This window comes from Cherax quadricarinatus, chromosome 87 (genome assembly GCF_038502225.1).
Source record: "Cherax quadricarinatus isolate ZL_2023a chromosome 87, ASM3850222v1, whole genome shotgun sequence".
NCBI classification, from domain to species: Eukaryota; Metazoa; Arthropoda; class Malacostraca; order Decapoda; family Parastacidae; genus Cherax; species Cherax quadricarinatus.
Window position 1 is genome coordinate 12,628,867 of NC_091378.1, and position 72,089 is coordinate 12,700,955.

Consider the following 72,089-nt stretch of genomic DNA (forward strand, 5'->3'; position numbering starts at 1 on the left):
AGAAGACTAAGTTCATGGCGGTCAGAAATTGGGATCAAATGAATGGGAGTATGAGGGGTAGGTGGGATGTGGTTGACCAACTTAAAATATGCGGGATTGTGTATGCTCATGAGCCAATGATGGCACGTGAGGTGAACTCAGTGCGGGTTTTAGATAGTGTATTAAAACGAATTGGAAGTTTGAGGTCTGCACATCTCACGTTGCACCAACGGGTAATCGTGACAAACGTGCTTTTATATAGTAAAATATGGCATGTGGTGTCAATGTATCCATTATTGAGTCGAGAGGTTATGAAATTGTTGCGTGGGGTATTTCGTTTTATTTGGGGATCAGGCTGTGAATGGTTAAGCAGAGGGGTAATCACTCTGCCGATTGGCCATGGTGGGCTGGGACTCATACCGCTGGAACGAAGAATTATGAGTATTTATGTGAAACGGAGTTTTCTACGAGAGGGTGGGGAAAATGGGAGAAGGATTGAGAAAGTGTATGAGGACATAAAGCGGTGGTTGACTGGGAAGGAATTAAGAGTAGGGGAGGCGATGCTGCGAATTTTGATGGTGGCGAGAAATCCAAATAGAATTAAGCTGCGTGTCATCGAGAGAGTGGGGGAGGGGGGGTTGGAGGTAGCGGCCAGGGAAGGAGCATACCCAATGTATGCCTGGCGCGACATATTGGAACGTCTCCGGAAGTTGCCCACCATGCCGGGGGTACGCGAGGTAATGCATAGATTTTTACACGGGATTTTGCCGTCAGGGACTGTCTTATACAATCGCAAGCTCAGGGAAGGAGGGGAATGTCGAGCGTGTGGTGATTTGGAATCCATTTTTCATGTAGTGTATTTTTGTGAAAGCATAAGGAGGGTCAGGGATGGTTAGGGCGGGTTATTCGTTTTATGGGAGGGGGGGGGGTTGCAGGTGTTGATTGTGTTAAGTTTGGACATTAATGGGGTGGGTACGCAGGTTAAAAATACGGTGGCATATATAGTGACTGATTTTGTGCACACTTCATGGGCAATGAGAGAAGTAGGTGGGAGTGAAAGGATTAAAGTGTTAGCAGCTACTTTTTATAGAACTAAATGTCGCAATAAGGAAGTATGTGGAAGGGGATGGAACACGGAGTTTACGGAGAGTTACCGGGATTTTCAACTGCGTGACTTATGGAATCTGTAGGTTAATGGGATACAATGGGCTCGCCTCCCTCCCAGTGGTGTGTGGTGGTGATTGGGTAAGTAAATGTGAAGTCAGCATGAATATAGGATGGTATGAAGGAAAAGTGTGAGGGGTGAAGAATAGTTCAAGGCTTACAAATCATCATTGCATTAAGTTAATGTGTTATACCCTGGTATAATAGGGTTAATGATGAATACAAACATTGACATCATATGCAGGTGTGTGAGTGTAAGTAATACGTGCATTGTTAAATGGGAATATACTTTCATGTATGTGCAAGTATTACACTTGTGTGTGAGGGCAGGTATGATCAGACCCAGGAAATGGGTGACAGGATATGGTGTATTAGCCATATAATCCTTACAAAGTGCATCATTGGATTTGTATATCCCAAATGTTTGAGTGTGACAGTAGCTTATCATATATGCAAGTGTAGTACCTGCTAAGGTAAATGTTTAGAAGATGTATTTGTAGTTTCATATTAGTGTATTATAGGTAATGTTTTCTCAAGTGGTTTCTAATTTGCATATGTAACGATTGCCAATTGTGGATGGACGATATAAGACGGAGCACACTTAAACCCCATGGGGTAGTTAGAGTGAGCGCAGAACTGTCTGGATGTTACACAATCAAAGCTTAGATTGAAAGCTTAGTTATCAGCGTGAGTTGTGAATGGAGATGAGTTGGATGTAAAGGTAAATGAGTACATACACTATTAATCTTGTTATCACATGTGTATGCATACTTAAGTATATGTATAATATATCAGTGACATCATTGTGAGGCACGTATTGCGCACGAATTATAGGACGACAAGGGGTTTTTCGCTTAAGCAGCAGGAGTGCAGGAGTACTGAGTGGTACTGAAAACATAAATAACATGAAAAGTGAGGCACTAATGCATATGGTAGGTCTAGGGTTCTTTGCATAAGTATAATAATGTATATGGTATGAATTTTGTAGATAAATGTGAAATTTAGTGTTCCATTATATAACTTAGGATAGGGATATAATAACACGGGGGGTGGAACAATTTGTGTACATACACAGACTTCCCAATATATTCTACCAAAGGAATTATGAAATTTTGTGGAAGAACTGATTCCATATTCTTTTTTTTTTTATTTCACTTTGTACTGTTTTAAATAAAATATATAAAAAAATCTCTAATTGCATTAAACCTTTCATTATGCATCTTCGTAATTCGACACCTTAGACCATCTATATCCCCTCTCATACCTTCCCTGCCCCCCCCCCCCGTAACAATCATTCAGGAGTCCCTCTAGGTAGGTCTGCAAACCATACTGCCACTGCGTCTGTTCCCTGCCAACCCTGAAAAACTTCACAATCCCTATCTTAGCCCTCATCTCCCACCAGTCAAGCAAATCCATCTCGCCATCCCTAGTATCCCAGAAAAGCTTCCACCAATCCTTGAAGGATGATCCTTCATCCCCCTCCTGTAGGAGCCTCACATTCAATTTCCGATACCCAGCATATATGCGCACTATACCATCTATCCTTAGATCAGCTATCACTGCCCTATGGTCCGAAAAACCCACATCAAAAGTCCTCACCCTCTCCACACCTATCCCCTGCATGACATAAATCCTATCTAACCTTGCTTCATAACCCCTGCAAACGAATGTGTGCTGTATTCCATAGCCCCCCTCCCCACCACATCTACAATCCCTACGTCCCTTAACACGTCCCTCAAAGCACCCAGTACACATCCAGCCCCCCTCGGTACCACATCCCCATACCTAATGACACAATTCCAATCACCCCCAAGCACTGTTATGGAAGGTAAACCCCGCAAATAATACATTAAGACATCCCGCACAAAATCTACTTTCACCCTTAGCATTGCCGGCATGTAAACACCTATGAAACATACCCTCCCCTCCCCCAGCACCCATCCACCCTTACGACCCTCTCACCTCCTCCCTCCTCCCAACCCATGATGTGCAATGGGCTGATCTCCTTTACTGCCATTGCCACCCCTCCTTTCAATTGCAAAGCATTGCTGACAAACAGTTTATAACCCCGCAAATGCAGTTCACACCCTAACCTATGGTTATGTTCCTGCATAAAACATGCATCTGCATCAAACCTTCTTAAAAACCATTCTAACCAAACCCTTTTGACCTCAGTTTTAAGACCATTTATATTTATTGCAACACACCTGAACTTTCCAGAAAAGGTGGCTTACCCCTATGCAGCTCTGGCTTACTCAATCCTCCTTTCATATTACCCATACTATCCTTATTCTTCCTAACCTGTCCAACAACCCCCCCTTGCCCTCCCCCACCGAGCTTCCCCAGTACACCCCCAACCCTGCTTGCCTTCTCCACCACAGCTGCCCATGCCTTCTTCCCAGGCCTCTGCCCAGGTGTAAGGACTTCGTCCATTTCGGACGCTCCCGCAGACGCAGTCTGCGTGAGCTACCACTCACACACATATCTACCTCATGCGAGTCCTCCTGATGAACCTCCACCACCACTTCCCTCTCCTTTCCATTCTTATGCCCATCCAGCTGCTGCACCGCACATAACCGCCCAGCTCCGTCCTCACTGGCCTCCAGCTTTCCCAAAAACTCCTGCAGCACTGCTTCCAACATTCTCTCCTGGGCAGTCTCTTCGACGTCCTCTGTTCCCTCAGGCTTCGGTGAGCTCTCCCTTGTGGAGAAATTTTCTCCAGGAGGGGGGTATCAGCCCCCTTCAGCCCCTTTCAGCCCTTTCAGCCCTGAGGGGCCCAGCCCTCTCAGAAGGGGCAAGCATCTTGTTTACTGCTACAGTGAGTAATTGATCACAGATGCCGTATGAATATGCGACGTGGTCAAGTGACCGCTGCTCCTTGCAGTGTTGCAAAGTGTAGTTTAATAAGAAACAGTACATCTCTTACTTTAGCAGGACAATTAAGGAAAATCCTGCTCCCTCTTTATTACCATAGTAAAGATAGTGGACATTGTTGTCTATGCTTAAGACAGCAAGAATCAAACATTCTGCTTTGCTTCATCGAGGAAGTGGCAAGGAAGCAAAAGTACTAGGTCAGCTTTTTTTTGTGCTAGGGGAGTGACTGGCATGGGGTGCTGTGGCGTCTTCAGATTACTTTTTTGACTCTACTGAGAGTGACACTGACGCCAGGATAACCAACAAAGAACGATCTGTGCGTTAGTGTGAACAAAGTGTCTCATAAAACACAATAAACACTTAAGAGAAGTGTGATCAGCTTCTTTAGTGATAAGATTGTGAACAATAAAGACAAATCTTGTGGAGCATAGTGTACCAGTGTGCGTTTTCCTAGACTATGGAAGACGTGGACATCCAAGGACACTTCAGCTTCTATCAAGTCACCGATATCTGTTGAAGGTGTGAAGAACACCATAGCTCACGCTACAAGAGCAAGGTAGGTTTCGAATTTCTTGTAGTACGGGGGACTGCGCAGTTCTTGAGTCGCAAGTAGTTTGTAATCAACCTATAGTCGGCAGTTAGGTGCGGACTTTTGAGTCCAAACAAGTACGTAAATTGTCAGCCATCAGTGAATGAAATATGCTGACATAACACCCCTAGGGGTAATTTATAATCTTACAAATTATAACTCTTTACAGCCCGTTGAGAGATGACTTCGACAGCTTCTCAAGACCTCGTCTGCAGGGGCGGCTGTGCGGGCGATGAGCTGTCTTTCTAAGTTACGTACAAACTCTTTAAACTTAACTGGTAATGCCATTTCTCAACATCCCTTGTTGCCTCTGGGAGGGTGACACATGTCCCCAACACCTCCTCCATAGATCCGGCCTCTGACCATCTGATACACCCAACTCCATGTCCACATTACACGGTTGCTGGTCTACCGTCGATGATGTCATCACCCTAGGGGCCTGCCTGCGGTGCACTGCACCGCCATATGCTCGTAAGAGTCACATAATTGTCACGTTTTCTTCTGCCCTACATAGTGGACAAATAACTGGGTCCTATAGCCTGTCAACGTAACATACGACAGTATTGGCCACTTCAATGACATTCTAAGGGTGTAGGATCCTTCAGGCTGCCCTTCATACGAGCCATCCCTCCACACCCCCATACTAGCCATATGAACAGTTCCATAACTGCTGAAGGCATTCTGAATCCCATACGGCATTGCCTAAAATGGTACATTCTGTACCTTTACCCATGTGAAATACTTAGAGACGTCATGTAGACACACCTCCACTGTTAAATTCACACTCATCCCTCTTTCTTGAAATTCATCCACAATACTGGTGTAAAAGCCGGTTCTTATAAACTTCATGAAGACCCTTGTCATACCATTAAGGGCCACACCATATAGTTCATTGTTGGGTATCCCATAGACGTTCCTGATGATGCCTGGAAGCAGAACGTTCATCGTCGCACTGCTTAATGTCCCTCGGACCAACTCGATACAGACAGAGTTTACTCGCTGGCTCATACAATCCGCCATCTTGGTACTTAAGTACAGCAGCCCTCACCAGGTGGCATGCAGTGGAACCTCAAGAAGCATTCTCTCTACCCGCAGGTCGAGGGACGAATGTTTAGCCAAAGGTTTGCTAAGTTCCTCTTTACATTCCTTTAAAACCCTCCCAAACAGCTCATCAGGGCCTGGAGATTTGTTTGGTTTTAATTTCTCTGTTTGACTGAGGACCATGTCACTAGTTACCCTAATCATGCATAGCTTATTATCGTGGAGAAGTGTGCCACGATAATTTTATAAATAATGTCATACATTCGTTGGCATTTTAAGTTAACTTAAACTGTAAAATGTAAGGAAATCATGTCAAGACTTATTTTCCATTGGTGTGTGTACAGCGTTGGTGTGTGAGCGTGGGCTGTCACGCGGGAACAGTATGGATGCCCGAAATGCCTCGGCATGATAGTGGCTGTCTTTGTACTTAACAAATCAAAATTGTTATGACACATTGTAACCTTTACAAAGAAATAAAATTATTATTATTATTATTACTAGCACACAGGCAGGTACTCCTTTTGTTTATCAGTGTGAGGGAAGAGGTAAAGTATGGAAATTATGAATGTATGGTGATGGTTATTTGTTGGCAGTGGTGTCTCGCTCCCGCTAACCCCCCACCCCGCCTCTTTTCACCCGGTTGGAGGTGATGTGTGACTCTCCAACCAGTGGAGAAATTACTCGACTAGCCACTTCCATCAAACCTGCAAGTAATGCGTTCCACTCCTGTAATAAGAGCTTCACTCTTATTTATGGCTGTACACTTCCCTGCCTTGCTTGACATTTCACATCACTTTTTAATCCTCACCATTTCTTTTAAAGGCTGTTCACCTATCGTGTGAGTGATTTAGCGAGCAGGTTGTAACTACTTTTTTTTTATTTTAGCCTTGAACTATCAGCGTGGGTCATCTGACAAGAACGAGGTGAAGTTAAGGCCAGAAGGGATCTGGCAAAGATTAACTGAGTTAACGTCACATACCTACGATCCAACCGGCCCTTTTCACTCGTAACTGATCACCCTAGCCAGCTACACACCCAGGGTAACTACGCCAGTCTTCCTGGTGTCTGGGCGAGCTACTCAAGTCTTCCTTACTGGGGTGATGAACGTGATTGGAGACAGATTCACCTAACTATGGAAATCATCTTCGGAGTCACGAACACGTGTGACCCTCCCCCCCGTCTTTATCTTCAACAACGGCTTCAGTTCCTACAACGCCTTGTGTAAACATCGACATGCCCTTCTAAAATTAAATCTATACAAATTAACTTTCAATTCAATTATCGCTTCTATATTTTTTTTCCAATAGGATTATTTCTCGTGTTTTTTTTTTTTTTTACATTTTCTACATGAATTCTTATAATAAAGTGTTTCTTTGTAACTTGTTTTTTTTTTCTATTACCCTTCCTAAGGATCCAGCCTTGTTAATAATTACCTATGAACTTACAGAGCTGAGTAAGCCTTCACAATCAGGCTCAAGCCATAGGCAGTCTTTGTGATTACCAGTAAACTCATGTGATGGCCCTATTGGATGAGTGAGGGTTGGTGAAATTGGATGAGATGGTGACGTTTTTCAGTAGAAGAGTGCGGTAAACACCGTATGGTGCCCACTAGGCCCTAAACCCCAATACTTACGTGTAACGTGGCGTTGAGCAGAGGGACTAAGCAGATGCAAGAGATTATGCAAGAGGACGTCGGATTTTTCACTGAGCAATAATAAACTTCATTTTTTGAGGTTATCCTGAGTTCTTCAGAGCTGAAAGGAAACTTCCTTGCTGTCAATTCTAGCCCCATCCCATCAAGAAGGCAAGGCGGTGACTAGCTTGCTTGTTCCCCCGTCTCCCCTCATCACTCCCTACCCCATCCCCCCTCCCCAATACCCCAACCACTACACTGGCCTAACCACGAACAGTCTTTACACTGCTGTTCTACATTTCTTGTCTTCTGGTTGATCATTGCCTTGGGGCCCCGTCTCCCTCACTTCCTCGAGGTCAGTCTGTTAGGGACTGACCTTCATAAGTCGGCTGAAGATGGAATGTAGGGCACTTAAGTTTTTTTTTTTCTAGCATATTATCTGGGACAGCCTTACCTTGACTAGTCAACATGCCCAATGTAAGTCAGACGTCGGGTCACTGATGGCAGAAGTCCAAAGAGGAAATTTTTCGGCTACATTTGTACTAATGCCACGGTTGCACAGATGGATATATTCCAGACACTCTGGTGCAGTACTACTGCTCTCCTCGGAAGAGGAACTACTCTAATTAATAAAAGATGTTCTCGACAAACTCCTCAGTGAGGGTATCTCCCCCAGACAACTTCTAGGTCCAGTGCTGTGTTAGTTGCAGCAACAGCTTCATACCTGAAAATTCTGCTGAAGAACTCGTGGAAGAGATGAACAGTGCAAACTCCGAGATCAAAGTTCTTGAGATGTATAAGTTTGCAAAGAACTCTAACAACCAGCAGTCCCTGAAATCAATTCGCCAGAAGCCAAACTCTTGTGCCAACGATTTGAGATACTATGGTACCAAATGCTCACCCGAGCAAATATCTGTGGTCGGGTGTTATGGTTTCGGCCATAACATAAACAAATGCACCAATGAAAAAGTCTGAAGTATCTGTTCAGAACATGTTTAAAGGGTGGGAAACTTCATGCGATCTCCTTGCTGCCCTGTCAAGAAATCCAGTCCAGAAAATTCTGGAGGACAAAAAGCTGCCGAATGCCAAGAAAACCACTCCATCCACACCACCCTTACTGTCCCAAGAATCTTTCCCCAATCTACTGAGCCCTGGCAGGGCACCCACTGCCACCTCCACCACCAACAATGTCTGGACCATCTCCCTTTCCCAACCTAACGCTGGCATGCACCACGCCCAAAGTCCACTCTCCTTCCCTATCTCTCCAGGGTTCATAAAAGGAATAATGAAAGGGACTTTGATGTACATGATAGCCCGTGACGTGGCACGGGGCGATGATCAGCTCTGCTCTATCGACGAGCTATTATTAGCATATGGAGCCTCAGCTATAATCGTCCCAGATAGTGCGCCCATTCAGTTCCTTCCCTCTAACCAGGGTACATGTGCCCCCGAACACCCAAGCCTCAACCCCTTCCCCCACCCAGCAGGGAAGGAACTGTCCCTGCACTTGCACCAGTCACTGCTGCACAATCAGCCACCGTAGAGGCTGACCCTAATGACCAATCAGGTTCCACTGCTGCTCTGAGTGATGCACCTGCTGGGCATCCAGTTCAACTCAACCTCGTACCCCTCAACGTCTCCCATCCCCAAGGTGGAAGGGAATGATGACCCAATGCCCTTCGAGAACGAGGCAGCTAACGTGTCCACAGAGTGAGACGAGTCTGATTCGTCATTTAGTGTATCCAACTTCAGCAGTATCGATGAGGACCAACAATTCTGTTCTCAGAGAATCGAGCAGGGACAACATGCACACACTGGGTGGCTATAACTTCAGGCCACAACACTCTACACACAGCAGCAACACAAAAAGCATTAAATAATGACGATCACGTTTTTACAACTCAACATCCAACACTTCAACAACAGCTACCTCCTAGAAATTGAATTATGTAACCACAAGCCGGACATAATCCTCCTGAACGAGACAGCAGCCAGACCAAATCAACATATAAAGCTTCGGGGTTATTCAACACTAGAGAAATCCAGAGGCCCTACAGTGGAGTGGCCATCCTAGTGAAACAGGGACATGAATTCCGTAACATTCATGTTGATGAGGACAGCATTATAGCTATAGAAATGACGACCTCATGTGGACGGCTATTAGTGAAATGGGTTACATATCCCCCCTCCTCCAGACAATCTTACATAGTCCATTCCCCTTCATTGGTTACTTAGTAGGAATATCACTACAGTCCTAGCAGGGGATTTCAGTGCCCATCACCCCGCTCGCTTCAATTACCACTAGGTGACCAAAAGGGAAAAAGTTCTATTAGCATCAGTATATTACTGAGCAGTTACTAGATTTTGGACTAATACACATAAAAGTAAGTCACTCAACAACCTAAAATGATTTACCCCTGGTGAGGCATTACCCCATTTCTAACCCACAGAGATAAATTATCACAACATTCCTCACAATAGTCAGTGACCACCTAAAATTTATTTAAATACTAAAAATTAATCTCACGGACGGGATCTGTCATGGAGATGAAGTATCCTCATACTTCGGGAATACATCCACTGTGGTTTCACTGGTTGCCAGACGAATATTTTGTAGGCAGAGTGGAGACAGAGTTCAGAGCTCCGATTTGGTTCCTCATACTCATCAACGAAGCTGGAACTTCCTTGATGATTCTTCAGCTACTCTCCATCACTTCTAATCTCATTGATATAATATCTTAATATTAATAACTTAAGTTGCTTTATTAATGCTAATAGTATCTAATAATGATCGAGGCTTCCCTAATTTGCTCTTGAGGCTAAATTTATCGAAATACTACACCGAATTTACGAATTTGTTAAGGGGTCTTCTAGGGAGTTTCTTAAATAGCTTAGAGGGTGCTGCATGACCTTCACAATGTGTAAACACAATACCCTTAAATATTTAAGATCATATAAGACATATAAACCGTCCATAAATTTCCAGAGGGTCCTAATTGAAGCCTGATGAAACACAACCTGCAAGCACTGACCTTAGTCTTGTACATACACACACTTACATTCGCATACCCATATTCACAAAAATACATGGTCATATGCACACACATACAACCACTGAGCATACACACAGGCAGGTACCGCACATCCACACACACAACTACCGCACAAGCACACAACCCTTGCACACACCCCTTACAGGCACACAGGCACAAGGCTACATGCATACATACATGCACGTGCATACACACACACACACACACACACGGGACCAGGAGCTATGACTCGACCCCTGCAACCACAACTAGGTGAGTACACACATGCATATGCTTGTGTGAGTGCACACACAGCACTCACACAAACAGCACACACACACACACAACACTCACATGAACAGCACACATGCATCACGAAACCTAGCCCATTAAAAACTAAAAATGGGGGGCCCAGAGGGAAAGTCGAAGACTCAGAGGATCAAAGGAAGATGGGCCTGGAAAGGAAGAATGAATGGAAAAAAAATGGAGAGGAGGATGAAGGCAGAGAAGGAGAAATGGGAGTTGTGTGCTGAAACTGCAGAAGGCAAGATAAATGCCCTATAAGTTGAAGTAAATATGTTGAAGTGAGTTATAGGGCCAGTGCCCAGAGGGTACATGGCATCAGGAGGAGGTACACCTCTAATAAGTGAGAGGCCTAATGAAACAGAAGGATACATGGCTTATGCTAAAACCCTATAAGACCACAAAGCAAAGCTGACAAGTGAAGGGGGCGAGATGTTAGGTGCAATAACAGCAGTAAGGGGGTTACAGGTAGAGAAGATGACATGTCCCATGCAGAGGCATGAGCAGGCCATCAAGAGTCACAGTAAATAAAAAGAAAGACAATGGCTATGTACATACAGGACCCAGAGACGCGGACGGAAAGGCAGTGGAAGGAGAAGAACATCAGTCTTTAGTCATTCACTAGAGTGAAGGGAGGGCATACAACAAAAGACAGCAGAAAGATATACAAGAGATTGGAAATATCCTCAAAGAAATAGCTTAGGAGGACATGACTGACATAATCAATTTTCAGAGAACAGAGGGGTACTTCAGGATTAGAAATCAGCCGGTCAAACTAATTTTCAAGAAAGAAACAGTCAGGAACAGGATCCTGCAGGAGAAATCACGGTTGAAGAAATTAACAAACAGGAGGGTGTTCCTAGACTATGACAGAATGAGAACAGAATGACAGCAACTGAGAGAGAGAATTCAGAAACGAAAGGGACTAGAAAGAGAGACACGGTCACAGTCAGCAGAGAACAACCAGAGCCGGGCAGAGCAACAAGCACAAGCACCAACAGAAAGAATGAGAGAATGAAAGAATGAGAGACAGCACCAGACATCATAGCTCTCACACAAACCAAGCTCACTGGTATAATAACAGATGTCATCTTTCCAACTTTATAACAGATCCTCAATAGTCTCAGATGTGGGACTCTGTCAAAAGCCACGATCTACCTCCTCAAATATCTTAGTGAAAAAAGTTAATAAATTTGAAAGGCAGGAACGCCCTTTTGTAAAACCTTGTTGAGATTCATTAATAAATTTATATCTTTCAAGATGGCTACGAATAGCCGCGGCAATTATAGATTCCATCAAGTTTCCCACTATGGAGATTAGGCTTATCGGTCTGTAATTCAAAGCTTAGGACCTGTCACCTGATTTGTAGATAGGAATCACATATGCCATTTTCAACTTATCAAGAGCTATTCCATTTCGTAGAGATATGTTAAAAAGACTAGCCAAGGGTTCACTAAGTTCTGCCTTACATTCCTTAAAAACACTTGCGAACAGCTCATCAGAACCTGGAGATTTGCTAGGTATTAATTTATCTGTTTGTCTGAGAACTATATCACTAGTGACTTGGATTGTGCATAACTTATCATCATTCAGTTCAACACAGTTTATTATATCTGGAATTTCACTAGCATCTTCTTGCGTAAAAACTGAGAGGAAATAAGTTTCCTTATTACTGTCGGTAAACTGAGTGCCTTTTGAGTTGGCTTATATTTTCCATAATCTTCGGTATACCTGAAAGAAACCATTTGGGTTACTCTTCGAATCTCTTACAACTTTAACCTCATAATCTCTTTTTATTTTTATTTCCTTTTGTTATATCATGCTTTAATTGAATATGTTGATTTCTTAAGTGCCCCTCTCCTCTTTTGATTCGGCTATATATGCCTCTCTTTTGACTAGTGAGGTGATTTAATCTATTATTTATCCAGTTTGGATAATTTTTGCTTGATCTAATTTCTCTATTTGGAACTTAAGATGTCTGTGCAGTTAGAACTATACTCTGAAAATCGTCATCTTGGCAACTATCACCACCTACCTGATCCATACTCAGGTCATTCCAGTTCAACCCATTCAGGTAATTTCGCAAACCTTTGAAATCGGCCAAGCGGAATTCAGGGACAGAGACTTGATTGTTATTAGGGTCATTCCATGATATACTGAAACTGAGTGATTTGTAACTGCTTACCCCAAGCTCACCCTTAACCTCAAGATTAATAATTAGTTTACCTGGAGATACCTGGAGAGAGTTCCGGGGGTCAACGCCCCCGCGGCCCGGTCTGTGACCAGGCCTCCTTGGGTCAGTGTCCCAGGATGCGACCCACACCAGTCGACTAACACCCAGGTACCCATTTTACTGATGGGGAACATAGACAACAGGTGGAAAGAAACACGTCCAATGTTTCTACTCTGGCTGGGAATCGAACCCAGGCCCTCACCGTGTGAAGCGAGAGCGTTAACCACCAGGCCAAGAACCAAGTCAAGTAGGTTATTTCCTCTAGTTGGTTCTGTCACAAACTGCTTTAAAAATCAATCCTGAGTCATAAAGAAAATCGCTAGACTCCAGATTTCCTGTTACATCTCTCCAATCATTTTCATATCAAGATGCCTTACGAATTTCATCCCATGGAAGCCTACAGCTCTCCCTATCAAAGTTTAGGGGCCTATAAATCACACCCAAAATTAATTTTTCACGACCCTCAAGAAACTGTAGCCAAACTGATTCTATGTCCAGTGCTTCTAATTTTATATTTTGCCTAACACAACAATTCAAATTATCTCTGACATACATCGCCACTCCACCACCCTTCCTGTTGACCCTATCAGTGTGGTATAGTTTTCATCCTTGTATGTGTCATTCATTAATAATATCCATGCACATGCAATTAATCTTAGCTCATCTATCTTATTTCTTGCACTCCTAATGTTAGCATAGTAAACCATTATGGAGCTAGTCACTCGCAGCCCTTGACTGTCTCTGTTTGTTGACCAGTTGCTTTGCTTTTACTAGCAACTTTATGATGAATAAAATCTTCTACACATATCCCTGAAGTATCCTGGTAATATCTTCTGTTTTCAGCCCTAGTGCTGTAACCTGATTGTTTCCCACACACACCCATACCTCTTTATTCTATCAGTTTAAAGTCCCGGACAAGTCAGCAATGGCCCCTTCAATTGAGATGGTTAATGCTACCACCCCTCCACAAGAGAGATGTATCCCATCCCTTGCATAAATATCATGTTTGCCATAGAAATTGTCCGAGCTATCAATGAATAGGATTGCAAGTTCCCTGCAGTACCTGTCTAGCCAGCAATTTACACCAATTGCCCTAGACATTCATTCATTGCTTGCACCCCTTCTAGGCAAGATGCTGCATATGATAGGGACCCCTTCCCTTAGATCTTATTGAGTCTATTGCCGACCTGTACTTATCTAGCAGCTCCTCTCTCCTACCCTTCTGGATATCATTTCCACCAGCACTGAGACAGCTAATGGGCTTGTTCCCCTTACCTGATACGATATCCAACTTGTTGACTATGTTATCAACACCAGCTCCTGGGAAACACACATTCTGTCTCAACTTCCTATCTCTATTACAGAAAGCATTGACCACATATCTTACCTGTGAGTCACTCAGAACCAGAATGTTCTTACCTTGATTAGCAGAAGAGTTATTGGTACCTTTAACCTCACTACTCACAGAAGTACACTCACCCTGGAGAACAGATAATCGACTTCCTACCTACAGGTCTTCTCTATCAGCCTTCCTTATCTTGATGCTTCTACCCATGGTGAAGGTAACTGCACCTGAAGCAATTGCCACTCTCCAATTCACTGTTGGTAACCTTTTCCTTCACACCGTCTCCACCCATCTCACACTCACTCTCAAATCCATCTAGGCGAATTTTCAACCTCCTATTTTCTTCCTGAAGAAGTAGAACCTTCTTCTTCAGCTCTTTAACCTGAGATTCCAAAACACCATGGAGCTCTGTTACCCCCCAAACTAATCCCTCAGAAAGGCTTAGGACAATTTGTGCATGGTGAGGTCAAGACCATCAGATCTTGACCTCCACTGGAGCTTGTAGGGGTCGGATAAGTAATCTTACATTACCTGCATCAGCAGTGATTTCAGAAGTCAAGGAGGGGGTATCATCAAAATTTTTTTTCTTTAGTACGATTTCTTTAATTTCCTAACTCACTTATAAGTAAGTTTATTTAGGTACAGGTACACATGAATACAGTTACATACATTATCATACATATCAGCATATGTTCAAATTGCCTAGGATGACAAAAAAAATCAAAGTAACTTATTTCCACTGGGGTCCTAATTTATTTTCAGTGGGGTTCTTACTATTTCCAGTGGGGTCCTTATTTCCATTGCACAAAATCTTTTAAAAACACCTGTAGATCCACTAGACACACTGACTCCTCATGTAACTAAATATGTGCCATAATGAAGCACTACTTTCAGATAGCTTCCTCTTCCTGAAAGTAGTGCAACTAAAAATATACACTGAAAAAAAAACGAACATATTGACCAAGACGCTTCCACATACACGTGAGTATCACGCTTCTGGTAGCGATGGCAGTCGGTGCAGCCCTATGCTATCCCTGCTGTGTATCTTTTTGGTGTCGCACTATATACAACAAATGTCTATACCTTGTATTTATTCCTCTTAGCACTCGTATTTCAGTTTTGCCACTGCACTAACACCAATCACTATCAAGATATTAAACATTTCACTGTTCAGATATTCGCACTTTTTTCTTTATTTTGTGGTCGCAAGCTTGGAGGGCAGGGGGTGGAATAAGAGGGAATAAGGAAGGGGTCAAATACGAGGAGTGAAGGTAGTAACAGAAGTGGAGGTAACGTGAGGTCAATGCTGACTACACTACCACCTTTCATTAACTCTACACTACTCACCCCTGAGTACTTTAAATAAAGTAATAAAACAAGAATTAGAAATAACGGAGGGCAGTGAATATTACTATTCCGCTCAAACACAGTTTTATTTCCAAGTCCTTGTACAATAATATAATTGGGAACATGATTGGAGTTAGATAAATGGGGATTGTAAACGAGCAGTAAGACAGGGAATACAATTAACTGACAAAAGGAAATTTAACTTACAATATAAGTTGAGTAGGACAGTTCACTTCAGGAAGTCAGTCACACACACTAGCCGTAGGTCCCAAGACCCATAATGGTGACAGCTATCTCCCCAGAGCTTTTTGTTCACAGCTAGAACAGAACCTGAAGTCTTCCCCACTGACTTCAGCTTCTCGCCCAGAGCTCTGCACACAGGCAAGAGCTCTGCCCCAATTCTCTATAGAGCCCCCTGCACTCAGGCAAGGGCTCTCCCCAAGTCTTCTCTCATAGCTGTTCATACACCCCCTTAACTCCAGGTTTTGGGGGTCACCCCCCCCATGAGGCACACCACGTGTACTCTTCACAAAGAAATGGCTTCTCAAACCATGAGACCTACGGTACTAGGAGTTCTCCTACATTTCTAACACTTCCCTTCCAAGGCAAGGGGTGTGACATTTTACAATGGTTTGTTAGATCAATCTGTGACTTCACAAATATAAACTGTTTTTGCAATTAACATCTGCAACACTGAAATACTTGAGGCTGTTGCATGATAGCTGAGTTTTCTATTTTTCTTCGTTTCCTGATAACCCGCTACACAGCATTATAAAAGCATTAAGACCATCACTATCAGGATATTTGCACTTATTTCAATGTTTTGTGGTGTACTTGCCTAGTTGTACTCGTCTAGTTGTGGATGCAGGGGTCGAGTCTTAGCTCCTGGCCCCGCCTCTTCACTGACTGTTACTGGGTCACTCTCCCTGCACCATGACCTTTATTTTGCCTCTGCTTAAAGCTATGTATGGATCCTGCCTCCGCTACATCGCTTCCCAAACTACTCCACTTCGTGACAACTCTGTGACTGAAGATATGCTTCCAACATCCCTGTGATTCATCTGTGTCTTCAATTTCCAACTGTGTCCCCTTGTTGCTGTGTCCCATCTCTGGAATATTCTGTCTGTCCACCATGTCAATTCTTTTCAGTATTTTATATGTCGTTATCATGTCCCCCCTATCTCTCCCGTCCTCCAGTGTCGTCAGGTCGATTTCCCTTAACCTCTCCTCGTAGGACATACCCCTTAACTCTGGAACTAGTCTTGTTGCAAACTAATCTCTTGTCATAGAACTCCAGTAGGTTTGTGACACAGGATTTCCCGTCCCTGAAACCGTGTTGGATGTTGTTGATAAGCTCATTTCTTTCTAGGTGTTCCACCACTCTTCTCCTGATAATCTTCCCCGTGACTTTGCACACAATACATGTCAGTGACACTGGTCTATAGTTTAATGCTTCTTGTCTGTCTTTTTTTTTAAATTGGTTCTACATTTGCTGTCTTCCATACCTCAGGTAATCTCCCTGTCTCGATAGATGTGTTGAATATTGTTAGGGGTACACATAGCGCCTCTGCTCCCTCCCTCAGGACCCATGGAGAGATGTTATCCGGCCCCATCGCCTTTGAGGTGTCTAGTTCGCTCAGCAGCCTCTTCACTTCTTCCTCGGTTGTATGTATTGTGTCCAACACTTGGTGGTGTATCCCACCTCTCCGTCTTTCTGGAGTCCTTTCTGTCTCCTCTGTGAACACTTCTTTGATTCTCATGATGAGTTCCTCACATACTTCGCAGTCATTTCTTGTGATCTCTCCTCCTTCCTTCTTTAGCCTGATTACCTGGTCCTTGACTCTTGTTTTCCTCCTGATGTCACTGTGCAATAGCTTTGGGTCAGATTTGACTTTCGCTGCTATGTCATTTCATATTGTTATTGGTCCTCCCTTCTTACCTGTGCATATTCATTTCTGGCTCTATGACTGCTCTCCTTATTCTCCTGGGTTATTTGCCTTCTATACTTCTTCCATTCCGTAGCACACTTAGTTTTGGCCTCCCTGCACCTTAGGGTGAACCACGGGCTCATCCTGGCTTTTCATTATTCCTGTTACCCTTGGGTACAAACCTCTCCTCAGCTTCCTTGCACACTGTTGTCACATATTCCATCATCTCGTTTACTGGCTTCCCTGCCAGTTCTCTGTCCCAACTGAACCCCGTTCAGGAAGTTCTTCATTCCCGCATAGTCGCCCTTCTTGTTGTCTGGCTTCATTCGTCCGGGTCTTCCTGCTTCCCCCTCCACTTGTAACTCTACTGTGTATTCGAATCTTAAAACGATGTGAAGCATTAGCTTCACATCGTTTGCAAACAGGGACCCTCTGAATCTATCCTTTCCGTCATGTCATTCACATATACCAGAAATACCACCGATCCTAGACTGACCACTGTGGAATCCAGCTCGTCACAGGTGCCCATTCTAACACCTCGTCACGTATCGTGACTCGTTGTTTCCTTCCTGTTAAGTATTCTCTGATCCATTGCAGTTTCATTCCTGTGATTCCTGCCTTCTCCTCTAGGTTTTGCATTGTTCTCTTGTGAGGAACTGTGTCGAAAGCCTTCTTACAGTTCAGTCTACCCACCCCTCTCTTCGTTTTACTTCTGTCACTTTGTAGTAAAACTCCAGTAAGATTGTGACACAGATTTCCCTTTCCTGAAACTGAGCTCATTGCTTTCTAGGTGCTCAGCCGCTCTTCTGATAATCTTCTCCCTGACTGGTCTCTAGTTTAGTTATGTCTGTCTGTCACCTATCTTCTATAATGGGACTACATTTGCTGTCTTCCACTCCTTAGTTACCCTGTTTCGATAGATGTATTGAAGATTGTTGTTAGTGGCGCACACAGCGCTCTGCTTTCTCTCTCAGGACCCATGGAGAGATGCCCGGTCCCACCGCTTTTGACGTACCTAGTTCACTTAGCAGCCTCTTCACTTCCTCCTCTGTTGTGAGTATTGTGTCCAGCACTTACTGGTGTTCCCTACTATTCCGGTTTTCTGGAGTTCTTTCTGTCTCCACTGAAAATACTTCCTTAAATCTTATGTTGAGCATTTCACATACTTCTCGTCTCTTGTGATCTCCACTCATTAGTTCCTCAACTTGATTACCTGTTGTTTTCCTCCTGATGTAGCTGTACAACAGCTTCGGGTCTGACTTTTAATTCTATGTCATTTTCGTATTGCTGCTCGGCCTTCCTCCTTATCTATGAATATTCATTTCTGGCTCTTCTACTAATCTCCCTGTTTTCCTGGTCCTTTATCTTCTATACTTTTTCCATTCTCTAGCACACTTAGTTTTGATCTCTGTTCACATCTGGGTGAACCAAGGACTCGTTCTTGTCTTCCCATTGTTTCTATCGCCCTTGGGTACGAACCTCTCCTCTGCCTCTTTGTATTTTGCTGTCACGTGTTCCATCATTTCATTTACCCATTTTCTCACCAGCTCTCTGTTCCACTGTGCTTGAGGATCGGTAAATTACCATAAGCCTTTAATAACCAAAGAAAAAGCTCTTACTCAGATGGTCACCAACTCCCGAGTACAGTTATTGAGGCTAAAACGTTGTGTAGCTTTAAAAATAGGTTAGATAAATACATCAGTGGGTGTGGGTGGGTGTGAGTTGGACCTGACTAGCTTGTGCTGCTGGGTCTGGTGCAGTGCTCCATCCTTGAGTGGAGATGACCAGGCTGGGTGGGTCATTGGTCTAATCCGCGGGGGGGGGGGGGGGAACATGGACCTGCTCCGCATGGGTAAGTAGGCCTGTTGCAGTGTTCCTTCCTTCTTATGTTCTTATGTTCTTAACTCCTGCGACAGACAGCACATCCCACCACTCTTCAAGAGCTTCAAGTTACTTAATATACAAAATATACACTCATATTATTGTCTACTATATGTACAGAACATTAAACTCCAATATAAACTCTCCGCTCAAACTTCTCCATGAGAGTTACAGCAGAATCCACAGGCATAACACAAGGCACAAAACAGTCTTTGACATCCTTCATGTCCGTCTCACACTATGCAAAAATGCAGTTCACGTAAAGGGCCCGAAGATCTGGAATTTATTTCCCGAACCAGCAAAATGTCCCCAGCCCGCAAACAAATTGAAGACTATACTTGAAAATCATCTTATTTCACAATATTAACCAAACAAACACTATGTTAAGTCATCAAACTCGTGTGAAGCAACTCTCAAATATTTTATGACCTCTGATCAAAACATTAACACATACTTAAAATAGTACTGTTGTACCATCACTAATTGTTCTTCTTGTAATACTGTTATGGGCTACACAAAGATTATTATTCTTTAATTTTGAAACTTTTGACTACTTCGAACTAGAAATAAGATAAAATAATCAATACCTAAAAGCTAACCATTCTTAACCTGTCTAGATTAGTCTGCCCGATATGCCCCGGCATGATAGTGGCTTCGTTTGTACTTAACTAATTTTTAAATGTAATCACACATTGTAACCTTTGCAAAGAAATAAATTTTGACTGACTGAACCACATGCAGGAAATTTTTCATGCCTATGTAGTCCCCTATTTTGCAGTTTGGCTTCTCCTATCCTACTCGTCCTCCTTCCCCCTCCACTTGTAATTCTACCATGTATTCGAAGCTCATGACTACATGATCACTTGCTACAAGGGGCCTTTCATATGTGATGTCCTCAGTGTCTGAGAGAATATGAGATTCAGTCTTGCCGGTTCTTCCTCTCTCTCTCTCTCTCTCTCTCTCTCTCTCTCTCTCTGGTAGTGTCCCTAACATATTGGTGCCACCTCCATAATCTTGGCCCTCCACGTTTCTGGTTCTCTATGTGGTTCCAGGTTTTCTCAATCTTTTAATGATTGAAATAACCCACAAATAGTAACTTTGCCCTACCCATGTGGGCTTCTCGCCACCTCAACTAATGTATCAACCATTGCTCTGTTGCTCTCATCATATTCTTGTCTTGGCCTCCTGCTATTCTGTGGTGGGTTGTACATCAGTGCAATCACTGCCTTGGGACCCCAGTCTGAAGTGTTCCTATTATGTAATCCCTTGCTTACCCTCTGTCCCCTCCTTGTGTGTGTGTGTTGCGTATTCAGAAATGCTCTTCTGCATTCCTTTGTTGTAATGAGTGGTTATTTGAGTTACATTAGTGTGGAAATTAATTGGGACAGGAGTAAATTTTTTGATTATCTCATGTCTTAGTATCTGACTTAATTTAAGTAGTTTGGGTTCTTTTCTTTTCAGAAGAGTTTATTACTGACTTCTGGTAACCATACAGCAATTGCCAGCGTGATCCATGAGTTAACGTGATTCGCAAATTTGTTCCCTTCAGTTCATGATTACTGCTGAAATTTACGACGGACGTTACACCTAGGAAGCGTGCTAGTATTGTAGTTATTAGAAAACCTGCTGATTTGAGTATCAGACAGATCTCCGAAAAATTGAGCCTAGGAAAGTCAACTGTTGGTCGGATTCTGAAGAGAACTGACGACACTGATGATTGTGGAGAGCTACGTTGAGGAAGATGTGGAAGAAAAAGGAAGACAACGCGTCACAGTGACAAGGTTTTCATAAGAAATAGTGTGAAGGATCCCCAGAAAACCAACAAAGATCTACAGGGAGATTTAGCTTTAGCTGGCGTAGATGTTGATTCTTCAACTGTATGACTAAGGCTCCTTGAAATTAGGACTGCCAGGAGGCCGGTAAAGAAACGATTATTGACTGTTGCTATGAAAAAAAAACCTGTTTGACATGGGCACTCGATCAAAAGGGATGAACGACAGATGAATGGAGAAAAGTTATATTTTCAGATGAGGCGCATTTTGAAGTATGTGGGTACAGATGGAGCAAAGGAATAGACACATTCAACAAGCGCCAAAACACCCACCTAAGAGGATGTTTTGGGGTAGTTTTGCTGCTAAAGGCCCTGGACGGTTTGTTATTGTTGAGGGAACGATGAACAGTGACAAATACAAGGCAATCCTGGCAACTCATTTGCTTCCCATTGTCGATAGAGACTTTCCTGATGGAGAAGACATTTTTCCAGCAGGATCTTGCCTCATGCCATACTTCTAGAAAAATGCTGACATTTTTCGAATTAGGCTAAGCGTTAATATTGGTTTGGTAACTCTCCTGACCCTAACCCAACTGAGAATCTATTGGCAGTAACCAAACGCAGGATCGCAAAACAGAACTGTTCACCTGTGAAGAAGTCAATTGCTGCTGTTATTAGGACCTGGACCACGACGAAGAACTTGCCAAAATATTATCAACATAGGTCGATTCTATGCCAAAGCGTGTAGCAATGCTTATATAAACAAAGGGTAGTCATATATTTTATTAAATCAATTATCTCTCATATCACTGACGTGTATTTTTCAAATAAATATTAATTTTCCTAATAAATGTCTTATTTCATTACATTCCCAATTAATATGCACACTGCTGTACTGTCGCCTTCCTGCCACCTTGAACCAGTCTGGCCATTCTCCTCTCACCTCTCTTATTAACAAGGTATTTTATCGCTCACAGACCTGCCTCTCGTTGCATGTTTCGTGTTTTTCATACCATACTCTGCAAACTCTACAGATTGTGAGTGAAAACCCCGGAGATCAACAGTTTCTGAAATACTCAACCCACGCCGTCGATCACCAACAATTATTAAATGGTCAAAATCATTTCTTCTCCATCCTGATGTTTGATTTGGACAATAATTTCACTTCTTGACAATGTCTGTATGCTTATAGGCACTGAGGTGCTGCCACGTGATTGACTGATTAGATACTTGCCTCGATAAGCTGGTTCACAGGTGTACCTGATAAAGTGCCCACTGAGTGTACACTGGCCACAAAACCTATGGTTTTCTTGTCCTTAAATATCTGGCGAGTATGTATGTGCGCGTGACATGCTAGCTAACATTGTGCGCGTGACATGCTAGCTAACATTGTGCACGTGACACGCTAGCTCACATTGAGCGCATGACATGCTAACATTGTGCGCGTGACATACTAGTTAACATTGTGCACGCGACATGCTAGCTCACATTGTGCGCATGACATGCTAAAATTGTGCGCGTGACATGCTAGTTAACATTGTGCACGCGACATGCTAGCTCACATTGTGCGCGTGACAAGCTAGCTAACACTGTTCGCGTGACATGCTAGCTAACATTGTGTGCGTGACATACTAGCTAATATTGTGCGTGTGACATGCTATCTAACATTGTGTGCGTGACATGTTAGCTAACACTGTGCGCGTGACATGCTAGCTAACATTGTGCACGTGACATGCTAGCTAACATTATGCGTGCGACATGCTAGCTAACGTGCGCGTGACATGCTAGCTCACATTGTGCCCGTGACATGCTAGCTAACATTGTGCGCGTGACATGCTAGCTAGCATTGTGCGCGTGACATGCTAGCTAACATTGTGCGCGACATGCTAGCTCACACTGTGCACGACATACTAGCTAACATTGTGCGTGACATGCTAGCTAACATTGTGCGTGACATGCTAGCTAACATTGCGCGTGTGACATGCTAGCTAACATTGTGTGCGTGACACGCTAGCTAACTTGTGTGCGTGACATACTATCTAACATTGTGCGCGTGACATGCTATCTAACATTGTGCGTGACATGCTAGCTAACACTGTGCGCGTGACATGCTAGCTAACACTGTGCGCGTGACATGTTATCTAACATTGTGCGTGACATGCTAACACTGTGCGTGACATGCTAGCTAACATTGTGCGCGTGACATGCTAGCTAACATTGTGTACGTGACATGCTAGCTAACACTGTGCACGTGACATGCTAGCTAACATTGAACGCGTGACGTGCTAGCTAACATTGTGCACGTGACATGCTAGCTAGCATTGTGCACGTTAAATGCTAGCTAACATTGTGCGTGTGACATGCTAGCTAACATTGTGCGTGTGACATGCTAGCTAACATTATGCGCGTGACATGCTAGCTAACATTGTGTACGTGACATGCTAGCTAACACTGTGCACGTAACATGCTAGCTAACATTGAACGCGTGACGTGCTAGCTAACATTGTGCACGTGACATGCTAGCTAACATTGTGCACGTTAAATGCTAGCTAACATTGTGCGTGTGACATGCTAGCTAACATTGTGCATGTGACATGCTAGCTAACATTATGCGCGCGACATGCTAGCTAACATTGTGCACGTTACATGCTAGCTAACATTGTACACGTGACATGCTAGCTAACATTATGCGCGTGACATGCTAGCTAACATTATGCACGTTACATGCTAGCTAACATTGTACACGTGACATGCTAGCTAACATTATGCGCGTGACATGCTAGCTAACATTGAACGCGTGACGTGCTAGCTAACATTGTGCACGTGACATGCTAGCTAACATTGTGCGCGTGACATGCTAGCTAGCTAACATTGTGCACGTTACATACTAGCTAACATGCGCGCGACATGCTAGCTAACATTGTGCACGTGACATGCTAGCTAACATGCGCGTGACATGCTAGCTAACATTATGCGCGCGACATGCTAGCTAACATTGTCCATGCGACGTGCTAGCTAACATTGTGCGTGTGACATGCTAGCTAACATTGTGCACGTGACATGCTAGCTAACATTATGCGCGAGACATGCTAGCTAACATTATGCGCGCGACATGCTAGCTAACATTGTCCATGCGACGTGCTAGCTAACATTGTGCGCGTGACATGCGAACTAGCGTTATGCGCGCGACATGCTAGCTAACATTGTGCGCGCGACATGCTAACATTGTGCGCGCGACATGCTAGCTAACATTGTGCGCGTGACATGCTAGCTAACATTGTGCACGTGACATGCTAGCTCGCATTGTGCGCGTGACATGCTAGCTAACATTGTGCGCGTGACATGCTAGCTAACATTGTGCGCGTGACATGCTAGCTAACATGCGCGCGACATGCTAGCTAACATTGTGCGCGTGACATGCTAGCTAACACTGTGCGCGTGACATGCTACCTAACATTCTGCACGTGACATGCTAGCTAACACTGTGCGCGTGACATGCTAGCTAACATTATGCGTGCGACATGCTAGCTCACATTGTACGCGAGACATGCTAACATGCGCGTGACATGCTAGCTAACGTGCGCGTGACATGCTAGCTCACATTGTGCCCGTGACATGCTAGCTAACATTGTGCGCGTGACATGCTAGCTAACATGTGCGTGACATGCTAGCTAACACTGTGCGCGTGACATGCTAGCTAACATTGTGTGCGTGACATGCTAGCTAACATTGAACGCGTGACATGCTAGCTAACATTGTGCACGTGACATGCTAGCACTGTGCACGTGACATGCTAGCTAACAATGAACGCGTGACATGCTAGCTAACATTGTGCACGTGACATGCTAGCTAACATGCGCGCGACATGCTAACTAACATTGTGCGCGCGACATGCTAGCTAACATTGTGCGCGTGACATGCTAGCTAACATTGAGCGCGTGACACGCTAGCTAACACTGTGCGCGTGACATGCTAGCTAACATTATGCGTGCGACATGCTAGCTCACATTGTACGCGTGACATGCTAACATTATGCGGGTGACATGCTAGCTAACGCGCGCGTGACATGCTAGCTAACATTGTGCGCGTGACATGCTAGTTAACATTGAGAGCGTGACATGCTAGCTAACATTGAGCGCGTGACATGCTAGCTAACATTGAGAGCGTGACATGCTAGCTAATATAGAGCGTGTGACATGCTAGCTAACATTGTGCGCGTGACATGCTAGTTAACATTGAGAGCGTGACATGCTAGCTAACATTGAGAGCGTGACATGCTAGCTAACATTGAGCGCGTGACATGCTAGCTAACATTGAGAGCGTGACATGCTAGCTAACATAGAGCGTGTGACATGCTAGCTAACATTGTGCGCGTGACATGCTAGCTAACATTGTGCATGTGACATGCTAGCTAACATTGTGCGCGTGACATGCTAGCTAACATTGAGCGCGTGACATGCTAGGTAACATTGAGCGCATGACATGCTAGCTAACATTGAGCGCATGACATGCTAGCTAACATTGAGCGCATGACATGCTAGCTAACATTGAGCGCGTGACATGCTAACATTGAGCGCGTGACATGCTAGCTAACATTGAGCGCATGACATGCTAGCTAACATTGAGCGCGTGACATGCTAGCTAACATTGAGCGCGTGACATGCTAGCTAACATTGAACGCGTGACGTGCTAACTAACATTGTGCACGTGACATACTAGCTAACATTGTGCGCGCGACATGCTAGCTAACATTGTGCGCGTGACATGCTAACTAACATTGAGAGCGTGACATGCTAGCTAACATTGAGCGCGTGACATGCTAGCTAACATTGAGAGCGTGAGATGCTAGCTAACATTGAGCGTGTGACATGCTAGCTAACATTGTGCATGTGACATGCTAGCTAACATTGTGCGCGTGACATGCTAGCTAACATTGAGCGCGTGACATGCTAGGTAACACTGAGCGTGTGACATGCTAGCTAACATTGAGCATGTGACATGCTAGCTAACATTGAGCGCGTGATATGCTAGCTAACATTGAGCACATGACATGCTAGCTAACATTGAGCGCGTTACATGCTAACATTGAGCGCGTGACATGCTAGCTAACATTCAGCGTGTGACATGCTAGCTAACATTGTGCATGTGACATGCTAGCTAACATTCTGCGCGTGGCATGCTAGCTAACATTGAGCGCGTGACATGCTAGCTAACATTGAGCGCGTGACATGCTAGGTAACATTGAGCGTGTGACATGCTAGCTAACATTGAGCGCATGACATGCTAGCTAACATTGAGCGCGTGACATGGTAGCTAACATTGAGCGCGTGACATGCTAACATTGAGCGCATGACATGCTAACATTGAGCGCGTGACATGGTAGCTAACATTGAGCGCGTGACATGCTAACATTGAGCGCATGACAAGCTAGCTAACATTGAGCGCGTGACATGCTAGCTAACATTGAGCGCGTGACATGCTAGCTAACATTGAGCGTGTGACATGCTAGCTAACATTGTGCATGTGACATGCTAGCTAACATTGTGCGCGTGGCATGCTAGCTAACATTCAGCGCGTGTCATGCTAGCTAACATTGAGCGCGTGACATGCTAGGTAACATTGAGCGTGTGACATGCTAGCTAACATTGAGCTCATGACATGCTAGCTAACATTGAGCGCGTGACATGGTAGCTAACATTGAGCGCGTGACATGCTAGCTAACATTGAGCGCGTGACATGCTAGCTAACAAGGAGCGCGTGACATGCTAGCTAACATTGAGCACGTGACATGCTAGCTAACATTGAGCGCGTGACATGCTAACATTGAGCGCGTGACATGCTAGCTAACATTGAGCATGTGACATGCTAGCTAACATTGAGCGCGTGGCATGCTAGGTAACATTGAGCGTGTGACATGCTAGCTAACATTGAGCGCATGACATGCTAGCTAACATTGAGCGCGTGACATGCTAGCTAACATTGAGCGCGTGACATGCTAACATTGAGCGCGTGACATGCTAGCTAACATTGAGCGCATGGCATGCTAGCTAACATTGAGCGCGTGACATGCTAGCTAACATTGAGCATGTGACATGCTAGCTAACATTGAGCGCGTGACATGCTAGCTAACATTGAGCACATGACATGCTAGCTAACATTGTGCATGTGACATGCTAGCTAACATTCTGTGCGTGGCATGCTAACATTGAGCGCGTGACATGCTAGGTAACATTGAGCGTGTGACATGCTAGCTAACATTGAGCGCATGACATGCTAGCTAAGATTGAGCGCGTGACATGGTAACTAACATTGAGCGCGTGACATGCTAACATTGAGCGCATGACATGCTAACATTGAGCGCGTGACATGGTAGCTAACATTGAGCGCGTGACATGCTAACATTGAGCGCATGACAAGCTAGCTAACATTGAGCGCGTGACATGCTAGCTAACATTGAGCATGTGACATGCTAGCTAACATTGAGCGTGTGACATGCTAGCTAACATTGTGCATGTGACATGCTAGCTAACATTGTGCGCGTGGCATGCTAGCTAACATTCAGCGCGTGACATGCTAGCTAACATTGAGCGCGTGGCATGCTAGGTAACATTGAGCGTGTGACATGCTAGCTAACATTGAGCGCATGACATGCTAGCTAGCATTGAGCGCGTGACATGGTAGCTAACATTGAGCGCGTGACATGCTAACATTGAGCGCATGACATGCTAGCTAACATTGAGCGCGTGACATGCTAGCTAACATTGAGCGCGTGACATGCTAGCTAACATTGAGCGCGTGACATGCTAGCTAACATTGAGCACGTGACATGCTAACATTGAGCGCGTGACATGCTAGCTAACATTGAGCGCATGGCATGCTAGCTAACATTGAGCGCGTGACATGCTAGCTAACATTGAGCATGTGACATGCTAGCTAACATTGAGCACGTGACATGCTAGCTAACATTGAGTACATGACATGCTAGCTAACATTGAGCGCGTGACATGCTAGCTAGCATTGAGCGCGTGACATGCTAGCTAACATTGAGCGTGTGACATGCTAGCTAACATTGTGCATGTGACATGCTAGCTAACATTGTGCGCGTGGCATGCTAGCTAACATTGAGCGCCTGACATGCTAGCTAACATTGAGCGCGTGACATGCTAGGTAACATTGAGCGTGTGACATGCTAGCTAACATTGAGCGCATGACATGGTAGCTAACAATGAGCGCGTGACATGCTAACATTGAGCGCATGACATGCTAGCTAACATTGAGCGTGTGACATGCTAGCTAACATTGAGCGCGTGACATGCTAGCTATCATTGAGCGCGTGACATGCTAGCTATCATTGAGCATGTGACATGCTAGCTAACATTGAGCGTGTGACATGCTAGCTAACATTGTGCATGTGACATGTTAGCTAACATTGTGCGCGTGGCATGCTAGCTAACATTGAGCGCGTGACATGCTAGCTAACATTGAGCGCGTGACATGCTAGGTAACATTGAGCGTGTGACATGCTAGCTAACATTGAGCGCATGACATGCTAGCTATCATTGAGCGCGTGACATGGTAGCTAACATTGAACGCATGACATGCTAGCTAACATTGAACGCGTGACATGCTAGCTAACATTGAGCGCATGACATGCTAGCTAACATTGAGCGCGTGACATGCTAGCTAACATTGAGCACGTGACATGCTAGCTAACATTGAGCGTGTGACATGCTAGCTAACATTGAGCGCATGACATGCTAGCTAACATTGAGCGCGTGACATGCTAGGTAACATTGAGCGTGTGACATGCTAGCTAACATTGAGCGCGTGACATGCTAGGTAACATTGAGCGTGTGACATGCTAGCTAACATTGAGCGTGTGACATGGTAGCTAACATTGAGCGCGTGACATGATAACATTGAGCGCATGACATGCTAGCTAACATTGAGCGCGTGACATGCTAGCTAACATTGAGCGCGTGACAAGCTAGCTAACATTGAGCGCGTGACATGCTGGCTAACATTGAGCACGTGACATGCTAGCTAACATTTAGCGCGAGACATGCTAACATTGAGCGCGTGACATGCTAGCTAACATTGAGCATGTGACATGCTAGCTAACATTGAGCGCGTGACATGCTAGCTAACATTGAGCGCGTGACATGCTAGCTAACATTGAGCGCGTGACATGCTAGCTAACATTGAGCACGTGACATGCTAGCTAACATTGAGCGCATGACATGCTAGCTAACATTGAGCGCGTGACATGCTAGCTAACATTGAGTGCATTACATGCTAGCTAACATTGAGCACATGACATGCTAGCTAACATTGAGCTCATGACATGCTAGCTAACATTGTGTGCGTGACATGCTAGCTAACATTGAGCGCATGACATGCTAGCTAACATTGAGCGCATGACATGCTAGCTAACATTGAGCGCATGACATGCTAGCTAACATTGAGCGCGTGACATGCTAGCTAACATTGAACGCGTGACATGCTAGCTAACATTGAGCGCGTGACAAGCTAGCTAACATTGAGCGCGTGACATGCTGGCTAACATTGAGCACGTGACATGCTAGCTAACATTGAGCCCGTGACATGCTAACATTGAGCGCGTGACATGCTAGCTAACATTGAGCGTGTGACATGCTAGCTAACAGTGAGCGCGTGACATGCTAACATTGAGCGCGTGACATGCTAGCTAACATTGAGCATGTGACATGCTAGCTAACATTGAGCGCGTGACATGCTAGCTAACATTGAGCGCATGACATGGTAGCTAACATTGAGCGCGTGACATGCTAGCTAACATTGAGCGCGTGACATGCTAGCTAACAAGGAGCGCGTGACATGCTAGCTAACATTGAGCACGTGACATGCTAGCTAACATTGAGCGCGTGACATGCTAACATTGAGCGCGTGACATGCTAGCTAACATTGAGCATGTGACATGCTAGCTAACATTGAGCACGTGGCATGCTAGGTAACATTGAGCGTGTGACATGCTAGCTAACATTGAGCGCATGACATGCTAGCTAACATTGAGCGCGTGACAGGCTAGCAAACATTGAGCGCGTGACATGCTAACATTGAGCGCGTGACATGCTAGCTAACATTGAGCGCATGGCATGCTAGCTAACATTGAGCGCGTGACATGCTAGCTAACATTGAGCATGTGACATGCTAGCTAACATTGAGCGCGTGACATGCTAGCTAACATTGAGCACATGACATGCTAGCTAACATTGAGCGCGTGACATGCTAACATTGAGCGCGTGACATGCTAGCTAACATTGAGCGTGTGACATGCTAGCTAACATTGTGCATGTGACATGCTAGCTAACATTCTGCGCGTGGCATGCTAACATTGAGCGCGTGACATGCTAGCTAACATTGAGCGCGTCACATGCTAGGTAACATTGAGCGTGTGACATGCTAGCTAACATTGAGCGCATGACATGCTAGCTAACATTGAGCGCGTGACATGGTAGCTAACATTGAGCGCGTGACATGCTAACATTGAGCGCATGACATGCTAACATTGAGCGCGTGACAAGATAGCTAACATTGAGCGCGTGACATGCTAACATTGAGCGCATGACAAGCTAGCTAACATTGAGCGCGTGACATGCTAGCTAACATTGAGCGTGTGACATGCTAGCTAACATTGTGCATGTGACATGCTAGCTAACATTGTGCGCGTGGCATGCTAGCTAACATTCAGCGCGTGACATGCTAGCTAACATTGAGCGCGTGACATGCTAGGTAACATTGAGCGTGTGACATGCTAGCTAACATTGAGCGCATGACATGCTAGCTAGCATTGAGCGCGTGACATGGTAGCTAACATTGAGCGCGTGACATGCTAACATTGAGCGCATGACATGCTAGCTAACATTGAGCGCGTGACATGCTAGCTAACATTGAGCGCGTGACATGCTAGCTAACATTGAGCGCGTGACATGCTAGCTAACATTGAGCACGTGACATGCTAACATTGAGCGCGTGACATGCTAGCTAACATTGAGCGCATGGCATGCTAGCTAACATTGAGCATGTGACATGCTAGCTAACATTGAGCACGTGACATGCTAGCTAACATTGAGCACATGACATGCTAGCTAACATTGAGCGCGTGACATGCTAGCTAGCATTGAGCGCGTGACATGCTAGCTAACATTGAGCGTGTGACATGCTAGCTAACATTGTGCATGTGACATGCTAGCTAACATTGTGCGCGTGGCATGCTAGCTAACATTGAGCGCCTGACATGCTAGCTAACATTGAGCGCGTGACATGCTAGGTAACATTGAGCGTGTGACATGCTAGCTAACATTGAGCGCATGACATGGTAGCTAACAATGAGCGCGTGACATGCTAACATTGAGCGCATGACATGCTAGCTAACATTGAGCGTGTGACATGCTAGCTAACATTGAGCGCGTGACATGCTAGCTATCATTGAGCATGTGACATGCTAGCTAACATTGAGCGTGTGACATGCTAGCTAACATTGTGCATGTGACATGCTAGCTAACATTGTGCGCGTGGCATGCTAGCTAACATTCAGCGCGTGACATGCTAGCTAACATTGAGCGCGTGACATGCTAGGTAACATTGAGCGTGTGACATGCTAGCTAACATTGAGCGCGTGACATGCTAGCTATCATTGAGCGCGTGACATGGTAGCTAACATTGAACGCGTGACATGCTAGCTAACATTGAACGCGTGACATGCTAGCTAACATTGAGCGCATGACATGCTAGCTAACATTGAGCGCGTGACATGCTAGCTAACATTGAGCACGTGACATGCTAGCTAACATTGAGCGTGTGACATGCTAGCTAACATTGAGCGCATGACATGCTAGCTAACATTGAGCGCGTGACATGCTAGGTAACATTGAGCGTGTGACATGCTAGCTAACATTGAGCGCGTGACATGCTAGGTAACATTGAGCGTGTGACATGCTAGCTAACATTGAGCGCATAACATGCTAGCTAACATTGAGCGCGTGACATGGTAGCTAACATTGAGCGCGTGACATGATAACATTGAGCGCATGACATGCTAGCTAATATTGAGCGCATGACATGCTAGCTAACATTGAGCGCGTGACAAGCTAGCTAACATTGAGCGCGTGACATGCTGGCTAACATTGAGCACGTGACATGCTAGCTAACATTGAGCGCGAGACATGCTAACATTGAGCGCGTGACATGCTAGCTAACATTGAGCATGTGACATGCTAGCTAACATTGAGCGCGTGACATGCTAGCTAACATTGAGCGCATGACATGCTAGCTAACATTGAGCGCGTGACATGCTAGCTAACATTGAGCGCGTGACATGCTAGCTAACATTGAGCGCGTGACATGCTAGCTAACATTGAGTGCATTACATGCTAGCTAACATTGAGCGCATGACATGCTAGCTAACATTGAGCGCATGACATGCTAGCTAACATTGTGTGCGTGACATGCTAGCTAACATTGAGCGCATGACATGCTAGCTAACATTGAGCGCATGACATGCTAGCTAACATTGAGCGCATGACATGCTAGCTAACATTGAGCGCGTGACATGCTAGCTAACATTGAACGCGTGACATGCTAGCTAACATTGAGCGCGTGACAAGCTAGCTAACATTGAGCGCGTGACATGCTGGCTAACATTGAGCACGTGACATGCTAGCTAACATTGAACGCGTGACATGCTAGCTAACATTGAGCGCGTGACAAGCTAGCTAACATTGAGCGCGTGACATGCTGGCTAACATTGAGCGCGTGACATGCTAGCTAACATTGAGCGTGTGACATGCTAGCTAACATTGAGCGTGTGACATGCTAGCTAACAGTGAGCGCGTGACATGCTAACATTGAGCGCGTGACATGCTAGCTAACATTGAGCATGTGACATGCTAGCTAACATTGAGCGCGTGACATGCTAGCTAACATTGAGCGCATGACATGCTAGCTAACATTGAGCACGTGACATGCTAGCTAACATTGAGCGCATTACATGCTAGCTAACATTGAGCGCATGACATGCTAGCTAACATTGAGCGCATGACATGCTAGCTAACATTGTGTGCGTGACATGCTAGCTAACATTGAGCGCATGACATGCTAGCTAACATTGAGCGCATGACATGCTAGCTAACATTGTGTGCGTGACATGCTAGCTAACATTGAGCGCGTGACATGCTAGCTAACATTGAGCGCATGACATGCTAGCTAACATTGAGCGCATGACATGTTAGCTAACATTGAGCGCGTGACATGTTAGCTAACATTGAGCGCGTGACATGCTAGCTAACATTGAGCGCGTGACATGCTAGCTAACATTGAGCGCGTGACATGCTAGCTAACATTGAGCACGTGACATGCTAGCTAACATTGAGCGCGTGTACTCCCAAGTAATCCATATTTGTGTACCTACTAAAATAACCTTTTGTCATCTGATAACTTTGGTGAGTTTTGGTGCAGGTCAGGGATCTGCTAGTGAACTCACATATCGGCTATATAAAATTAAATTTTATTGTCCACTCATTGATACATGGAAGTCTTCACTACGCTAGGCCTGGCGTGCCTCTCTTGTCACCCACGATGTTATCTTGATCACTTGCTTGAGGCTATATACAGAAAATGACCTTCACCTTCACTCAGCTTTCACATCTTATCACTTTCTTCGTTCTCCATTTAACCATTTTGCTTTCCACTATCTTTAACTAACATACTCTTTGGAAATTTAGATTGTAATGTGATCATGATCTGATCCTAACTGACGCGACTTCTGTTTAATTCTCAGCCTTAGACACTTCTCTTCTTCTTCATCATACCAGACGCTTTAATTATGCAGCATTGTCACTGATAATGGCTGTTTCTTAAATTACTTTTGCTTCTAGAGCACTTTAATTACACACTTTGTAAAAAAACACTTCAGAGGCACGATAGTCTCGCGATAAATGCTAGAAAAACGAGGACGAATGAGGGTATGTCTGGCGTGGAGTGCGTGTATACTCTCCCAACTCATCATTGTTGCAGGGGTCGAGTCTCGGCAATGGCCTGGCTTCTTTGCTGGCTGCTGCTGGTTTCACTGTCTCCTGGCTGCGTGAGCCCTATCATACCTTTTCTTAAAAGTATGTATGGATTTGAACTCTGCCACTTCTCTGTCTAGATCGTTCCACTTCTTATATCGAATGTCTTTTTGCAGTAGACAGATCTACAGTCCACCCAACCCTCTCTCTCCTGTAACTTTCGTTACCTTATCATACAACTGTAGCAGAGTTTTAAGACAGGGTTTACCACCTGTAAAACCGTTTTTGGTTTGGGTCCTTTCATTCTGTAGCGCACTTAGTTTTAGCCTCTTCACACCTATGGGTGAACCATGGGCTCGTCCTGGCCTCGTTATTTCTATTGCCCTCGGGTACAAACCTCTCCTCAGCTTAATGCCATATTGCTGTCACGTGTTCTATCATCTCATTTATTGATTTCCCTGCCAGTTCTCGGTCCCACTGAACCTCAAGCAGGAAATTCCTCATATCTGTGTAGTCTCTTCTCTTGTAGTTTTGCTTCATTTGTCTTGCCCTTCCTTCTTCCCTCTCCACTTTTAACTCAACTATGTATTTGTAGCTTAGAACCAATTGATCACCAGCTCAAAGGAGCCTTTCATATGTGATATCCTCAGTATCTGCACTACTTTTGCTGGATCATCTTTTCCTCTTTCTTTGGTAATGTTCATAACGTGCTGATGTATAAGGTTTTCCAGTACCACCTACATCATCTTCGCCCTCCACGTTTCTGAACCCCCATGTGGCTCCAGGTTTTCCCAGTCGATTTCTTTGTGACTAAAGTCACCCACAACAAATAACTTTTCCCTGGCCATATTGGCTACTTCAGCCAGTGTCAACCATCTTTCTGTTACTCTCATTACATTCTTGTCTTGGCCTCCTGCTATTCTGTGGTAGGTTGTACACCACTTCAGTCATCACCTTGGACCTCCAGTCTGAAGTGCTCCTATTATGTAATCCTTTGCTTCTCTGTTTCCTCTAACTACTCAAAATCCCACTGGTTTTTGATAAGCAGTGCCACTCCTCCACCCTCCCCGTTCCTTTCGTCTTTCCTCAGGATCTGATATCCAGTGGGAAAGATGGCGTCTGTGTGTGTGTGTGTGTGTGTACTCACCTAATTGTCCTCACCTAATTGTTGTTGCAGAGGTCGACACTCAGCTCCTGGCCCCCTCTTCTTCACGGATCTCTGCTAGGTCATCTCTCTCCCTGCTTTATGAGCTTTATCATACCTGTGTGTGTGTGTGTGTGTGTGTGTGTGTGTGTGTGTGTGTGTGTGTATGTGTATGTGTGTGTGTGTGTGTGTGTGTGTATGTGTGTGTGTGTGTGTGTGTGTGTACTCACCTAGTTGTGCTCACCTAGTTGAGGTTGCAGGGGTCGAGTCCGAGCTCCTGGCCCCGCCTCTTCACTGGTCGCTACTAGGTCACTCTCCCTGAACCGTGAGCTTTATCATACCTCTGCTTAAAGCTATGTGTGGATCCTGCCTCCACTACATCGCTTCCCAAACTATTCCACTTACTGACTACTCTGTGGCTGAAGAAATACTTCCTAACATCCCTGTGATTCATCTGTCTTCAACTTCCAACTGTGTCCCCTTGTTACTGTGTCCAATCTCCGGAACATTCTTTGTCCACCTTGTCAATTCCTCTCAGTATTTTGTATGTCGTTATCATGTCCCCCCTATCTCTCCTGTCCTCCAGTGTCGTCAGGTTGATTTCCCTTGACCTCTCCTCGTAGGACATACCTCTTAGCTCTGGGACTAGTCTTGTTGCAAACCTTTACACTTTCTCTAGTTTCTTTACGTGCTTGGCTAGGTGTGGGTTCAAAACTGGTGTCGCATACTCCAATATGGGCCTAACGTACACGGTGTATAGGGTCCTGAACGATTCCTTATTAAGGTGTCGGAATGCTGTTCTGAGGTTTGCTAGGCGCCCATATGCTGCAGCCGTTATTTGGTTGATGTGCGCTTCAGAAGATGTGCCTGGTGTTACACTCACCCCAAGATCTTTTTCCTTGAGTGTACAAGGTATATCTTCACCTTATCGTGCTACTCTTTTATCTAAAGTTTTTTCGAGACAACCCAAAGGTCACGTTTGGTGACTGTGTGTGTTAGTTACCATTTTGTCCTAGGCACATGTCGATTAGACACTAGGCCTGTTGTGTGTGTAGGTGTGTGTGTGTAGGTGTGTGTGTGTGTGTAGGTGTGTGTGTGTGTGTAGGTGTGTGTGTAGGTGTGTGTGTGTAGGTGTGTGTTAGTTACCATTTTGTCCTAGGCACATGTCGATTAGACACTAGGCCTGTAGTATGTGTGTGTATGTATGTGTGTATGTGTATGTGTGTGTGTGTTAGTTGCCATTTTGTCCTAGGCACATGTCGATTAGACACTAGGCCTGTAGTATGTGTGTATGTATGTGTGTGTGTGTGTGTGTGTGTTTACGTAATTGTGGTTGCAAGGGTCGAATCACAGCTTCTGGGCCCGCCTCTTCACCGGTCTCTACTAGGTCACTCTCCCTGCTTCATAAGCTTTATCATACTTCTTATTAAAGCTATGTATGGATCTACCTCCACTACATCACTTTCCAGACTATTCCACTTTCTGACAACTCTGTGACTGAAGAACTTCCTAACTGTGATTCATCTGAGTCTTCAACTTCCAATGATGACGCACTTCGTCGATTCCTCTCAGTATGTTATATGTCGTGTGTGTGTGTGTGTGTGTGTGTGTGTGTGTGTGTGTGTGTGTGTGTGTGTGTGTGTGTGTGTGAGTATAATATACATCAATCATCATACTCATATAAAAAATTATAATGAGACACTTATTACGATGGAAAACAGACACAATACAATTGACATAAATCATTATCCAGCGATTCAATTTCGTTCTAAATATCAGTTTTCTTGGATTCAGTTACATTTGCTATTCAAATTTCGTTTATTGATTTTTTCTCGCATTTGCATGATCTTGTATCTTGGTCATCTGTACTGAGAGCCTCTGGCAAGAAGGTGATTGACTGAGTGATGGTGGGCGTATTTTTTTTTTTTTTTTTTTGGGGGGGGGGCACCCTGACTTGGTGAGTGTTGATAAAAATTATGAGAATTTTCTGATGAATCATTTTAAATTAACAGGTGATACTACCTCTTCCTCCTCCTCTTCTTCTTTTCTTTTTCATCTGCTACTACGACTTTTATCCTTATTATTATTATTATTATATGTGTGTGTGTGTGTGTGTACTCACCTAGTTATGGTTGCAGGGATCGAGTCGCTGTTTCTGGCCCCGCCTCTTCACTGGCTGCTACTCGGTCACTATTCCCGCTCCATGAGCTTTGTCTTACCTCTTCTTAAAATGTGCATGGATCCTGCTTCCCAGACTATTCCACATCCTGACAACTCTGACTGAAGAAATACTTCCTAACATCCCTGTGGTTCATCTGAGTCTTCAGCTTATACCTGTGACCCCTTGTTGCTGTGTCCCATCTCTGGAACATCCTGTCTTTGTCCACCTTGTCGATTCCTCTGAATATTTTATATGTCGTTATCATATCCCCCTATCTCTCCTGTTTTCCAGTGTTTGTGACACAGGATTTCTCGTCCCTAAAGCCATGCTGGCTGTCGTTGATAAGCTCATTCCTTTCTAGGTACTCCACCACTCTTCTCCTGATAATCTTCTCCATGACCTTGCAATCTATACACGTCAGTGACACTGGTCTGTAGTATAATACTTTGTGTCTGTCTTCTTTTTTTTAAAATTGGGAATACATTTGCTGTCTTCCATACTTCCAGTAGTCGCCCTGTTTCGATAGGTGTGTTGAAGATAGTTGTTAGTGGTACACAAAGCGTCTCTGCTCCCTCTCTCAGGACCCATGGAGAGATGTAATCCGGCCCCATCGCCTTTGAGGCGTCTAGTTCGCTCAGCAGTCTCTTCACTTCTTCCTCGGTTGATTGTATTGTGTCCAACACTTGATGGTGTACCCCACCTCTCCACCTTTCTGGAGCCCCTTCTGTCTTCTCTGTGAACATTTCTTTGAATCTCATGTTGAGTTCCTCACATACTTCATGGCCATTTCTTGTTGTCTCTCCTCCTTCCTTCCTTAGCCTGATTACCTGGTCCTTGACTGTTATTTTCCTCCTGATGTGGCTGTACAACAGCTTTGGGTCAGATTTGGGTTTCGCTGTTATCTCATTCTCGTATTGTCTTTGGGCCTCCCTTCTTACCTGTGCATATTCATTTATGGCTCTACGATTTCTTTCCTTATTCTCCTGGTTCCTTTGCCTTCTATACTTCTTCCATTCCCTAGCACACTTGATTTTGGCCTCCCTGCACCTTTGGGTGGACCACGTGCTCATCCTGGCCTTTTCGTTATTCCTGTTACCTTTGGGTGTACTTTGGGTTACTTAGACGTGTACTTAGAGTGGTGACGTGTACTTAGCTCAGTGGTGACGTGTACTTAGCTCTGTGAAGACCTGTTTGTGTGCTCTTGAGTGGTGACCTGTACTTTGAGTGCTGACCTGTACTTAACTCTGTGAAGAAGTGTCTTGTTTGCTCCCGTGGACTGAACCAAGATGCCCTCCATCGAGCAACTTTACCAGCAACTTAAGGAAGAATTGAGGGCAGCGAAGATGGAGATACGGCGATTGACCGAGGAAAACAAGAGGATTCGTAGTAGTCCTCCTGTTTCGAGTCCTCAGGTCAAGAAGGGATCGTGGTCAGTGGCTGGACAGCAGGGGACGACGAAGTTGACGATCAAGAAGACGAATGGAAAGCCAGAAACGATGAAGAAAGAGACTGCTGTGGAAACTCCCGTGGAAACCAACGCATTCTCGGTGCTACCCGACGAATGTGAGTCTACTACTGGGATCGTCACGACGAACGACAACAAGGCAGGTAAGAATATTGTTGTTGTTGTTGGGGATAGCCAGGTTAGATACATGGATAGGGCATTCTGCTTGAAGGACAGGAGTAGGAGACAAAGGGTATGCTTTCCTGGGGCTGGGATGGAGGACATTGTTAGCCGGCTTGACAACATCATGAACGGTAATGGGATCAATCCTATTATTTGCCTCAGTGCTGGAGGCAATGATGTAGGCAAGCGTAGAAGTGAGGATTTAGTTAGAAAGTTCAGGACAGCTATAGACATGATTAGGAAGAAGGGGGGGCGCCCTGTTATATGTGGCATTTTGCCAAGAAGAGGTGTTGGTAATGAATGGTTGTCCAGAGCAATTGGTATTAATTGTTGGCTGGATAAACACTGTAAGGATAATGCAGTACCATTCATTGACAACTGGGACAACTTCTATGGCCGAAATGACATGTATGCCAGGGATGGGGTTCACTTATCCAGGGCAGGTGTGGGTTTTCTTGCTAACTCAGTTGAGGGGGTTGTTAGGACTTTAAACTAGGATTAGTTAGAGGTATGGGTTTAGATATGATTAATAATGAGTATGGATATATTGACTTATGCTCTGATATTAAGAATCTTAATAGTAACTGTCATGGAGTAACTCTGGGTAATGATAATTTCAGAAATTGTGTAAAAACAAAGATGAATAGGAAAAATGTGCAGAAGAAAAAACATGATGGTATTTTATGCTAACAGTCGAAGTGCAAGAAATAAAATTAATGAACTACGTTTGGTAGCATGTGCTGGGAACTTTGATATCATTGCATTAACTGAAACGTGGTATGATTTAAAGAGTCGGGATATGACTGTTGAGTGTAATATTCAGGGATTTAAGTTATTCAATGTGGATAGATGTAATGGGAAGGGGGGAGGAGTTGCATTGTATGTTCGATAAAATATTAATTGTTGCATAAAAAAAGGTATAAAAATAGATGGAGCAGTAACAGAGTCTGTTTGGGTAGAGTTCGTGGAGGGTCAAGAAAAACTTATTCTAGGTGTAATATACCGACCTCCAGGCTTGGATCACGATAGAGGGAGACTTCTTTGGGACGAAATTGTTAGGGCTTCTGTACACAGTAACGTAGTCATAGTAGGGGACTTTAACTTTAGCCAAATTGACTGGAATTCTTTGACAGGTAATCTAGAGTCCAGTGACTTCATGGAAACAGTTCAGGACTGTTTTCTGAAACAGAGTGTAACTGAACCTACCAGGGGTAATAATTTGCTAGACCTAGTCTTGTCAAATAAGGAAACACTCGTGAATAATCTGGAGATCACTGAAGAGCTTGGCGCAAGTGATCACAAATCCATCACCTTTAGCATTAATTGGGAATGCAAGAATAATGATAATACAGTAAAAATCCCCGATTTTCGTTCTGCCGATTATAATGGACTTAGGGAACATCTGTCTAATCTTGATAGGGGTTATCTAGCTAATGATTTTATTGACGATAATCATACTTATGAATATGAAGGGATCTGCTTTTATGATTGTTTTCTTAATAATGTACACAGTGCCCAGAGTATATACATTCCCCAGAGAGAAATTAGGTCTAATAATAACGATCACAAATGGGTTAACAGGAGGCTAAAGCATCTATTAGGGGAGAAAAGGGGAATTTATAGGCGCATCAGAAGAGGAGAGGTTAACCTTACTGACCAATATGTTCAGCTTAAAAGGGAAGTAAAAAAGCGATTAGAAAGGCTAAACGTGACTATGAAATTAGAGTTGCTAATGAATCAAAGACTAATCCAAAGGGGTTCTTTCAAGTGTATAGGACGAAGGTGAAGGAAAAAGTAGGACCTCTGAAATCTGGGAATGGACAGCTGACGGATAATGAACTGGAAATGTGTTCCTTATTTAATGACTATTTTTTGTCAGTTTTTACACAGGAAGATGTAAATGAGATTCCAGTAATTAACAATTATTTAGTTCCTAATGAATTCAAGTTAACTAATATTACTGTCACGAGGGACATGGTTATTAAACAGATAGACAAACTGAAACAAAATAAGTCCCCGGGACCCGATGAGTTGTTTTCAAGGGTACTTAAGGAATGCAAGATGGAGCTTAGTCAGCCATTAACGAGTGTATTCAATGCGTCCATCCTTACCAGTGTTGTGCCAGAGATGTGGAAGATGGCTAATGTGGTTCCTATATTCAAATCAGGGGATAAGTCCACTCCTTCAAATTACCGTCCAATAAGCCTGACATCTATAGTGGGCAAGTTATTAGAATCAATTATAGCTGACATTATCAGAAGTCACCTTGAAGAGCATAACTTGATAAATGAATCTCAGCATGGATTCACGAGAGGTCGTTCCTGCCTGACAAACTTACTGACGTTCTTCAATAGAACATTTGAGGCAGTTGACAGTGATAAGGAATATGATATTGTTTATTTGGATTTTAGTAAAGCCTTCGACAGAGTACCTCACAAGAGACTCTTAAGAAAAGTGGCAGCTCATGGTATAGGAGGTAAAGTTCTAGCATGGATTGAGGCATGGCTTACCAATAGAAAGCAGAGAGTTACAATTAATGGAGTGAAATCTGAATGGGGATTAGTCACTAGTGGCGTTCCACAAGGATCAGTTTTAGGCCCTCTCTTGTTCATAATTTACATTAATGACCTTGATGAAGGGATTACTAGTGACATGAGTAAGTTTGCTGATGATACAAAGATAGGCCGTATAATTCACTCTGAGGAGGATATCAATGAACTCCAAGACGATTTGAACAAATTAATGTCTTGGTCTGAGAAATGGCAGATGAAGTTTAATGTGGATAAGTGTAACGTACTTGCCCTTGGTAATGAAAATAACCCTCGAAGCTATAATCTAGGTGAAGTAGAGCTTGGTCATACAGAATGTGAAAAAGACTTGGGAGTCATGGTAAGCAGAAATCTAAAGCCAAGACAGCAGTGCCTCAGTGTGCGCAACAAGGCCAACAGATTACTTGGATTTATCTCAAGAAGTATAAGTAACAGAAGTCCAAACGTTATTTTACAGCTCTATACATCACTAGTGAGGCCTCATTTAGATTATGCTGCTCAGTTTTGGTCCCCTTACTACAGGATGGACATAGACTCATTAGAGAACATACAGAGAAGAATGACTAAAATGATTTACTGTGTAAGGAACCTCCCGTATGAAGATAGACTTAAAGCCTTAAATCTCCACTCTCTGGAGAGGCGTAGAATGAGGGGAGATATCATTGAAGTGTATAAGTGGATGACGGGCATAAACAAGGGAGACATTAATAAAGTACTGAGGGTGTCGAACCAGGTAAGAACCAGGAATAATGGATTTAAGTTGGATAAATTTAGATTTAGAAAGGACATAGGTAAGTACTGGTTTTCTAACAGAGTTGTAGATGCGTGGAACAGTCTTCCCAGTGGGGTGATAGAGGCTAGGACCTTGGGTAGCTTTAAGAAGAGACTGGACAAATATATGAGTGGGAGGGGCTGGGTTTGATTGGTGTTGGGGGGTGCAGGAGTTGTTTCTTGAGTAGCTTTAGGTAGATGCCGTTTTGATAAGGACCTGCCTCGTATGGGCCAGTAGGCCTTCTGCAGTGTTCCTACATTCTTATGTTCTTATGTTCTTATGTAAACATCGAAGGAGACATATATGTAATACCGAGAAGCGCTATAAGGATGGCATGCAACTAGGCAGTGAAAATATTAGCCGAGTCTAACAAACGACCTCTGACAACACTGTCAAGGAACACCACCGCAAACCCAACACCGTCAGAAGATTTAGATCCATCTGTATAAACACCAACAGCATGAGCATGTGACCGTAAGTGATCAAGAAAAAGAGAGCGAGAAGCAGTCGTAGGCAGGAGAGCTTTGGCGCACGGAAGTAGGGAACAAGACACGAACCTTCGGAACCTCCCAAGGAGGAAGGAAAAAGGCAGACACTAAATGAATATACAAGGGAGGTAACTGGAGAGAGAACAGGAGTGAAGACGAAGAGAAAACGGTCGGAGTAAGCAGGGGAGTCGAATAAATAATGGGCTTTAACTAACGTCTGAACCCAACCTATACGTAGACGAAACACTAAAGTCATGAACACGGATAAAGTAACGAAGGCAATGAGCATCACGACGATCAGCTAAGGAAGGAACATTCACCTCAGCATAGTGCTTTCAACAGGGGATGAACGAAAGGCATCAGGACATAAACGTAGACCTTGATGATGAAGGGGATTTAACTTAGAAAGAGTGGAAGGAGAAGCCGCAAAATAGAATTGGTCTCCATAATCCAGCTTGGACAAGACTAGTGTGGAATTTTAAGGAAATGCAGCCGACCATGGCAAGCTGTCTTCAAAGAGGAAATGTGAGGTTTCCATGTCAACCGGCGATCGAAGAGAAGGCCATGAAACTTGACCATATCACATTCTGGAATATGTGAGCCGTGTAAATACAATGGAATATCTGGGATATGAGGACGTCTAGTGAAGGTAATGAAATGGGTTTTTGTACTCGAAAACTGAAAGCCATGAGAAGTGGCCCAATGGAAAACTCTGTCAATCGCATCCTGAAGGGAGGCTGCTACCAGGCGGCAGTCAGTGCCTGCGTAAGCTAGAGCGAAGTCATCCACGTAAAGTGACGGCCAAAAATGCGATGGAAGAACGAAAGGGTAGTGCTCAGGACACAACCTTGTGGGACTCCCTCGGCTTGAATAAAGTCTGAGGAAAGCAGGTGCCAACAAGGACACGAAAATATCTGTCAGATAAGAAAGCAGCAAGGAAGGTTGGTAGATTACCACGGAGGCCTAAGGAGTGGGCATGGGCTAAAGTGTTATACCTCCAAATGGTGTTATATGCTTTCTCAAGATCAAAAAAGTCTGCTAGGACGGAGTGTTTGTTAACAAAGGCATGTCCCACATACATATCTAACTGGAGCAAGGGGTCCAAAGTAGAGCGGTCCTTGCGAAAGCCATATCGGTGAGGAGAAAGACTTTTGTGAGTCTCCAAATGCCATATCAAATGTCTATTCAACAATCGTTCCATCACCTTGCAGACTACACTGGTCAGAGCAGTGGGACGTTAGTGACCTCTCACTATTTATCAAGCCCCGAGGTGCCTGGTTTGCGAAACGGTAGGACAATAGCAGATTCCCATTGTTCGGGGAGAACCCCTCGTGTCCAAATAAGATTGAAAAGACGCAAAAGGACTATAGGGGCTGTAGAATGCAGATGTTGTATCATACTGTTATGAATATCATCAGGCCCAGCTGCTGATGACTGGCAAGTGGAAAGCGTGGGCTCAAGCTCTAGGAGAGTGAAAGGCACATTATACGGCTCCATTCCATTAGAAGAGATATCAAAGAGCAACTGCTCCATGGTAGACTTTGACGCGAGAAATGAATGACAGAATAGACACGAACAAGATAGTTCCATATTTCTGTGGTAACTTCAAGAGGTTCTGCAACAATAACACCAGCAACCCACAAAACAGGAGCTGGGTCCGGAGCGTACTTGCCACACAGCTTTCGTACCTACTTCCAAACCGCAAACATAGAGGAAATTGAGGTAATGGTGGACACAGAGTCTTGCCAACAAGTGTGTTTAGCATCGCGTATATATCTGCTTCTACTACTCCCTCACCCAAGTCCTTCCACTTTTTACCGAACACGAGACTAAAGCAATTCGTCCTTACATTCCAGTGGCTTATCTGTGTCTTCAGTTTGAGTCTCCTTGATACTCGTCCACGTAATTCAAACAATCTGTCGTTACCAGCCCTATCAGTTCCTCTTAAGCATGTGTACATGTTGTTCGTTCTCCCTCTTAGGTCATCAGGTTCAACCCTTTCATCCTCTCATCTCAGTTCTAATACTAGTCAGTTCAAAACATTTTGCCATTTTCAGCATCTTTACATTCTTGACAAGGTATGGGCTGTATGCTGAGGCCTCATTCTTCGTGATTGGCCTAACATATTTCATTTTAAAGGATTCTTTATTCATGAGGTTTCCTAATGTTTCATACGCCACGTACGCTACACGGTTTATGTGCAGTACTGGCGATGTGTTACGTGCTGTATTTACCCCAGGGTCCTTTTTCACTCTCATAAGTTTGGCGCTCCTCTCCCCCATGCTCTCTCGCTCATGTTCCCTCTGCACTTTCATTCTCCAAAGTGCATTTATTTGAGTTGACTTCGAGAAACCACTTGTTTAATCACACCTGCAGTTGCTTGAGGTCTCTCTGGGGTTTATCACTGTCTTCTCTTCTTCCTATTCTTCTCATTAGCTTTACATCGGCGGGAAACAGACACCTAGATAGGTCATTCACATATATTACGAATATAAGTGGTCCTAATACTGATCCTTTCGCAACCGCACTCTTTATGCTCTGCTGTTCGGATGTCGTCTGTAAAACTTGCATTTGTGGTCACAGTGGCGCCTGTGCTAACCTTCCTATGGTGTAGAAATATACCTAGTTGGATAATTATTATTGTAGCCAGCTGACCCAGTGGCTAACACGTCGGTCTTAAGTTTCATGACTCTCTGACCGTGAGTTCTATCCCCACCCGTATTATGGTTTGTTTGCAATCGTGCCATTACGATTTCGTGACTCAGGAAGTATTGCCAGTACGCGACCAAGTAGTCATGCTAGAGGTATTTCAATGTAAAGTTCGGAATTTGTCACAAATCTCCATGAGAGGATATGTGAACATCGAGAAGGGAAGGCTAATTAATCATTGTATGCTAATGACTTACATTTCTATCATTTTACTAAGTCCATGCTTCTTAAAATTTCTGTCTGTGTGGTTTTAAGGTTTTTGGCAACACTTTTTAATCAATTAAGCTTTCCTACAAAAATTAGAACCAACGAGGAGTTAAATTTTATAAAAATTTTCATATAGTTTTGGGAGACTTGAATATTAAAATTAAACTTACCGCTATCACTCCGAGAGTCAGGGAAAGGGGATCGACACCATGCCTAGCCCTTCTAGGTGCCTGAGCCCGAGCTTACAGCTCACAAGCCTGTCATTCCCATTAGCCCCCTTGGGGCGGGGATGGCAGACCAGAGAGGCCTAGCTTGTGGCTAGGCTTGGGGACAGTTAGTCCCAAAGATGAGGAGGTACTTGTGCCTCCTCCCATGGGAGACTTAGGTCTCAGACACTCCCTAAAGAGGGAGCCAAGGCCGGGCCACCACTTGGAAAAGGCCCGGGCCGGGAGAATACCGGCGAATCTTTAATAATAATAAATAAAATAACAGGAAAGGGGGGTTAAGTAGTTTTATCAGTCTGTTATACTCAGTACGAAATGTACTTGGATTAAGGATTACCCCTCCCTTTATTTGTGCTGGGAAGAGCTCTGGAATCATTGAGGTATTGTGCCTTTGACTTGATCGGTGGTTATTTAGCTATTTTAGGGGAGCAGTGGCTGGGTGAGGATCGTGATGCTTTCCCCTCGGAGCATTTTCTCAGTTTCAGAAACCTTTTGGCTCATATGAGGTACATTACAGGGAACTGGCAATGATGCCTCACCATTACAGGGTACTGCCAGTGATGCCTCACCATTATTTTGGTTTCTGAATAGAGATGCTGGGTGTTTTATTGTTTCTCCAGGACTCACCTGTTTTTTGGATCAGCACTGTGGGGTGACTCTAGCATTCCTTGAAATGACAGAGTAGGTGAAGACCTCGGACGCCCACCTTCTGAGGATCATCAGTTATGATTCCAGTTTCTTAAGGGCCCCAGTCCCACCTACAATTTTTTTTTTATAACTACTTATCCAGGTTTTTGGATTGTGATACGTTTTCCTCCTGTGCTATCCAGTTTTACTTACTAAAGATTGCCGTGGGACACAGGGTTGATAATGTGACATGTTTTTCAATGCAGTTATTAATATGTACACTTGCCAAATTTTTGCACTGTTACTGGAGACATTTGATGTTACTCTTTTATGAAGAGACACTTGTTTGTGCCTGTTTATCGCAACCTGGCTTGTATCTATCGTAAGCATCTGTTTGTATACTGGACAATAATGCTGATTGACAAAGTCTCTCTCAATTTTTGACCTTAATTTTTTTTTGTACTGATGATAACCGGCTTACTTTGATGTGCTTATGTGAAATATGCTGTACAGGGTTAATAACCCATGCAAGAGTGTATCAGGTTGTATGGTTACCTGGTACCTGGAGTATCAAGGCTTGTGCTTGGCTAGTTTTGTGTTGTAATGGTACAATTTCCTATAGTTTTGGGATTTGTAAAGGTATTGCTACGAAACATGATTGTGGTCCCATTTGGCATTAAACTATATTAGTTTTACATTAAACGAGGTTCACATGTCTGCAGATCAGCAGTACTCATATTGTGGAAAATAATGATGTTTTGTATTTATAAATTTGAGATTTAGTTTTTCTGTTTGTTTAAGAAGAGATCAAGGCAAGTAAGGTAAGAGTGGATGTTGGAATGATGTATTTTTCTGGTCTTTGGACATGATCATTCCTGTTACCTCAGACTTTAGGGTAATTTTCGCTTTTATTCTTTTGACTAGCCGCATTTCATTGGATACAGCTAGCTGAGTGAGACCTGTTTTCTCGTAGTCTGGGTGTTATGCAGGTTACTGTGGTCTGGCGTTGGGGTGTTATGCAGGCTACTGTGGTCTGGCGTTGGGGTGTTATGCAGGTTGTGGTCTGGTAGTGGGGTGTTATGAAGGTTACTGTGGTCTGGTGTTAGTTGTGTTATGCAGGTTATTGTGGTCTGGTGTTGGGGGTGTTATGCAGGTTACTGTGGTCTGGTGTTAGTTGTGTTATGCAGGTTACTGTGGTCTGGTGTTGTGTTATGCAGGTTACTGTCTAGTGTGTTATGCAGGTTATTGTGGTCTGGTAGTGTGTTATGCAGGTTATTGTGGTCTGGTAGTGGGGGTGTTATGCAGGTTATTGTGGTCTGTTATGCAGGTTACTGTGGTCTGGTAGTGTGGGTGTTATGCAGGTTACTGTGGTCTAGTAGCTGGGGTGTTATGCAGGTTATTGTGGTCTGGTAGTGGGGGTGTTATGCAGGTTACTGTGGTCTAGTAGTTGGGGTGTTATGCAGGTTATTGTGGTCTGGTAGTGGGGTGTTATGCAGGTTACTGTGGTCTGGTGTTAGGGGTGTTATGTAGGTTATTGTGGTCTCACAGTGGGGGGTGTTATGCAGGTTACTGTGGTCTGGTGTTGGGGGTGTTATGCAGGTTGTGGTCTAGTAGTGGGGGTGTTATGCAGGTTGTGGTCTAGTAGAGGGGGTGTTATGCAGGTTACTGTGGTCTGGTGTTAGTTGTGTTATGCAGGTTATTGTGGTCTGTAGTGGGGGTGTTATGCAGGTTACTGTGGTCTGGTGTTGGAGTTGTGTTATGCAGGTTACTGTGGTCTGGTGTTAGTTGTTATATGCAGGTTACTGTGGTCTGGGTTAGTTGTTATATGCAGGTTACTGTGGTCTGGTGTTAGTTGTGTTATGCAGGTTACTGTTGTCTGGCGTTAGGGTGTTATGGAGGTTATGGTCTGGTAGTGGGGGTGTTATGCAGGTTACTGTGGTCTGGTAGTGGGGGTGTTATGCAAGTTACTGTGGTCTCTTAGTGGGGGTGTTATGTAGGTTACTGTGGTCTGGTAGTGGGGGTGTTATGCAGGTTACTGTGGTCTGGTATTAGTTGTGTTCTGCAGGTTATTGTGGTCTGGTAGGTGGGGTGTTATGAAGGTTACTGTGGTCTGGCGTTGGGGGTGTTATGCAGGCTACTGTGGTCTGGTAGTGGGGTTGTTATGCAAGTTACTGTGGTCTGGTAGTGGGGGCGTTATGCAGGTTACAGTGGTCTGGTGGTGGGGGTGTTATGCAGTTTACTGTGGTCTGGTAGTAGGGGTGTTATGCAGGTTACTGTGGTCTGGTATTAGTTGTGTTAAGCAGGTTATTGTGGTCTGGTGGTGAGGGTGTTATGCAGGTTACTGTGGTCTGGTGTTGGGGGTGTTATGCAGGTTACTGTTGTCTGGTATTAGTTGTGTTATGCAGGTTACTGTGCTCTGGTAGTGGGGGTGTTATGCGGGTTACTGTGGTCTGGTAGTGGTGGGTGTTATGCAGGCTACTGTGGTCTCGTAGTGGGGGTGTTATGCAGGTTACTGTGGTCTGGTAGTGGGGGTGTTATGCAGTTTACTGTGGTCTGGTAGTGGGGGTATTATGCAGGTTACTGTGGTCTGGTAGTGGGGATGTTATGCAGGTTACTGTGGTCTGGTAGTGGAGATGTTATGCAGGTTACTGATAGATAGATAGATAGGACTCACAGGTAAGGACCCACGAGGGGCGAGGGGCAAGTGGGGACAGTGCGAAGAATAGATGGTGAGAGGAATGTCTTGAGTTGAAGAGAGAAGAGTCAGGACTAGACCCAACTGCTAAGCCTTGATAAACAATAACGAAGACGACATAGAAGATAACAGGGACTCTGCGGGTGCTGACTGCAACTGACTGGAGCACTTCAACTTGCAATGACTGGATATGGTTCAGGGACACGTTGTTGCAAAGGCGACGCAAAAACGCACATCGCAAGCACTTCAGCCCTAAAAACGCACAAAGACACAGCTATACGGCAATGGCACTTTTAAGTTATTTGAATTTTTAAGCAAAAAGTCAGATAATTTATGTGTATTGTGGTGGAGGTGCCGGATCATTCAATGATTGAAAAAGATTTACATCATTGTAAGGACGTCTGAGAGTATCATCTAAGTAAGTAGTCCAGTAGTCATGATATGTTTCAAGTCTGTCAAGTTGTTTGTCACTGTCTTCCAGTATACGTTCAAAGCCGGTGTGTTTGTCGTGAGGTGGAGAGATTCACTGGTGGCAAATTCGTCCCACCTCACTCCCAACACCCAACGTAATGCACGATTCTGGATACGTTGAAATTTTAGTGCGTTTGTCTTGGCAATGAACGTCAGAGCGAGTGGAAAGTAAGAGAGTAGAGGACGAATGAGTGCTTTGTAAAGATGTAGTTTTGTCTTGGGACTGGCTCCTCGCAGCTTATATAACCTTGAGAGTGCAGTTCCCGCCAGTATGGTCTTTGTAGTAATGTGAGATTTTAAGTTCAGTGTGTGGTCGAGGGTAATACCAAGGACAACTGTCGTGAAGGAGCGTGGGATGGGGGTACGGGAGGTGCTTGTTTTGAGTTCGACAGGAGTGTGGACATCACGTATTCTATGGAAGTAAGTGATTTTTGACTTATTTGGGTTGGTTTTTATGCGCCATAATAATTCCCAGGCGGTAATCCTGTCGACCTCTCTTTGTGTTCTGCGTGCAAGGAAACGAAAGTTTTCATGTGTTGTGAGTTGAGTGATGTCGTCTGCGTGAGAAAGGGTAAGTGTGTTTGGGTAAAGAGGTTCAGGTAAATCATTCGTGTAGAGTATATATAGGGTGGGAGATGCCTATGATTTTAAACTGATGGAAGATAGAGGTATGGGTGTGTGTGGGAAACAAGCAGGTTGCAACACTAGGGTTGGAAACATTAAATGTATAAAAGGCATTCAGCATGAAGTTATAAATAAAGACAATAGAACAGGTCAGCAAACAAAGGGGGACAGCAGAGGGCAGCAAGGGACTAGCTCCCTTAAGGTTTACTATACTAATAGCAGGAGTGTTAGAAATAAGATAGATGAGCTAAGATTAATTGCAAGTGCAGGAAACATAGATATTATTGCTATAACAGAGACCTGGCTCAATCTGAAAGATAGAGAGATGCCCTCTGAATGTCACATACAAGGCTATAAATTATTCCACACTGACAGGGTCAACAGGAAAGGTGGTGGAGTAGCGATGTATGTCAGAGACAATTTAAATTGTTGTGTTAGACAAGATATTAAATTAGAAGCGTCAGCCACTGAATCTGTTTGGTTACAGCTTCTCGAGGGCCGAGAAAAACTAATTTTGGGTGTGATTTACAGGGCCCCAAATCTTGATAGGGAGTGCAGTAAACTTCTATGGGACGAAATTCGTAAGGCATCTACATACGAAAATGTTGTGCTAATGGGAGATTTCAACTATAGACAGATTGACTGGAGCAATTTGACAGGAAATTTAGAGTCAGGTGACTTTCTTGATACGATCCAGGATTGTTTTCTAAAACAGTTTGTGACAGAGCCAACTAGGGGAAATAACCTCCTTGACTTGGTTCTTGCCAGTAGGGAAACACTAATTAATAATCTTGAGGTTAATGATGAGCTTGGGGAGAGTGATCACAAATCACTCAGTTTTAACATATCATGGAATTCCCCTAATAATGGCAATCAAGTCTCCGTCCCTGACTTTCGCTTGGCTGATTTCATAGGACTGAAAAATTACTTAGGTGGGCTGAACTGGAATGACCTGACTAGGGGTCAGGTAGGTGGTGATGGTTGCCGATATGATGCTTTCCAGGGCATAGTTCTAGCTGCTCAGTCAAATTATGTTCCAAATAGGGAAATCAGATCAAACAAAAATGATCCTAAATGGATGAACAATAGATTAAAATATCTGATTGGTCAAAAGAGAGGCATATATAGGCAAATCAAAAGAGGAGAGGGGCAATTAAGAAATCGATATATTCAGTTAAAGAGAGAAATAAAAAAGGGAATTAGAAAAGCAAAAAGAGATTATGAGGTTAAAGTTGCAAGAGAATCGAAGACTAACCCAAAAGGATTCTTTCAGGTATACAGAAGTAAGATCAGGGACAAGATAGGCCCACTCAAAAGTTCCTCGGGTCAGCTCACTGACAGTGATAAGGAAATGTGTAGAATTTTTAACACATACTTCCTCTCAGTTTTTACACAGGAGGATACCAGCGATATTCCAGTAATGATAAATTATGTAGAACAGGACGATAATAAACTGTGCACGATTAGGGTCACAAGTGACATGGTCCTTAGGCAAATAGATAAATTAAAACCTAACAAATCCCCAGGCCCTGATGAACTGTATGCAAGGGTTCTAAAGGAATGTAAAGAGGAGCTTAGCACACCTTTGGCTAATCTTTTCAACATATCACTAAAAACTGGCATGGTGCCAGATAAGTGGAAAATGGCAAATGTGATACCTATTTTCAAAACAGGTGACAGGTCCTTAGCTTCGAACTATAGACCAATAAGCCTAACCTCCATAGTGGGAAAATTTATGGAATCAATAATTGCCGAGGCAGTTCGTAGCCACCTTGAAAAGCATAAATTAATCAACGAATCTCAACATGGTTTTACAAAGGGGCGTTCCTGCCTTACGAATTTATTAACTTTTTTCACTAAGGTATTTGAGGAGGTAGATCATGGTAATGAATATGATATTGTGTATATGGACTTCAGTAAGGCTTTTGACAGGGTCCCACATCAGAGACTATTGAGGAAAATTAAAGCACATGGAATAGGAGGAGAAATTTTTTCCTGGATAGAGGCATGGTTGACAAATAGGCAGCAGAGAGTTTGCATAAATGGGGAGAAATCAGAGTGGGGAAGCGTCACGAGCGGTGTTCCACAGGGGTCAGTGTTGGGCCCCCTGCTGTTCACAATCTACATAAACGACATAGATGAGGGCATAAAGAGCGACATCGGCAAGTTTGCCGATGACACCAAAATAGGCCGTCGAATTCATTCTGACGAGGACATTCGAGCACTCCAGGAAGATTTGAATAGACTGATGCAGTGGTCGGAGAAGTGGCAGATGCAGTTTAATATAGACAAATGCAAAGTTCTAAATGTTGGACAGGACAATAACCATGCCACATATAAACTAAATAATGTAGATCTTAATATTACGGATTGCGAAAAAGATTTAGGAGTTCTGGTTAGCAGTAATCTGAAACCAAGACAACAGTGCATAAGTGTTCGCAATAAAGCTAATAGAATCCTTGGCTTCATATCAAGAAGCATAAATAATAGGAGTCCTCAGGTTGTTCTTCAACTCTATACATCCTTGGTTAGGCCTCATTTAGATTATGCTGCACAGTTTTGGTCACCGTATTACAGAATGGATATAAATTCTCTGGAAAATGTACAAAGGAGGATGACAAAGATGATCCCATGTATCAGAAACCTTCCCTATGAGGATAGACTAAGGGCCCTGAAACTGCACTCTCTAGAAAGACGTAGAATCAGGGGGGATATGATTGAGGTTTATAAGTGGAAGACAGGAATAAATAAAGGGGATGTAAATAGTGTGCTGAAAATATCTAGCCTAGACAGGACTCGCAGCAATGGTTTTAAGTTGGAAAAATTCAGATTCAGGAGGGATATAGGAAAGTACTGGTTTGGTAATAGAGTTGTGGATGAGTGGAACAAACTCCCAAGTACCGTTATAGAGGCCAGAACGTTGTGTAGCTTTAAAAATAGGTTGGATAAATACATGAGTAGATGTGGGTGGGTGTGAGTTAGACCTGATAGCTTGTGCTAACAGGTCGGTTGCCGTGTTCCTCCCTTAACTCAATGTGACCTGACCTGACTAGGTTGGGTGCATTGGCTTAAGCCGGTAGGGACTTGGACCTGCCTCGCATGGGCCAGTAGGCCTTCTGCAGTGTTCCTTCGTTCTTATGTTCTTATGTTCTTATAAGACAGAACCTTGGGGTACACCCGCTTTTAACGTGAAATAGTCCGAATAATGATCTCTGAACCGTATACGCATCGTTCGGCCATCTAAAAAAATGACATAATAATTTCGTCATATTTATAGTTAAGTCAAAGGAAGTGCAGAGTTTGTATTTTAATCCTTCATGCCAAACAGTGTCAAAAGCTTTTTCTACATCTTTGGCGACAAGGGCGGAGGTACAGTTCTGGGCTTTATTGATACGTACATAGTTCAGGATCATATTCAAAACGTCTTGGGTAGATCGTTTTTTTCGGAAACCGAATTGTCTTTCAGTAAGCAAGTTATGTGTCTCTAGGTGAGTCCTGAGTCGCATATTTACAAGTCGTTCAAAGGTCTTACCCAAAATTTCGAGGAGGCTAATTGGTCTATAGTTCTTGGGGTCAGTCAAGTCTTTTCCAGGTTTCGGTATGAGACATGCAGTTGCAGATTTAAAGAATGGGGGGAAATAGCCAGATGCAAGAGAGGCATTAAAGAGGTCAGTGATAGCAGAAGCAACAGAAAGTGGAAGGTGACGAAGGACTGTATGTGACAGACCTGAAGCTCCTGGAGCTTTTTTTGGAAGGTGTGTTAGTAAGGAGTGAACATCATTAACAGTAAAAGGAGAGTTTAGAGGATGTGTGGAAGATAGGGTATTTAGGTTTATGATTGGATCAGGATTTGTTAAATCTTCATGGTTGGATACCCATCTTTCTATGTCTAATGTGTGTGGTATGACAGCTTGGTCTGGTGGATGTGGGTGGAAGATGTTTTCCCATATGTCTTTGAAAATATGTACCGCTTCAGCAGGGTCAGAGATCTGTCTGTTGTTGCTGTTTATGTGTCTAAAGGTTGTGGATCGAGGGGTGCCTGTAAGTTTCCGAATGGATGACCAGAATGCTTTGGGATCTCTTGTACGCTGTACATCTGTATGATTTATAATTGATTGCCAATGCCGGGCGTGGTCATCGTCTAGGCTATGGATGATATGTGTACGTAAAATAGTGAGGTCCCATCGGATGATATTGAGTCTGTTTTGGTTTGCTAAGAAACGGTGTCTGTAACATGTGAGTAATCTTTTTGTTCTTTCTGATGGACGAAAAGAGTATCATACTTTGTGGTGTATCATTGGGATAACCTCTGTAGCAGTTTGGGTAATTGATTGTTGAATGCGTTGAATTTGTGTGTCTATGTCTGATACTGGTCTATTGTTATAATTGTGTGTGAGATCAAGAGTGTTTAAGCGTTGTTTGAACAGATCCCAGTCTGCCTGAGAATAAGCTGGAGAGGGGCGAACTGGAATGAGTATAGGATTTGAGGAAATATGCAAAATGATAGGAATGTGGTCAGATCCAGAGAGCGGTCCTGGTGTTGTGTAGTGATGTAAGTGATTACTAGCTCTGTTTGTAAAAATTTTATCAGGGGTGCCTTGGCCATTGAATGTATAGATTGTTGGGAAATAAGGTCCGAGATGTATGAGATGTTTCTGTGTTACAAGTGTATGAAGTTGCCTTCCATGCAAATTTGTGAAGTTGTCATGGAAGTCTGTGTGTTTGGCATTTAGGTCGGCAAGTAGGTATACAGGGAGATGCGTATGATTAAAAAGAATGATTAAATCATGAATGTTAATGTTTTGATGGGGTCTGATATATGTCGTGTACAGGATGATGGGTCCGTGTATCGTGTAAAATTTCACAGCCATGCTGTGAGAATATGTAAATGGAAGGGATAAGAACTCATGTTTAATTGTACTTTTAACAAGAATAGCTACGCCATTCCAGTGTTCGGCAGGAGATTGACGGGCTGTATATCCTAAGTGTCTGACACGTTGATCATCACGTACACACGTGCTGTTTAATAACAACACGTCTGGTTGTTCTGAGTCAACGAGGTCAGCAAGAATGTATTTGTTTGCGTTGTAAGCTCTTATGTTAAATTGAATAACCTTAAGGGCCATGGTTGGGGTTACTTGAAGGACGAGATTGTAAGCCTTTCACAGCACCTGATCTATTTTTGGTCGGTTGTGTTTTACGGTTTCTGGATTGGGAACGGGAAGGGGAAGGTGAGAGGGGCCTGGAGTGGGAGGTGGGACTAGGTGTAGTGTTAAGATGAGAGGATGAGTAGGAGCGAGAGGGAGAGGGCGAGGGCGGGGCTTGATGTATTAAATGCTCAACTCTATCCAGACATTGGGCGAATCCGGGAGAGAAGTTATACTGTTGTTCCACGGTAGTAGATCGAGACTTGTGAGTAGGAGAACGAGAAGGACGAGTAGAGGAAGAAGGAGGTTGAGATCGTTTGGTGTTAGAGCCAGAGCTGGTGGAAGGATTAGAAGGACAGGATTTTAGCATATGGGTGGAAGGAGAAGGGTCTGCCTGAGTAGAAGCTTGAAGAGGAGTTTCAGTAGTGGAGAGAGAAGAGTTGGGAAAAAGTTCATCCTTGGGAAGAAAGAAATCAGGAGGGAAAATGATGGGGTCAAAGTTGTTGGCTTTCAAAAGATCATTCAGCATCGTTGGATAGTTGGCACTTTTAAATGCTTTATGACAGTATACAGCAGTGAGCACAATGGTCTCAAGGATATTAGATTGTTTTGAGGATGAAGAGGTCGAGGGAAGGTTGGTTTGTGCAGCAGCAGCATAGGAAAGATGAGTTGTAGAAGTGGTAGCAGGAAGAACATAAGAGTTTGGTTGGTGAGTGGATGAGAATGTTGTCTGTGTTTGTGAGCGTGGGGTCAAGACTGGGTTTGGGAGGTTCAGAGGTTGGTCTTTCCGTAATGAAGAAACATAATCCTTACGAGTAGGGCAGTTGAAAGAAGTAGCAGAATGTGCCTGAGAACAGTGCAAACATTTTAGAGTGTTGGAACATTTTTGCCATGTGTGGCCTGGAGAAGAACACTTGGAACACAACTGTTGCTTGTCACAAGTATTCTTTAGATGTCCAAACTCAAGGCATTTGTAGCACTGATGAATAGCGACATAGTTAGGTAGAAACAATGAAGTAGGTGGAATAAGAAAGTAGTTAGCTCGAACACCATGTTTGAACAGTTTATCAGCCTCATCAGGAGTGGAACATCTGATCTTTAGGATATTAGAGCATTCAGGATGGAAAAGTTCCTCAACTGTGACTTGATTTTGAGTTGAAATGTCTGTCATCAAGGCGTCTTTGTTCTGGGTGTAATTGTTTAGCAGTGATGAGTCAACAAATTTTGCCACGACTGTACTCCTGGCCTTGTGATCAGGAGCCCAATCGATAGCAAAACCTGCCTGAAAGAGCTTTTCTCGGACTTCCTTACTTGTACATAGGTCATAGTTGACAGGATCAAGATTTACCTTACATCCGGTATGAGTCTTAAAGATGTTTATCATTCAAGCCTGGGTAATATTGAAAAAGGTAGAGGCATAGTCAATCGTATCCTTGTCAGCTTTAGAGTACTTTAACATCAAGGCCATTGTCGGAAAACTGGGTCTCTGTGCAGTTGCCATGATGACAACAGCACAGGTGGAATGCTGCCTGAATCGTGAGTGGCGTCTAAGGGGCGTCAAATGCGTAATTCTGACAGATCATGTTTGTGTTGTAAGTGTACCTGCCAAGATTAGGCATCCCATGTGTTAATTACAAGGAATGCAGCCACGGGCACCGGACCAGACGAATACTCCCACCAACGCAGGAGCAGGTCCAGCCGATCCAGAAAAAAAGAAGAAAATTTTAGAGGAGAGAAAGGTGCTGGTGTCTCCAGAGCGATATAGCCAAGCCGATCCACTGTGTGGGGATCTTTAACCACCTCAATGAAGAGGGCTTGGCTGGCCTCTGAGGAGATTACGGCACAACAGAGAGCTAAACCCGTGTCACACAAAAAAAAGATATTGGTTTAAAAAAAAGCTGTCTAATTCTCAAAGATGCCTTCACAGCCAAACACGAGTAAGAGGATGTCGGTATGCAAGGATTACACATACACAGAGTGCATAGGTGTGGTCGTGATGCTCTTGAACAATATACCAGCAGGTAACATCCAACAGGTTGAGGTGGGAAGACCTCACCCAACTGCAAGAGTGCAGAGGCCAACAGTCTGCCCTGGGGCAGGCAGCCAGCGACGCACCAAGTCCTGGAGCCAAGATGAAGAGTTTCCAGAAATCAACCAATCAGCAATGTCTTTCTTAAAACAGAAAATCAATGCTATTTTTCCTTAACAAACAACACCAAAAGCTTCTTCCATCAAGTGGATCGAAAGGCAGCCAATCAGGAGCAAGCAAAGCATGCAGCCAATCAGGAGCAAGCAAAGCATACAACCAACCGGGAGCAGGTACGTCCGACCAGTGCAGAAGCTAGCAGAGGAATGAGTCTGAAGTCTAAGTCTCCAGGTTACTGTGGTCTGGTAGTGGGGGTGTTATACAGGTTACAGTGGTCTGGAGGTGGGGGTGTTATGCAGGTTACTGTGGTCTGGAGGTGGGGGTGTTATGCAGGTTACTGTGGTCTGGTGGTGGGGGTGTTATGCAGGTTACTGTGGTCTGGAGGTGGGGGTGTTATGCAGGTTACTGTGGTCTGGAGGTGGGGGTGTTATGCAGGTTACTGTGGTGTGGTGGTGGGGTGTTATGCAGGTTACTGTGGTCTGGTGGTGGGGGTGTTATGCAGGTTACTGTGGTCTGGAGGTGGGGGTGTTATGCAGGTTACTGTGGTCTGGTGGTGGGGGTGTTATGCAGGTTACTGTGGTCTGGAGGTGGGGGTGTTATGCAGGTTACTGTGGTCTGGTGGTGGGGGATGTTATGCAGGTTACGGTGGTCTGGAGGTGGGGGTGTTATGCAGGTTACTGTGGTCTGGTGGTGGGGGTGTTATGCACGTTACTGTGGTCTGGAGGTGGGGGTGTTATGCAGGTTACTGTGGTCTGGTGGTGGGGGTGTTATGCAGGTTACTGTGGTCTGGAGGTGGGGGTGTTATGCAGGTTACTTTATTAGTAGTAAATTGTACATAAAATAACATGTTTATTTTGTAAGGAAAATGTGCTCCATAATTGTATAAATATTGTCAGCACTTAGGTGGATACGTATTAGATGACCAATTGGGAGTGATGTGATTAGTGTCACTAGGGAGTTACTAGTGGGTGCTGAATCCTGAAGCCAGGACTATGTTATTATGATTCTCAGGCCGAAGGTTGTTTTTGAGTTATGTTCATGTGGGCTTTGAGAGGTGCCTGGCCTGCATTTTTTTTTTTTTTTTTTTTTTTTTTTTTTTTGTGTGTGTGTGTGTGTGTGTGTGTGTGTGTGTGTGTGTGTGTGTGTGTGTGCGCATTGTAGCTAGTACAGAAGTAATAGAATTTTACCTGCACGTTGAAACCAGCAGGGGGGGGGAGGTATGGTGACCCACTGGTGTAGGTATGTTAAATTTTCATTTGGCCTAATTTTGTATGTATCCTTAGACAAGTGTTTTACCCACTAGATCCTCCATAACTTCTTGAGTGTGTGCTCGCGCATGCATGTGTGTTGCGTGCTGGAGTTACTGTACCTGTGGAAAATTACATTTATCTGAATGTATTATGTACATAACAGTAAATGAACAAAGATAATTATTATTTATCAGTTAGACAAGTAGGAATTTGGGACACCTAGGTCGCAAAAATTGTCCCCCTTCGATACCTACCACTGTCATATCCAAAAGATGCTCTGGACCTATTAATTACAAATGAAATATACATCGCCAGGAATGCTGATAAATATATAAATTTGTGGACTGTATATTAAAATTAAAAAAAGGATTATATATATAAACATACACATAACAGAAGGAGAATATCTTAATATCACTCACCAATTTGACTGGAGATTAATGTGTCATGTACAGGACTCCCCTTTTTGCCTACATTTATGAAAAATTTACTGGCCAGAATTTAAACATAAATTAGACAGCTTATCTGAGGTTCCTGGAGTTGTCCTGTCTTGTCGCCTGATACCTCAAGTTATGCAGGACTGCACATCCAAATATTTCGTCTCCTATTTGAGAGGTGTCAGCCCAATTTTAATCTCTAGAGCACGAAAAATTCTTCCCATGACTAACGTCTGTTACTCTCAATTCAGACAACAATGGCAACTGTCCTTCTGTGCAGGCACAGCTTCCCGTTTTCGATAACAAATTTTATTCAATACAGTATGGCCATCTATTTACATATAGCTACTGTATTTCTGGAAAATATATACAGTATTTTCCACACTGTGGCCGGCCAGAGTTCGTTGCTAAACGACTCAAATTACTCCTTCCTTTAGGAGGCAATTCCAGCTGGTTCTGGCTTGACTGGCTGTTCTCCTAGTAGGTCTTACTACAATTTCATTTTCTGGCATCACTTGGTCAGCGTTATCTTCCATGTCACTCATGTCCCTTTCCCTCAGATTTTCATTTACGTTTGATTGAACACCTAATTCCAAGGGAATCAATTTATTACTTGTGCATAAACTTTCCTGGCCACGACACAACACTTTGACATTACTGACAACACCTTGTGTATCTGGGTATGTGAAGGCTTACTCAGCCCTGAAACAGCTGCAGACAGTATTACCAAAGCTGGCTCATCCTAAGGAAAATTAATGTAGAGAAAAAGAATAAAAACAAACATAAACACTTTATTATTTAGAAAATATAAAATATAAAACACTTAAATATGAAATATTGATCCTACATTAAAGAAAATGAAAAATGAAAAATACAAATGATAACTGAATTCAACACTAATATAAAACTTGGGTGTCTGGTGTTGGTGACACTGGGTGTTGTTGAAATCGTAGCCATTGCCGATGATGTGGGGAGAGGGAGGTCGCAGGTGTTGATGACAACCCAACAGCTCATTCTTCACAGAATAGCCATGAGTATTCTATCCCGATGACAGGAAAGCAGGTTCTTTACCGCTGCAATGATGAGGGGTTACGTCCTGCAATTGCATACAGGTGCACAGGTAATAAATCCAAAAAGGGGAAGTCTCAGGACGTTAGTCCATCTCCATCAATTCTACTCGTTGATTGGAAGGTGACCCTCTCTGTCATCCAAGCTGGAAAGATAGACAGGTTACCCACTGCTTAAGAAATCACTCTCCATGATAAGTACAATACCTAAAAGATGTAGTGATTATTACAACAGTCAACCTAGAGCAAGACTGAAAGGACTAAGTTTATTATTGGTCAAAAGTGAGGCTTTCAACCAATAAATCCACTAGAATACAAGGCAGGCATGTACTTACAGTAGTGCTGGGAGCTGTGAGTCTAGTGATTACTGTTTGGACCGGAGCCCAACTCGTCACCTTTCGGGGGGGGGAAGGAGGGGAAGGGATAGCGGGAGCTAGACTGACCCTACCTTAACAAGTAGCCGGCAATGAAACTATTGTTACTATATACTCCATCGCTACTCCTATCTATTGAACTTTTCCCTCACACTCCCCCATACCAAGACTTATAGTCAAGGAGTGTAAGAAGAATAGGCGAGGAAAAAGTTCTAACATGTGGAAGTCGCGTAAGGCAACAAATCTTCTACTGACTGTCACGACTTAACCAGTGAGAGAAATAATTGGATGAACCATTGATATACACAATATGGAACTTAAAAGCCTGGAGTGCCAATGTCCACCTCAAGAGGCGACTGTTGGTTCCCTTAAAAGTTTCTAGGTATATCAAAGGTTTGTGGTCCGTTTCTAAAATGAATTCTTTTCCCAGCAAATAAAATTTAAGTTTGGAGATACCCCACACAAGGGCCAAACATTCCTTTTCTATGGTGGATTATCTCGTTTCTGCGGGAAGGAGTTTCTGGCTTAGGAAGCATACAGGGAAGGGAGTACCATCATGGTATTGTAGTAACACCGCACCTAAGCCAGTATTGGAGGCATCAGTTCTTAAACAAAATGTTTTATTAATATCTGGAATCTTAAGTATAGGGTCTTTCGAAAAGATACTTTTAATCTCATTAAACTTTTCCCGAGCTACGTCAGAAAGTTCAAGAGGTTCCTTCACAGACTTTTTAAGGAAGTCGGATAAGATGCCTGTAAGATCAGTAAGGTTCGGGATAAACCATGCATAAAAATTTACAGAACCAAGAAACCTACGCATGAGCTTCTTGGTTTTGGGGAATTAAATTCTAATAAAGCTTTGATCTTACTGGGGAGAGGCTGCAGAGAGTTATTGGAAAGTATCAGTCCAAGATATCTTGTTATACCCAAGGAAGCATTTCTTTGGCTTGGCAGTGAGGCCATGTGAGCGTAACCTATGCAAAACTGATGTTAATGTTTGGATATGTTCGCCCCACGTGGATGTCATTACGTAAATGTTATCAAAATAAACTGAAACATTTGGCATATTACCCAAGACCTTTCTCATCAGTCTCACATAGGTAGCACAGGCAGTTACCAAACCGAAGGGCATAGTTCTATATTGCATCAGTCCTTGGTGTGTAGGAAAAGCGGTGTACTGCTTAGAAGAAGGATCTAACATTACTTGTTGATATGCCTGCGCAATATCAATCTCCGAAAAGAAGGAAGAGCCATAAAATTTGTGTAGATCGCTATCTATTAAAGTCATAGGCTCAGCATCCCACCGAGTTATAGCATTAAGGCCTCTGAAGTCAATAGCAAGTCTATATGAATTATCCTCCTTCTTAACCATGACTACTGGTGAACAATATGCAGATACTGAAGGTTCAATGATCTTTAGTTTTAATAATTTGTCTACCCCTCGGTCAAATGCATCCCTAAGGTGAACTGGAACTGGGTATAATTTTCGTTTGATAGGACTGTCCGTCACTAAGTCTATGTTATGGACTACCATGGAGGTAACACCTGGAATATCAGTAAAGACGTCTGAAAAGTTACTCGTACATTGAAGTAGTTCATGACTCTTATGGTCATCCAAAGATTCATTAATATTAATGTTGGTTGCATCTGAGTGGTCAAGAGTCACCAAGTCATGTAGTTCTTCATCATAGTCTAAGTTAGAGGTGTCAATTACGCACACCTTACATTCATCAGTTGTCGTATCAAGTTCGTGTGGAAAAACTAAGTCAAAGTTATTAAGGCAGTTAACCGAATTTCTTCGGTAATATTTCTTAAGGATGTTGATATGATAAAGCTTAGGTTTCCCCTTGACTTCTATGAGGTAGTCAACTTTCCCACAAATTTTTAATACTTTATATGGACCTTTCCATGCTACTAAAAATTTATTTGACTTGATCGGCAAAAGTACAAGAACTTCATCCCCTACATTAAAACTTCTCCTCTGACTTTTGGAATCAAAATAGGTTTTGTACTGGTCCATTGACAAACTTAAGTTTTTCGAAACTATGTCAGAGGTCTCCTCAAGTTTGGGTCTAAGGTCAAGGAGAAACTGGTAAGAAGACTGAACCTCAGCATTTACCTCCTCATTAGTCCATAAGTCATGAAGGATGGACAGTGGACCTCTGGCCTGTCTACCATAGAGAAGTTCAAAAGGTGAAAACCCCAAAGAGTCACTGGGAACTTCCCTCATGGTAAACAAAGCACAGGGTAGGTAACGATGCCACTCCTTAGGTTTAAGGGAGCAAAGTTTCCTTAAAATTGACTTTAGAATTGAATGCTGGCGCTCAATCCTCCTATTACAGATGGGATGATAGGGTGTGGTGAAGAGAGGCTTCACTCCCAGAAGTTGGTATAGATGTTGCATTAAGTCGGAAGTGAATTGTGTTCCACGGTCAGACAAAATTTCTCTAGGGATGCCCATTCTGGAGAAGATGGACAAAAGGGTTTCAGCCACCTCTGTAGTAGTTATGGTTTTTAAGGGAACGGCTTCAGGGAAGCTCGAACCATAATCAGCTAATGTTAATATATATCTATGTCCCCCAGATGAAAGTGGAGATAAAGGACCAACGATGTCAATAGCTACTCTTTCAAAAGGTACCATAAAGACTGGCATTTTGACCTTAGGTACTCGCCTGGTACCTCGGGATGATGACATTTGGCAAACTTTACACGATCTACAATAGGTAGTAACATCTGAGGACATTGTTAGGTAAGACACATATGCAACAGTTAGACAACTTTATTCCGAAACGTTTCGCCTACACAGTAGGCTTCTTCAGTCGAATACAGAAAGTAGGCAGGAACAGTAGAGATGTGAAGACGATGTAATCAGTCCATCACCCTTAAAGTCGTAGAATTTGAGGTTGTCAGTCCCTCGGCCTGGAGAAGTTCAGTTCCATAGTCAGGAACTATCTGAAGATCAAGCGACAGTGCGGAGACTTAAATACTGTCGGAAGGAGAGGTGCAAGTAGTAGTAGTAGTAGTGAGAGGCAACTGAGAGGTCATGTCCCTCTCAGATCCAACCCTTCTCACTTGAAAAGCTTGTCCAAGGTGTTTTCTGTACCAAGATGCCACGTGTTGCAGTGTCTGACAAGATGAACATCAAAATGGTATACAATACCGACAGGTTGTTAGGTAAGACACATATGCAACAGTTAGACAACTTTATTCCGAAACGTTTCGCCTACACAGTAGGCTTCTTCAGTCGAATACAGAAAGTAGGCAGGAACAGTAGAGATGTGAAGACGATGTAATCAGTCCATCACCCTTAAAGTCGTAGAATTTGAGGTTGTCAGTCCCTCGGCCTGGAGAAGTTCAGTTCCATAGTCAGGAACTATCTGAAGATCAAGCGACAGTGCGGAGACTTAAATACTGTCGGAAGGAGAGGTGCAGGGTAGTAGTAGTAGTAGTGAGAGGCAACTGAGAGGTCATGTCCCTCTCAGATCCAACCCTTCTCACTTGAAAAGCTTGTCCAAGGTGTTTTCTGTACCAAGATGCCACGTGTTGCAGTGTCTGACAAGATGAACATCAAAATGGTATACAATACCGACAGGTTGTTAGGTAAGACACATATGCAACAGTTAGACAACTCTCTACTGTTCCTGCCTACTTTCTGTATTCGACTGAAGAAGCCTACTGTGTAGGCGAAACGTTTCGGAATAAAGTTGTCTAACTGTTGCATATGTGTCTTACCTAACAACCTGTCGGTATTGTATACCATTTTGATGTTCATCTTGTCAGACACTGCAACACGTGGCATCTTGGTACAGAAAACACCTTGGACAAGCTTTTCAAGTGAGAAGGGTTGGATCTGAGAGGGACATGACCTCTCAGTTGCCTCTCACTACTACTACTACTACCCTGCACCTCTCCTTCCGACAGTATTTAAGTCTCCGCACTGTCGCTTGATCTTCAGATAGTTCCTGACTATGGAACTGAACTTCTCCAGGCCGAGGGACTGACAACCTCAAATTCTACGACTTTAAGGGTGATGGACTGATTACATCGTCTTCACATCTCTACTGTTCCTGCCTACTTTCTGTATTCGACTGAAGAAGCCTACTGTGTAGGCGAAACGTTTCGGAATAAAGTTGTCTAACTGTTGCATATGTGTCTTACCTAACAACCTGTCGGTATTGTATACCATTTTGATGTTCATCTTGTCAGACACTGCAACACGTGGCATCTTGGTACAGAAAACACCTTGGACAAGCTTTTCAAGTGAGAAGGGTTGGATCTGAGAGGGACATGACCTCTCAGTTGCCTCTCACTACTACTACTACTACCCTGCACCTCTCCTTCCGACAGTATTTAAGTCTCCGCACTGTCGCTTGATCTTCAGATAGTTCCTGACTATGGAACTGAACTTCTCCAGGCCGAGGGACTGACAACCTCAAATTCTACGACTTTAAGGGTGATGGACTGATTACATCGTCTTCACATCTCTACTGTTCCTGCCTACTTTCTGTATTCGACTGAAGAAGCCTACTGTGTAGGCGAAACGTTTCGGAATAAAGTTGTCTAACTGTTGCATATGTGTCTTACCTAACAACCTGTCGGTATTGTATACCATTTTGATGTTCATCTTGTCAGACACTGCAACACGTGGCATCTTGGTACAGAAAACACCTTGGACAAGCTTTTCAAGTGAGAAGGGTTGGATCTGAGAGGGACATGACCTCTCAGTTGCCTCTCACTACTACTACTACTACCCTGCACCTCTCCTTCCGACAGTATTTAAGTCTCCGCACTGTCGCTTGATCTTCAGATAGTTCCTGACTATGGAACTGAACTTCTCCAGGCCGAGGGACTGACAACCTCAAATTCTACGACTTTAAGGGTGATGGACTGATTACATCGTCTTCACATCTCTACTGTTCCTGCCTACTTTCTGTATTCGACTGAAGAAGCCTACTGTGTAGGCGAAACGTTTCGGAATAAAGTTGTCTAACTGTTGCATATGTGTCTTACCTAACAACCTGTCGGTATTGTATACCATTTTGATGTTCATCTTGTCAGACACTGCAACACGTGGCATCTTGGTACAGAAAACACCTTGGACAAGCTTTTCAAGTGAGAAGGGTTGGATCTGAGAGGGACATGACCTCTCAGTTGCCTCTCACTACTACTACTACTACCCTGCACCTCTCCTTCCGACAGTATTTAAGTCTCCGCACTGTCGCTTGATCTTCAGATAGTTCCTGACTATGGAACTGAACTTCTCCAGGCCGAGGGACTGACAACCTCAAATTCTACGACTTTAAGGGTGATGGACTGATTACATCGTCTTCACATCTCTACTGTTCCTGCCTACTTTCTGTATTCGACTGAAGAAGCCTACTGTGTAGGCGAAACGTTTCGGAATAAAGTTGTCTAACTGTTGCATATGTGTCTTACCTAACAACCTGTCGGTATTGTATACCATTTTGATGTTCATCTTGTCAGACACTGCAACACGTGGCATCTTGGTACAGAAAACACCTTGGACAAGCTTTTCAAGTGAGAAGGGTTGGATCTGAGAGGGACATGACCTCTCAGTTGCCTCTCACTACTACTACTACTACCCTGCACCTCTCCTTCCGACAGTATTTAAGTCTCCGCACTGTCGCTTGATCTTCAGATAGTTCCTGACTATGGAACTGAACTTCTCCAGGCCGAGGGACTGACAACCTCAAATTCTACGACTTTAAGGGTGATGGACTGATTACATCGTCTTCACATCTCTACTGTTCCTGCCTACTTTCTGTATTCGACTGAAGAAGCCTACTGTGTAGGCGAAACGTTTCGGAATAAAGTTGTCTAACTGTTGCATGTGTGTCTTACCTAACAACCTGTCGGTATTGTATACCATTTTGATGTTCATCTTGTCAGACACTGCAACACGTGGCATCTTGGTACAGAAAACACCTTGGACAAGCTTTTCAAGTGAGAAGGGTTGGATCTGAGAGGGACATGACCTCTCAGTTGCCTCTCACTACTACTACTACTACCCTGCACCTCTCCTTCCGACAGTATTTAAGTCTCCGCACTGTCGCTTGATCTTCAGATAGTTCCTGACTATGGAACTGAACTTCTCCAGGCCGAGGGACTGACAACCTCAAATTCTACGACTTTAAGGGTGATGGACTGATTACATCGTCTTCACATCTCTACTGTTCCTGCCTACTTTCTGTATTCGACTGAAGAAGCCTACTGTGTAGGCGAAACGTTTCGGAATAAAGTTGTCTAACTGTTGCATATGTGTCTTACCTAACAACCTGTCGGTATTGTATACCATTTTGATGTTCATCTTGTCAGACACTGCAACACGTGGCATCTTGGTACAGAAAACACCTTGGACAAGCTTTTCAAGTGAGAAGGGTTGGATCTGAGAGGGACATGACCTCTCAGTTGCCTCTCACTACTACTACTACTACCCTGCACCTCTCCTTCCGACAGTATTTAAGTCTCCGCACTGTCGCTTGATCTTCAGATAGTTCCTGACTATGGAACTGAACTTCTCCAGGCCGAGGGACTGACAACCTCAAATTCTACGACTTTAAGGGTGATGGACTGATTACATCGTCTTCACATCTCTACTGTTCCTGCCTACTTTCTGTATTCGACTGAAGAAGCCTACTGTGTAGGCGAAACGTTTCGGAATAAAGTTGTCTAACTGTTGCATATGTGTCTTACCTAACAACCTGTCGGTATTGTATACCATTTTGATGTTCATCTTGTCAGACACTGCAACACGTGGCATCTTGGTACAGAAAACACCTTGGACAAGCTTTTCAAGTGAGAAGGGTTGGATCTGAGAGGGACATGACCTCTCAGTTGCCTCTCACTACTACTACTACTACCCTGCACCTCTCCTTCCGACAGTATTTAAGTCTCCGCACTGTCGCTTGATCTTCAGATAGTTCCTGACTATGGAACTGAACTTCTCCAGGCCGAGGGACTGACAACCTCAAATTCTACGACTTTAAGGGTGATGGACTGATTACATCGTCTTCACATCTCTACTGTTCCTGCCTACTTTCTGTATTCGACTGAAGAAGCCTACTGTGTAGGCGAAACGTTTCGGAATAAAGTTGTCTAACTGTTGCATATGTGTCTTACCTAACAACCTGTCGGTATTGTATACCATTTTGATGTTCATCTGTCTTGGTCATTACAGTCTTTAAAACATCTTCCAACTTTTTGGACCTTCTTAGAATGACAATCTGGATGTTTATGTCCCTTAACACCACACAAATGACAAACAGGAATAAAAGAAGTCATTTTACTTTCCACTAGAGGCTTTGATTTCTTAAGGTCTGATGAACCCTTGCCCTTAGGGTTCGATCCCTTTAGGTCTTTATAGGAATTGTGAGCCTCAGTATACAGGTCAGCAGCCTCAGCAACTTTCTCAGCTTTAATCAGGTTACATTCTCTGATGAATGTTCGTATCTGATGGGGAAGAGCTGTCAGGAACTGGTCAGCAACCATGAAGTCTCTAAGAGATTCATAACTGCGATCAATTCCTGAACTCTCTATCCAAAAGTCGAACAAACGAAAGAGTGTTACCTGTAACTGCTGAAAGTTCTGGCCAGGCTGTAAATTGGCATACCTGAAATCTTTCCTGTAAGAATTAGTGGTTTTTTGATATGCTTTAAGGATTGCATTTTTCAGTAGGTTATAATTATGTGTGTGATGAATGGTTTGAAAAACCGACAAGTTGAAGATTGAGACACTTATGCAGCATATGGGAATCTTTATTCAGGAAACGTTTCGCCACACAGTGGCTTCATTAGTCCAATACAAAGAGGAAGGCGTAAGGAGAGGAGGAGTATGAGGTAATCAGTCCCTCAGCCTGGAGTCGATGTGTTCAGTCCATCAATAGGTTAGGTAAGGTTCGTCAGGAAACAGGACAAAATGTTTCCTGACGTGTCAATCTTGTAGAATGTACAGTATAGGGCCGTAGACGTGGCTTATATACTGTAGTGAGGTGAGGTGAAGCAGGCGGAGGCGGGGTCGTAGTGGTACCATCCACTATGACCACTGCATAAGTGTCTCAATCTTCATCAGGTTATAATTACATATGATATCCTGCGACAAAGTTGCATAGATATTCAAGGCTGTACCAGAAAATAACATTCCTAACCTGGTAGCCCAGGTGTCAGCAGGCCATTCACAGAGGGTAGCGGTGTTTTCAAACCTGATAATGTATGAAGTTATGTCTTCCCCCTTTGTAAAGGGAGATAAATTAGGTGTTGGAATATGTGTACTGACTGCACGTTGTTCCATTACTCCTTCCTCTAATTGTTGTTGTGTAAAAGTTAACTTTTTATTCTCTAATTCAAGGCGAGATTTTTCGAGCTCGCGATCCTTTTCTCTCTCTATTAACTCATGTTCTCTAGCTTTTTCCTCAACTTCTCTATCCTTTGCTCTTTCCTCAAGTTCTCTTAATTTAACCTGTTCCTCACGTATCTTAGCTTGTTCCTCACGTATTTTAGCTTGTTCCTCACATACTCTAGCTCTCTCCTCACAATCAAGTCTATCACGCTCCTTTTTGTCTTCTCTCTCTCTGTCTTTCTTGGATTTCTCTCTCAATTCTCTCTCTCTCCCTTTCTGTCTTTCTTCTCTCTCAATTCTCTCTCTTTCAAGTCTTTCCTGGATCTTAGCACTAATGAAAGATTCTAAATTTTTCCCTGTTATTCCTAACTTACTTCCAGCATTCATCCAAAACTGGTATTCCTCCATATTTGCAAGAATAACAAACTACCAGGGGGAAATGAAATGGGTATTAACGAAAACGGAGGGTTCAATTCCTGCTCCACTCAAACTGTAAATAAATCAGAGGGCTCGATCCCTACTTCAATTAAACAATATGTATTAATGAAAACGAAGGGTTCTATGCTGGCTTCAAGCAAACAGTAAGTAGAATGGGGACCCTTGACCATCCAATCTTCTCACCAACAAATCAAGAGTGTCCAACGACAGTTCCCTTGATAAAATATAGAGATCAGTGAAACAAATTGCCACTGGAAAATCACAGGTCCCTAGAGTCTAATCCTCCAAAGTGTTTCAAGCTTGAACAAAAAGGTGGCAGAATTAAATATTATATCCTGCCTGACTTGAATTACAATAAAATGAGGCTATATCACCAAATCTTTTAAATACCTGTACTGTAGTCCTACCATAGAGAATTACTCATGGCTGGTGGTAACCGTCTGTGGTATGCGGCGTTGAAGTTCCAATGGTAGATTCGAGAGGGAGTTGAATCTTGATTCAGTCGAGTTGATCCTGGCAAGGTCGCCACTTGTTAAGGTTTACTCAGCCCTGTAACAACTTCAGACAGTATTACCAAGGCTGGCTCCTCCTCAGGAAAATTAATGTATAGAAAAAGAATAAAAACTGACAAACATAAACACTTTATTATTTAGAAAATATAAAATATAAAACACTTAAATATGAAATATTGATCCTACATTAAAGAAAATGAAAAATGAAAAATATAAATGATAACTGAATTCAACACTAATATAAAACTTGGGTGTCTGGTGTTGGTGACACTGCGTGTTGTTGAAATCGTAGCCGTTGCCGATGATGTGGGGGGGGTCGCAGGTGTTGATGACAACCCACCGGCTCGTTCTTCACAGAATAGCCGTGAGTATATCCCGATGACAGGAAAGCAGGTTCTTTACCACTGCAATGATGAGGGGTTACGTCCTGCAATTTCATACAGGTGCACAGGTAATTAAATCCAAAAAGGAGAAGTCTCAGGACGTTAGTCCATCTCCATCAATTCTACTCGTTGATTGGCAGGTGACCCTCTCTGTCATCCAAGCTGGAAAGATAGACAGGTTACCCACTGCTTAAGAAATCACTCTCCATGATAAGTACAATACCTAAAAGATGTGGTGATTATTACAACAGTCAACCTTGAGCAAGACTGAAAGGACTAAGTTTATTATTGGTCAAAAGTGAAGCTTTCAACCAATAAATCCACTAGAATACAAGGCAGGCATGTACTTACAGTAGTGCTGGGAGCTGTGAGTCTAGTGATTACTGTTCGGACCGGAGTCCCACACGTCACCTTTCGGGGGGTGGGGGGAAGGAGGGGAAGGAGGGGAAGGGATAGCAGGAGCTAGACTGACCCTACCTTAACAAGCAGCCGGCAATCAAACTATCACTTTCGAGGTGGGGGGAAAAAAGGCGGGAATAGCGGGAGCTGGACTTATCCTACCTCAACAAGGAGCTGGCAATGAAACTATTGTTACTATATACTCCATCGCTACTCCTATCTATTGAACTTTTTCCTCACAGGGTACAATGTCAATACTTTACCCAGAGGCCACAATGTTCGATGTTGTTCAGTATCAATCAACACAATGTCACTTGGTTGAATGTTCTGTCGATTTACAGTCTCTGTCGCACCATAAAAGTGTTCACATAGTGTAAGAAGATATTCCTTACGCCACACATTAGACCAATGATCAATTACTTTATTTAACATTTTAAATTCATTACACAACACTGCCGTACCATTGTAATCTTCATCACTTTCTTCTGGATTATCTCTATAGACAGGGGCAGCTTCCAATTTCCTTCCACATATTAGGTGAGAAGGTGTTAATACATCTGCATCAGGTGTATCACTCACGTAAGAGAGAGGCTTATTATTAATATGATTTTCCGCCTCCACTAACACTGCACGGAATTCTTCCAAATTAATTCTCTTCTGGTGTAGTACTTTACAGAGACACCTCTTCACTGTGCCTATCAGTCTTTCGTACAGCCCTCCCTGCCAAGGGGCTCTAGGAGTAATAAATTTCCAGGTACACCCTCGCTGGGTTAACAGAGATTGAACATCATTACTATTATTTAATTCTATCAAGTGTTGAGCACCTGCTACAAAGTTTATGGCAATATCCGAAATCATCAACCTCGGACAGGATCTCCTAGGTGCAAATTTTCAAAACAGCTGTATAAACTGTTCTGCAGACAAATCCTGTGCCACTTCTAAATGAACTGCTCTAGTAGCAGTACAGGTGAACAAACAACCATACACTTTCAGTGGAACACCATCTGAAGTACCTGTTAAAATTATTGGACCACTATAGTCTACACCTGTTACATCAAATGGTTTCACTAATTGTACATGCTCCTTTGGCAATGGTGGAGGACCTGGGTACTTATAG